Genomic DNA, 72,089 nt, shown 5'->3' on the forward strand with positions numbered 1-72,089 from the left:
TTCTCCAAATCAACAGAAAATGACCAGATATCAATAGGACGTATACCCCAAACGTCCCCAACTCCATTGACGCTTATGGGGGGTGCTGCCATTGACGTCCATGGACGTCCAAAATTTTACCCATTCATTTTCAATGGGAAATTTTTTTTTTTCCCCAAATCAACAGAAAATGACTAGATATCAATAGGACGTGTCCCCCAAATGTCCCCAATTGCATTGCTGCTTATGGAGGGTGATGCCATTGACATCCAGGGACGTCCAAACTTCCCATTAAATCCCAATGCCATTTCTTCATGTTTGTTCATTCTATTGATGCCAATGTACTTGGATTCCATTGACGCTTATGTAAATTGATACCATTGACGTCCATGGACGTCCAAAATTTTTCCCATTCATTTTCAATGGGAATTTTTTTTTTTTCCCCAAATCAACAGAAAATGACTAGATATCATTAGGACGTGTCCCCCAAATGTCCCCGATTGCATTGCCGCTTATGGAGGGTGATGCCATTGACGTTCATGGACTTCCAAACTTCCCATTAAATTCCAATGGCATTTCTTCATGTTTGTTCATTCTATTGATGCCAATGTACTTGGATTCCATTGACGCTTATGTAAGTTGATACCATTGACGTCCATGGACGTCCAAAATTTTACCCATTCATTTTCAATGGGAATTTTTTTTTTTTTCCCCAAATCAACAGAAAATGACTAGATATCAATAGGACCTGTCCCCCAAATGTCCCCGATTGCATTGCTGCTTATGGAGGGTGATGCCATTGACGTCCACGGACGTCCAAACTTCCCATTAATTTCCAATGGCATTTCTTCATGTTTGTTCATTCTTTTGATGCCAATGTACTTGGATTCCATTGACGCTTATGTAAGTTGATACCATTGACGTCCATGGACGTCCAAAATTTTTCCCATTCATTTTCAATGGGAATTTTTTTTTTTCCCCCAAATCAACAGAAAATGACTAGATATCAATAGGACGTTTCCCCCAAATGTGCCCGATTGCATTGCTGCTTATGGAGGGTGATGCCATTGACGTCCACGGACGTCCAAACTTCCCATTAATTCCAATGGCATTTCTTCATGTTTGTTCATTTTATTGATGCCAATGTACTTGGATTCCATTGACGCTTATGTAAGTTGATACCATTGACGTCCATGGACGTCCAAAAATTTTCCCATTCATTTTCAATGGGAATTTTTTTTTTTTTCCCACATCAACAGAAAATGACTAGATATCATTAGGACGTGTCCCCCAAACTTCCCCGATTCCATTAACAATTATGAAAGGTGCCGCCATTGACGTCCATGGACGTCCAATTCTCCCATTCATTTCTAATGGCTTTTACTTTGTTTTGTGCCAATGACTGGCATTATGATCCATTCTATTGATAGACCTGAGTGGGGCTAAGATCTGTACCTCCACAGAGGAAAGACCAAGGTGTGTAATTTCTCCCGAAATTGCAGTTTCTAGTTATTATTATTATTTATTCATCTTATTCTCCGCGTTTTTTTGAGCCAACGCACAGCCCAAACCGTAGCCCCGATCGGCACCGTTCAAGTATCGGCATGACCGGAATTATCGCGTGACGATGGGAATTTTTCAAAACGCCACGAAAAATTTTCCGTTCGCCCGTAAACGGCAATTTTCCGAAAAAAAAAAAAAGTTTAAAAATGTATCTAGTCCTACAATTTTTGACCAAATCACATAATTTGGGTATCAAAAATTCCGGGACGGTGAGGGGCATAAAAGTTGTATACAGAATTTGGAAAAAATTTACGCTTCCCCGGAAATTTGCCAAAAACTCTCCCATTCATTTCTAATGGGAAAAGTTCCCATTCACTTCAATGGGATTTCAATGGAATTTACATTGCATTGATGCCATTGACGGCCATGCATGTCGAATCTATTGATGCCAATGTACTTGGATTCAATTGGCTATATGGATGTCGATGCCATTGACGGCCATGGACGTCCAAAATTTTTCCCATTCATTTTCAATGGGGAAAAAACTACATTTCCCCAAATCAACAGAAAATGACCAGATATCAATAGGACGTGTCCCCCAAACTTCCCCAATTCCATTTACGCTTATGGAGGGTGATGCCAATGACGTCCATGGACGTCCAAAATTTTACCCATTCATTTTCAATGGGAATTTTTTTTTTTTCCCCAAATCAACAGAAAATGACTAGATATCATTAGGACGTGTCCCCCAAATGTCCCCGATTGCATTGCCGCTTATGGAGGGTAATGCCATTGACGTCCATGGACGTCCAAAATTTTACCCATTCATTTTCAATGGGAATTTTTTTTTTTCCCCAAATCAACAGAAAATGACTAGATATCAATAGGACGTGTCCCCCAAATGTCCCCAATTGCATTACTGCTTATGGAGGGTGATGCCATTGACGTCCAGGGACGTCCAAACTTCCCATTTATTCCAATGGCATTTCTTCATGTTTGTTCATTCTATTGATGCCAATGTACTTAGATTCCATTGACGCTTATGTAAGTTGATACCATTGACGTCCATAGACGTCCAAAATTTTTCCCATTCATTTTCAATGGGAAATTTTTTTTTTTCCCCAAATCAACAGAAAATGACTAGATATCATTAGGACGTGTCCCCCAAATGTCCCCGATTGCATTGCCGCTTATGGAGGGTGATGCCATTGACGTTCATGGACGTCCAAACTTCCCATTAAATCCCAATGGCATTTCTTCATGTTTGTTCATTCTATTGATGCCAATGTACTTGGATTCCATTGACGCTTATGTAAGTTGATACCATTGACGTCCATGGACGTCCAAAATTTTTCCCATTCATTTTCAATGGGAATTTTTTTTTTTTCCCCAAATCAACAGAAAATGACTAGATATCAATAGGACGTGTCCCCCAAATGTCCCCGATTGCATTGCCTCTTATGGAGGGTGATGCCATTGACGGCCACGGACGTCCAAACTTCCCATTCATTTCCTATGGCATTTCTTCATGTTTGTTCATTCTATTGATGCCAATGTACTTGGATTCCATTGACGCTTATGTAAGTTGATACCATTGACGTCCATGGACGTCCAAAATTTTTCCCATTCATTTTCAATGGGAATTTTTTTTTTTTCCCCAAATCAACAGAAAATGACTAGATATCAATAGGACGTGTCCCCCAAATGTCCCCGATTGGATTGCCGCTTATGGAGGGTGATGCCATTGACGGCCATGGACGTCCATTTCTCCCAATCTTTTCTAATGGCTTTTACTTTGTTTAGTGCCATTGACTGGCATTATGGTCCATTCTATTGATAGACCTGAGTGGGGCTAAGATCTGTATCTCCACAGAGGAAAGACCAAGGTGTGTAATTTCTCCCGAAATTGCAGTTTCTAGTTATTATTATTATTCATCTTATTCTCCGCGTTTTTTCGGCGCGCCGCACAGCCCGAACCGCTGCACCGATCGGCACCGTTCGGATATCGAAACGTCCGGAATTTTTGCGCGACGATGGCTTTTTTAAAAAGGGCCCCGAAAAATTTTCCGTTTTCCCGCAAACGGCAATTTTCCAGATTTTTTTTTTTTTTTCAAAATGTATCTAGTCCTACAATTTTTGACCAAATCACATAATTTGGGTATCAAAAATTCCGGGACGGTGAGGGGCATAAAAGTTGTATACAGAATTTGGAAAAAATTTACGGTTCCCTGGAAATTTGCCAAAAACTCTCCCATTCATTTCTAATGGGAAAAGTTCCCATTCACGTACAATGGGATTTCAATGGAATTTACATTGCATTGATGCCATTGACGGCCATGCATGTCGAATCTATTGATGCCAATGTACTTGGATTCAATTGACTATATGGATGTCGATGCCATTGACTGCCATGGACGTCCAAAATTTTTCCCATTCATTTTCAATGGGGAAAAAACTACATTTCCCCAAATAAACAGAAAATGACCAGATATCAATAGGACGTGTCCCCCAAACGTCCCCAACTCAATTGACGCTTATAGAGGGTGCTGCCACTGACGTCCATGGACGTCCAAAATTTTTCCCATTCATTTTCAATGGGGAAAAAACTAAATTTCTCCAAATCAACAGAAAATGACCAGATATCAATAGGACGTATATCCCAAACGTCCCCAATTCCATTGACGCTTATGGGGGGTGCTGCCATTGACGTCCATGGACGTCCAAAATTTTACCCATTCATTTTCAATGGGAATTTTTTTTTTTTCCCCCAAATCAACAGAAAATGACTAGATATCAATAGGACCTGTCCCCCAAATGTCCCCGATTGCATTGCTGCTTATGGAGGGTGATGCCATTGACGTCCAGGGACGTCCAAACTTCCCATTCATTTCCAATGGCATTTCTTCATGTTTGTTCATTCTTTTGATGCCAATGTACTTGGATTCCATTGACGCTTATGTAAGTTGATACCATTGACGTCCATGGACGTCCAAAATTTTTCCCATTCATTTTCAATGGGAATTTTTTTTTTTTTCCCCCAAATCAACAGAAAATGACTAGATATCAATAGGACGTTTCCCCCAAATGTGCCCGATTGCATTGCTGCTTATGGAGGGTGATGCCATTGACGTCCACGGACGTCCAAACTTCCCATTCATTTCCAAAGGCATTTCTTCATGTTTGTTCATTCTATTGATGCCAATGTACTTGGATTCCATTGACGCTTATGTAAGTTGATACCATTGACGTCCATGGACGTCCAAAATTTTTCCCATTCATTTTCAATGGGATTTTTTTTTTTTTTTCCCAAATCAACAGAAAATGACTAGATATCATTAGGACGTGTCCCCCAAATGTCCCCGATTGCATTGCCGCTTATGGAGGGTGATGCCATTGACGTTCATGGACGTCCAATTCTCCCAATCTTTTCTAATGGCTTTAACTTTGTTTAGTGCCAATGACTGGCATTATGGTCCATTCTATTGATAGACCTGAGTGGGGCTAAGATTTGTATCTCCACAGAGGAAAGACCAAGGTGTGTAATTTCTCCCGAAATTGCAGTTTCTAGTTTATTATTATTATTATTCAATAATTGTTGACGTTTTTTTCGGCGCGCCGCACAGCCCGAACCGTACCACCGATCGGCACCGTTCAAGTATCGGCACGACCGGAATTTTCGCGCGACGATGGGAATTTTTCAAACCGCCACGAAAAATTTTCCGTTCGCCCGTAAACGGCAATTTTCCGAAAAATAAAAAATGTTTCAAAATGTATCTAGTCCTACAATTTTTGACCAAATCACATAATTTGGGCATCAAAAATTCCGGGACGGTGAGGGGCATAAAAGTTGTATACAGAATTTGGCAAAAATTTACGGTTCCCCGGAAATTTGCCAAAAACTTTCCTATTCATTTTGAATGGAAAAAAAACGCGCGCTTCACAGCCCGAACCGTTAGACCGATCGGCACCGTTCAAGTATCGGCACGACCGGAATTTTTGCGTGACACAGGAAACTTTACAAATGGCCCCGAAAATTTTTCCGTTCGTCCGTAAACGGCAATTTTCCGTGAAAAAAAAAAAAGTTTCAAAATGTATCTAGTCCTACAATTTTTGATCAAATCAAATAATTTGGGCATCAAAAATTCCGGGACGGTGAGGGGCATAAAAGTTGTATACAGAATTTGGAAAAAAATTACGCTTCCTCGGAAATTTGCCAAAAACTATCCCATTCATTTCGAATGGGAAAAGTCCCATTCACTTCCAATGGGATTTCCAATGGAATTTACATTGCATTGATGCCATTGACGGCCATGCATGTCGAATCTACTGATGCCAATGTACTTGGATTCAACTGACTATATAGATGTCGATGCCATTGACTGCCATGGACGTCCAAAATTTTTCCCATTCATTTTCAATGGGGAAAAAACAAAATTACCCCAAATCAACAGAAAATGACCAGATATCAATAGGACGTGTCCCCCAAACTTCCCCAATTCCATTGACGCTTATGAAGGGTGCCGCCATTGACTTACATGGACGTCCAAAATTTTTCCCATTCATTTTCAATGGGGAAAAAACTAAATTTCTCCAAATCAACAGAAAATGACCAGATATCAATAGGACGTATATCCCAAACGTCCCCAATTCCATTGACGCTTATGGGGGGTGCTGCCATTGACGTCCATGGACGTCCAAAATTTTACCCATTCATTTTCAATGGGAAATTTTTTTTTTTCCCCAAATCAACAGAAAATGACTAGATATCAATAGGACCTGTCCCCCAAATGTCCCCGATTGCATTGCTACTTATGGAGGGTGATGCCATTGACGTCCAGGGACGTCCAAACTTCCCATTCATTTCCAATGGCATTTCTTCATGTTTGTTCATTCTTTTGATGCCAATGTACTTGGATTCCATTGACGGTTATGTAAGTTGATACCATTGACGTCCATGGACGTCCAAAATTTTTCCCATTCATTTTCAATGGGAATTTTTTTTTTTTCCCCAAATCAACAGAAAATGACTAGATATCATTAGGACGTGTCCCCCAAATGTCCCCGATTGCATTACCGCTTATGGGGGGTGATGCCATTGACGTCCATGGACGTCCAAACTTCCCAATCATTTCCAAAGCCATTTCTTCATGTTTGTTCATTTTATTGATGCCAATGTACTTGGATTCCATTGACGCTTATGTAAGTTGATACCATTGACGTCCATGGACGTCCAAAATTTTTCCCATTCATTTTCAATGGGATTTTTTTTTTTTTTCCCAAATCAACAGAAAATGACTAGATATCATTAGGACGTTTCGCCCAAATGTCCCCGATTGCATTGCCGCTTATGGAGGGTGATGCCATTGACGTTCATGGACGTCTAAACTTCCCATTCATTTCCAATGGCATTTCTTCATGTTTGTTCATTTTATTGATGCCAATGTACTTGGATTCCATTGACGCTTATGTAAGTTGATACCATTGACGTCCATGGACGTCCAAAATTTTTCCCATTCATTTTCAATGGGAAATTTTTTTTTTTCCCCAAATCAACAGAAAATGACTAGATATCAATAGGACCTGTCCCCCAAATGTCCCCGATTGCATTGCTACTTATGGAGGGTGATGCCATTGACGTCCAGGGACGTCCAAACTTCCCATTCATTTCCAATGGCATTTCTTCATGTTTGTTCATTCTTTTGATGCCAATGTACTTGGATTCCATTGACGCTTATGTAAGTTGATACCATTGACGTCCATGGACGTCCAAAATTTTTCCCATTCATTTTCAATGGGAAATTTTTTTTTTTCCCCAAATCAACAGAAAATGACTAGATATCAATAGGACCTGTCCCCCAAATGTCCCCGATTGCATTGCTACTTATGGAGGGTGATGCCATTGACGTCCAGGGACGTCCAAACTTCCCATTCATTTCCAATGGCATTTCTTCATGTTTGTTCATTCTTTTGATGCCAATGTACTTGGATTCCATTGACGGTTATGTAAGTTGATACCATTGACGTCCATGGACGTCCAAAATTTTTCCCATTCATTTTCAATGGGAATTTTTTTTTTTTTCCCCAAATCAACAGAAAATGACTAGATATCATTAGGACGTGTCCCCCAAATGTCCCCGATTGCATTGCCGCTTATGGGGGGTGATGCCATTGACGTCCATGGACGTCCAAACTTCCCATTCATTTCCAAAGGCATTTCTTCATGTTTGTTCATTCTATTGATGCCAATGTACTTGGATTCCATTCACGCTTATGTAAGTTGATACCATTGACGTCCATGGACGTCCAAAATTTTTCCCATTCATTTTCAATGGGATTTTTTTTTTTTCCCCAAATCAACAGAAAATGACTAGATATCATTAGGACGTGTCCCCCAAATGTCCCCGATTGCATTGCCGCTTATGGAGGGTGATGCCATTGACGTTCATGGACGTCCAAACTTCCCATTCATTTCCAATGGCATTTCTTCATGTTTGTTCATTTTATTGATGCCAATGTACTTGGATTCCATTGACGCTTATGTAAGTTGATACCATTGACGTCCATGGACGTCCAAAATTTTTCCCATTCATTTTCAATGGGAATTTTTTTTTTTTCCCAAATCAACAGAAAATGACTAGATATCAATAGGACGTGTCCCCCAAACTTCCCCGATTCCATTAACAATTATGGAGGGTGCTGCCATTGACGGACATGGACGTCCAATTCTCCCAATCTTTTCTAATGGCTTTAACTATGTTTAGTGCCAATGACTGGCATTATGATCCATTCTATTGATAGACCTGAGTGGGGCTAAGATCTGTATCTCCACAGAGGAAAGACCAAGGTGTGTAATTTCTCCCGAAATTGCAGTTTCTAGTTATTATTATTATTACCTTGGTCTTTCCGAAGGAAAGAACAAGGTATTGATATTCTACAACTTTATTATTATTATGCAATGGTTTCTCCGCGTTTTTTCGGCGCGCCGCGCAGCCCGAACCATCCCACCGATCGGCACCGTTCAAGTATCGACACGACCGGAATTTTCGCGCGACGATGGGAATTTTTCAAACGACCCCGAAAAAATTTTCGTTCGCCCGTAAACGGCGATTTTCCGATTTTTTACAACTTTTTCAAAACGCTACTTGTCCTACAATTTTTGACCAAATCACATAATTTGGACATCAAAAATTCCGGGACGGTGGGGGGCATAAAGATTGTATACAGAATTTGGAAAAAATTTACGGTTCTCCGGATATTTGCCAAAAACTATCCCATTCATTTCCAATGGGAATAGTTCCCATTCACTTTCTATAGTATTTCCAATGGACTTTACATTGCATTGATGCCATTGACGGCCATGCATGTCGAATCTATTGATGCCAATATACTTGGATTCATTTGACTATATGGATGTCGATGCCATTGACGGCCATGGACGTCCAAAAATTTTCCCATTCATTTTCAATGGGGAAAAAACGAAATTTCCCCAAATCAACAGAAAATGACCAGATCTTAATAGGACGTATACCCCAAACGTCCCCAACTCCATTGACGCTTATGGGGGGTGCTGCCATTGACGTCCATGGACGTCCAAAATTTTCCCATTCATTTTCAATGGGGAAAAAACTAAATTTCCCCAAATCATCAGAAAATGACCAGTTATCAATAGTACGTCTCCCCCAAACGTTCCGAACTCCATTGACGCTTATAGGGGGTGCTGCCATTGACGTCCATGGACGTCCAAAAATTTTCCCATTCATTTTCAATGGGGAAAAAACTAAATTTCCCCAAATCAACAGAAAATGACCAGATATTAATAGGACGTATACCCCAAACGTCCCTAATTCCATTTACGCTTATGGAGGGTGATGCCATTGACGTTCATGGACGTCCAAACTTCCCATTCATTTCCAATGGCATTTCTTCATGTTTGTTCATTCTATTGATGCCAATGTACTTGGATTCCATTGACGCCTATGTAAGTTGATACCATTGACGTCCATGGACGTCCAAAATTTTTCCCATTCATTTTCAATGGGAATTTTTTTTTTTTTCCCCAAATCAACAAAAAATGACTAGATATCATTAGCACGTGTCCCCCAAATGTCCCCGATTGCATTGCCGCTTATGGAGGGTGATGCCACTGACGTCCATGGACGTCCAAAATTTCCATTCATTTCCAATGGCATTTCTTCATGTTTGTTCATTCTATTGATGCCAATGTACTTGGATTCCATTGACGCTTATGTAAGTTGATACCACTGACGTCCATGGACGTCCAAAATTTTTCCCATTCATTTTCAATGGGAATTTTTTTTTTTTCCCCCAAATCAACAGAAAATGACTGGATATCATTAGGACGTGTCCCCCAAATGTCCCCGATTGCATTGCCTCTTATGGAGGGTGATGCCATTGACGTCCACGGACGTCCAAACTTCCCATTCATTTCCAATGGCATTTCTTCATGTTTTTTCATTCTATTGATGCCAATGTACTTGGTATCCATTGACGCTTATGTAAGTTGATACCATTGACGTCCATGGACCTCCAAAATTTTTCCCATTCATTTTCAATGGGAATTTTTTTTTCCCCCCAAATCAACAAAAAATGACCAGATATCAATAGGACGTGTCCCCCAAACTTCTCCAATTCCATTGACGCTTATGAAGGGTGCCGCCATTGACGGCCATGGACGTCCAATTCTCCCAATCTTTTCTAATGGCTTTTACTTTGTTTAGTGCCATTGACTGGCATTATGGTCCATTCTATTGATAGACCTGAGTGGGGCTAAGATTTGTATCTCCACAGAGGAAAGACCAAGGTGTAATTTCTCCCGAAATTGCAGTTTCTAGTTACCTTGGTCTTTCCAAAGGAAAGAACAAGGTAATGTTATTGTACAACTTTATTGTTCTTATTACCTTGGTCTTTCCAAAGGAAAGAACAAGGTAATGATATTCTACAACTTTATTGTACTTATTATTATTATTATTATTATTTATTCATCTTATTCTCCGCGTTTTTTTGAGCCAACGCACAGCCTAAACCGTAGCCCCGATCGGCACCGTTCAAGTATCGGCATGACCGGAATTTTCGCGTGACGATGGGAATTTTTCAAAACGCCACGAAAAATTTTCCGTTCGCCCGTAAACGGCAATTTTCCGAAAAAAAAAAAAAGTTTAAAAATGTATCTAGTCCTACAATTTTTGACCAAATCACATAATTTGGGTATCAAAAATTCCGGGACGGTGAGGGGCATAAAAGTTGTATACAGAATTTGGAAAAAACTTACGGTTCCCCAGAAATTTGCCAAAAACTCTCCCATTCATTTCTAATGGGAAAAGTTCCCATTCACTTTCAATGGAATTTACATTGCATTGATGCCATTGACGGCCATGCATGTCGAATCTACTGATGCCAATGTACTTGGATCCTATTGACTATATGGATGTCGATGCCATTGACGGCCATGGACGTCCAAAAATTTTCCCATTCATTTTCAATGGGGAAAAAACAAAATTTCACCAAATCAACAGAAAATGACCAGATATCAATAGGACATGTCCCCCAAACTTCCCTGCTTCCATTGACGCTTATGGGGGGTGCTGCCATTGACGTCTATGGACGTCCAAATTTTTTCCCATTCATTTTCAATGGGATTTTTTTTTTTTTCCCAAAATCAAAAGAAAATGACTACATATCAATAGGACGTGTCCCCCAAACTTCCCCAATTACATTGACGCTTATGGAGGGTGCTGCCATTAACGGACATGGACGTCCAATTCTCCCAATCTTTTCTAATGGCTTTTACTTTGTTTAGTGCCATTGACTGGCATTATGGTCCATTCTATTGATAGACCTGAGTGGGGCTAAGATTTGTATCTCCACAGAGGAAAGACCAAGGTGTAATTTCTCCCGAAATTGCAGTTTCTAGTTATTATTATTATTCATCTTATTCTCCGCGTTTTTTTGAGCCAACACACAGCCCAAACCGTAGCACCGATCGGCACCGTTGAAGTATCGGCACGACCGGAATTTTCGCGTGACGATGGGAATTTTTCAAACCGCCACGAAAAATTTTCCGTTCGCCCGTAAACGGCAATTTTCCGAAAAAAAAAAAAAGTTTCAAAATGTATCTAGTCCTACAATTTTTGACCAAATCACGTAATTTGGGTATCAAAAATTCCGGGACGGTGAGGGGCATAAAAGTTATATACAGAATTTGGCAAAAATGTACGGTTCCCCGAAAATTTGCCAAAAACTTTCCTATTCATTTTGAATGGAAAAAAACCGCGCGCTTCACAGCCCGAACCGTTAGACCGATCGGCACCGTTCAAGTATCGGCAAGACCGGAATTTTCGCGTGACACAGGAAACTTTACAAATGGCCCCGAAAATTTTTCCGTTCGTCCGTAAATGGCAATTTTCCGTGAAAAAAAAAAAAGTTTCAAAATGTATCTAGTCCTACAATTTTTGACCAAATCACATAATTTGGGCATCAAAAATTCCGGGACGGTGAGGGGCATAAAAGTTATATACAGAATTTACAAAAAAATTACGCTTCCTCGGAAATTTGCCAAAAACTATCCCATTCATTTTGAATGGGAAAAGTTCCCATTCACTTCCAATGGGATTTCCAATGGAATTTACATTGCATTGATGCCATTGTCGGCCATGCATGTCGAATCTGTTGATGCCAATGTACTAGCATTCAATTGACTATGTGGATGTCGATGCCATTGACGTCCATGGACGTCCAAAATTTTTCCCATTCATTTTCAATGGGGAAAAAACAAAATTTCCCCAAATCAACAGAAAATGACCAGATATCAATAGGATGTGTCCCCCAAACGTCCCCAACTCCAATGACGCTTATAGGGGGTGCTGCCATTGACGGCCATTGACGTCCAAAATTTTTCCCATTCATTTTCAATGGGGAAAAAACTAAATTTCCCCAAATCAACAGAAAATGACCAGATATTAATAGGACGTATACCCCAAACGTCCCCAACTCCATTGACGCTTATGGGGGGTGCTGCCATTGACGTCCATGGACGTCCAAAATTTTTCCCATTCATTTTCAATGGGGAAAAAACTACATTTCCCCAAATCAACAGAAAATGACCAGATATCAATAGGACATATCCCCCAAACGTCCCCAACTCCCTTGACGCTTATGGGGGGTGCTGCCATTGACGTCTATGGACGTCCAAATTTTTTCCCATTCATTTTCAATGGGAATTTTTTTTTTTCTCCCAAAATCAAAAGAAAATGACTACATATCAATAGGACGTGTCCCCCCAACTTCCCCAAATCCATTTACGCTTATGGAGGGTCATGCCATTGACATCCATGGACGTCCAAACTTCCCATTCATTTCTAATGGCATTTAATTATGTTTGTTCATTCTATTGATGCAAATGTACTTGGATTCCATTGACGCTTATGTAAGTTGATACCATTGACGTCCATGGACGTCCAAAAATTTTCCCATTCATTTTCAATGGGAATTTTTTTTTTTCCCCAAATCAACAGAAAATGACTAGATATCAATAGGACGTGTCGCCCAAATGTCCCCGATTGCATTGCCTCTTATGGAGGGTGATGCCATTGACGTTCATGGACGTCCAAACTTCCCATTAAATCCCAATGGCATTTCTTCATGTTTGTTCATTCTATTGATGCCAATGTACTTGGATTCCATTGACGCTTATGTAAGTTGATACCATTGACGTCCATGGACGTCCAAAAATTTTCCCATTCATTTTCAATGGGAATTTTTTTTTTTCCCCCAAATCAACAGAAAATGACTAGATATCATTAGGACGTGTCCCCCAAATGTCCCTGATTGGATTGCCGCTTATGGAGGGTGATGCCATTGACGGCCATGGACGTCCAATTCTCCCAATCTTTTCTAATGGCTTTTACTTTGTTTAGTGCCATTGACTGGCATTATGGTCCATTCTATTGATAGACCTGAGTGGGGCTAAGATTTGTATCTCCACAGAGGAAAGACCAAGGTGTAATTTCTCCCGAAATTGCAGTTTCTAGTTATTATTATTATTCAATAATTCTCCGCGTTTTTTTGAGCCAACGCACATCCCAAACCGTAGCACCGATCGGCACCGTTGAAGTATCGGCACGACCGGATTTTTCGCGTGACGATGGGAATTTTTCAAACCGCCACGAAAAATTTTCCGTTCGCCCGTAAACGGCAATTTTCCGAAAAATAAAAAAAGTTTCAAAATGTATCTAGTCCTACAATTTTTGACCAAATCACATAATTTGGGTATCAAAAATTCCGGGACGGTGAGGGGCATAAAATTTGTATACAGAATTTGGCAAAAATTTACGGTTCCCCGGAAATTTGCCAAAAACTTTCCTATTCATTTTGAATGGAAAAAAACGCGCGCTTCACAGCCCGAACCGTTAGACCGATCGGCACCGTTCAAGTATCGGCACGACCGGAATTTTCGCGTGACACAGGAAACTTTACAAATGGCCCCGAAAATTTTTCCGTTCGTCCGTAAACGGCAATTTTCCGTGAAAAAAAAAAAAGTTTCAAAATGTATCTAGTCCTACAATTTTTGACCAAATCAAATAATTTGGGCATCAAAAATTCCGGGACGGTGAGGGGCATAAAAGTTGTATACAGAATTTTGAAAAAAATTACGCTTCCTCGGAAATTTGCCAAAAACTATCCCATTCATTTCGAATGGGAAAATTCCCATTCACTTCCAATGGGATTTCCAATGGAATTTACATTGCATTGATGCCATTGACGGCCATGCATGTCGAATCTACTGATGCCAATGTACTTGGATTCAATTGACTATATAGATGTCGATGCCATTGACTGCCATGGACGTCCAAAATTTTTCCCATTCATTTTCAATGGGGAAAAAACAAAATTACCCCAAATCAACAGAAAATGACCAGATATCAATAGGACGTGTCCCCCAAACTTCCCCAATTCCATTGACGCTTATGAAGGGTGCCGCCATTGACTTCCATGGACGTCCAAAATTTTTCCCATTCATTTTCAATGGGGAAAAAACTAAATTTCTCCAAATCAACAGAAAATGACCAGATATCAATAGGACGTATATCCCAAACGTCCCCAATTATATTGACGCTTATGGGGGGTGCTGCCATTGACGTCCATGGACGTCCAAAATTTTACCCATTCATTTTCAATGGGAATTTTTTTTTTTTCCCCAAATCAACAGAAAATGACTAGATATCAATAGGACCTGTCCCCCAAATGTCCCCGATTGCATTGCTGCTTATGGAGGGTGATGCCATTGACGTCCAGGGACGTCCAAACTTCCCATTCATTACCAATGGCATTTCTTCATGTTTGTTCATTCTTTTGATGCTAATGTACTTGGATTCCATTGACGCTTATGTAAGTTGATACCATTGACGTCCATGGACGTCCAAAATTTTACCCATTCATTTTCAATGGGATTTTTTTTTTTTCCCCAAATCAACAGAAAATGACTAGATATCAATAGGACCTGTCCCCCAAATGACCCCGATTGCATTGCTGCTTATGGAGGGGGATGCCATTGACGTCCAGGGACGTCCAAACTTCCCATTCATTTCCAATGGCATTTCTTCATGTTTGTTCATTCTTTTGATGCCAATGTACTTGGATTCCATTGACGCTTATGTAAGTTGATACCATTGACGTCCATGGACGTCCAAAATTTTTCCCATTCATTTTCAATGGGAATTTTTTTTTTTTCCCAAATCAACAGAAAATGACTAGATATCATTAGGACGTGTCCCCCAAATGTCCCCGATTGCATTGCCGCTTATGGAGGGTGATGCCATTGACGTTCATGGACGTCCAAACTTCCCATTCATTCCCAATGGCATTTCTTCATGTTTGTTCATTTTATTGATGCCAATGTACTTGGATTCCATTGACGCTTATGTAAGTTGATACCATTGACGTCCATGGACGTCCAAAATTTTTCCCATTCATTTTCAATGGGAATTTTTTTTTTTTCCCAAATCAACAGAAAATGACTAGATATCATTAGGACGTGTCCCCCAAACTTCCCCGATTCCATTAACAATTATGAAAGGTGCCGCCATTGACGTCCATGGACGTCCAATTCTCCCATTCATTTCTAACGGCTTTTACTTTGTTTTTTGCCAATGACTGGCATTATGATCCATTCTATTGATAGACCTGAGTGGGGCTAAGATCTGTATCTCCACAGAGGAAAGACCAAGGTGTGTAATTTCTCCCGAAATAGCAGTTTCTAGTTATAATTCATCTTATTCTCCGCGTTTTTTCGGCGCGCCGCGCAGCCCGACCCGTAGCACCGATCAGCACCGTTCAAGTATCGGCACGACCGGAATTTTCGTGCGACGCGGGCAATTTTTCAAACGGCCCCGAAAAAATTTCCGTTCGCCCGTAAACGGCAATTTTCCGGAAAAAAAAAAAAAAATTCAAAATGTATCTAGTCCTACAATTTTTGACCAAATCACATAATTTGGGCATCAAAAATTCCGGGACATTGAGGGGCATAAAAGTTGTATACAGAATTTGGCAAAAATTTACGGTTCCCTGGAAATTTGCCAAAAACTTTCCTATTCATTTTGAATGGAAAAAAAACACGCGCTTCACAGCCCGAACCGTTAGACCGATCGGCACCGTTCAAGTATCGGCACGACCGGAATTTTCGCGTGACACAGGAAACTTTACAAATGGCCCCGAAAATTTTTCCGTTCGTCCGTAAACGGCAATTTTCCGTGAAAAAAAAAAAAGTTTCAAAATGTATCTAGTCCTACAATTTTTGACCAAATCACATAATTTGGGCATCAAAAATTCCGGGACGGTGAGGGGCATAAAAGTTGTATACAGAATTTGGAAAAAAATTACGCTTCCTCGGAAATTTGCCAAAAACTATCCCATTCATTTCGAATGGGAAATTTCACTTCCAATGGGATTTCCAATGGAATTTACATTGCATTGATGCCATTGTCGGCCATGCATGTCGAATCTACTGATGCCAATGTACTTGGATTCAATTGACTATATGGATGTCGATGCCATTGACGGCCATGGACGTCCAAAATTTTTCCCATTCATTTTCAATGGGGAAAAAACAAAATTTCCCCAAATCAACAGAAAATGACCAGATATCAATAGGACGTGTCCCCCAAACTTCCCCAATTCCATTGACGCTTATGAAGGGTGCCGCCATTGACTTCCATGGACGTCCAAAATTTTTCCCATTCATTTTCAATGAGGAAAAAACTAAATTTCTCCAAATCAACAGAAAATGACCAGATATCAATAGGATGTATACCCCAAACGTCCCCAACTCTATTGACGCTTATGGGGGGTGCTGCCATTGACGTCCATGGACGTCCAAAATTTTTCCCATTCATTTTCAATGGGAATTTTTTTTTTTTCCCCAAATCAACAGAAAATGACTAGATATCAATAGGACGTGTCCCCCATATGTCCCCGATTGCATTGCTGCTTATGGAGGGTGATGCCATTGACGTCCACGGACGTCCAAACTTCCCATTAATTTCCAATGGTGTTTCTTCATGTTTGTTCATTCTATTGATGCCAATGTACTTTGATTCCATTGACGCTTATGTAAGTTTATACCATTGACGTCCATGGACGTCCAAAATTTTTCCCATTCATTTTCAATGGGAATTTTTTTTTTTCCCCAAATCAACAGAAAATGACTAGATATCATTAGGACGTGTCCCCCAAATGTCCCCGATCGCATTGCCGCTTATGGAGGATGATGCCATTGACGTCCCTGGACGTCCAAACTTCCCATTCATTTCCAATGTCATTTCTTCATGTTTGTTCATTCTATTGATGCCAATGTACTTGGATTCCATTGACGCTTATGTAAGTTGATACCATTGACGGCCATGGACGTCCAAAATTTTTCCCATTCATTTTCAATGGGAATTTTTTTTTTTCCCCCAAATCAACAGAAAATGACTAGATATCAACAGGACGTTTCCCCCAAATGTCCCCAATTCCATTTAGGCTTATGGAGGGTGATGCCATTGACGTTCATGGACGTCCAAACTTCCCATTCATTTCCAATGGCATTTCTTCATGTTTGTTCATTCTATTGATGCCAATGTACTTGGATTCCATTGACGCTTATGTAAGTTGATACCATTGACGTCCATGGACGTCCAAAATTTTTCCCATTCATTTTCAATGGGGAAAAAACTAAATTTCCCCAAATCATCAGAAAATGACCAGTTATCAATAGGACGTCTCCCCCAAACGTCCCCAACTCCATTGACGCTTATTTAAGTTGATACCATTGACGTCCATGGACGTCCAAAATTTTTCCCATTCATTTTCAATGGGAATTTTTTTTTTTCCCCAAATCAACAGAAAATGACTAGATATCATTAGGAAGTGTCCCCCAAATCTCCCCGATTGCATTGCCGCTTATGGAGGGTGATGCCATTGACGTCCATGGACGTCCAATTCTCGCATTCATTTCTAATGGCTTTTACTTTGTTTTGTGCCAATGACTGGTATTATGATCCATTCTATTGATAGACCTGAGTGGGGCTAAGATCTGTATCTCCACAGAGGAAAGACCAAGGTGTGTAATTTCTCCCGAAATTGCAGTTTCTAGTTTATTACCTTGGTCTTTCCTATGGAAAGAACAAGGTATTGTTATTCTGCAACTTTATTCGCCTTATTATTACCTTGGTCTTTCTGAAAGAAAGAACAAGGTTATGTTATTCTACAACTTTATTATTATTATTACCTTGGTCTTTCTGAAGGAAAGAACAAGGTTATGTTATTCTACAACTTTATTACCTTGGTCTTTCCGAAGGAAAGAACAAGGTATTGATATTCTACAACTTTATTATTATTATGCAATGGTTTCTCCGCGTTTTTTCGGCGCGCCGCGCAGCCCGAACCGTCCCACCGATCGGCACCGTTCAAGTATCGACACGACCGGAATTTTCGTGCGACGATGGGAATTTTTCAAACGACCCCGAAAAATTTTTCGTTCGCCCGTAAACGGCGATTTTCCGATTTTTTACAACTTTTTCAAAACGCTACTTGTCCTACAATTTTTGACCAAATCACATAATTTGGACATCAAAAATTCCGGGACGGTGGGGGGCATAAAGATTGTATACAGAATTTGGAAAAAATTTACGGTTCTCCGGATATTTGCCAAAAACTATCCCATTCATTTCCAATGGGAAAAGTTCCCATTCACTTTCAATAGTATTTCCAATGGACTTTACATTGCATTGATGCCATTGACGGCCATGCATGTCGAATCTATTGATGCCAATATACTTGGATTCATTTGACTATATGGATGTCGATGCCATTGACGGCCATGGACGTCCAAAATTTTTCCCATTCATTTTCAATGGGGAAAAAACTAAATTTCCCCAAATCAACAGAAAATGACCAGTTATCAATAGTACGTCTCCCCCAAACGTTCCGAACTCCATTGACGCTTATAGGGGGTGCTGCCATTGACGTCCATGGACGTCCAAAAATTTTCCCATTCATTTTCAATGGGGAAAAAACTAAATTTCCCCAAATCAACAGAAAATGACCAGATATCAATAGTACGTCTCCCCCAAACGTTCCGAACTCCATTGACGCTTATAGGGGGTGCTGCCATTGACGTCCATGGACGTCCAAAAATTTTCCCATTCATTTTCAATGGGAAAAAAACTAAATTTCCCCAAATCAACAGAAAATGACCAGATATTAATAGGACGTATACCCCAAACGTCCCTAATTCCATTTACGCTTATGGGGGGTGCTGCCATTGACGTCCATGGACGTCCAAAATTTTACCCATTCATTTTCAATGGGGAAAAAACTAAATTTCCCCAAATCAACAGAAAATGACCAGATATCAATAGTACGTCTCCCCCAAACGTTCCGAACTCCATTGACGCTTATGGGGGTGCTGCCATTGACGTCCATGGACGTCCAAAAATTTTCCCATTCATTTTCAATGGGAAAAAAACTAAATTTCCCCAAATCAACAGAAAATGACCAGATATTAATAGGACGTATACCCCAAACGTCCCTAATTCCATTTACGCTTATGGAGGGTGATGCCATTGACGTTCATGGACGTCCAAACTTCCCATTCATTTCCAATGGCATTTCTTCATGTTTGTTCATTCTATTGATGCCAATGTACTTGGATTCCATTGACGCCTATGTAAGTTGATACCATTGATGTCCATGGACGTCCAAAATTTTTCCCATTCATTTTCAATGGGAATTTTTTTTTTTTTCCCCAAATCAACAAAAAATGACTAGATATCATTAGGACGTGTCCCCCAAATGTCCCCGATTGCATTGCCGCTTATGGAGGGTGATGCCACTGACGTCCATGGACGTCCAAAATTTCCATTCATTTCCAATGGCATTTCTTCATGTTTGTTCATTCTATTGATGCCAATGTACTTGGATTCCATTGACGCTTATGTAAGTTGATACCACTGACGTCCATGGACGTCCAAAATTTTTCCCATTCATTTTCAATGGGAATTTTTTTTTTTTTCCCCCAAATCAACAGAAAATGACTGGATATCATTAGGACGTGTCCCCCAAATGTCCCCGATTGCACGGCCGCTTATGGAGGGTGATGCCATTGACGTTCATGGACGTCCAAACTTCCCATTAAATCCCAATGGCATTTCTTCATGTTTGTTCATTCTATTGATGCCAATGTACTTGGATTCCATTGACGCTTATGTAAGTTGATACCATTGACGTCCATGGACGTCCAAAAATTTTCCCATTCATTTTCAATGGGAATTTTTTTTTTTTCCCCAAATCAACAGAAAATGACTAGATATCAATAGGACGTGTCCCCCAAATGTCCCCGATTGCATTGCCTCTTATGGAGGGTGATGCCATTGACGTCCACGGACGTCCAAACTTCCCATTCATTTCCAATGGCATTTCTTCATGTTTTTTCATTCTATTGATGCCAATGTACTTGGATTCCATTGACGCTTATGTAAGTTGATACCATTGACGTCCATGGACCTCCAAAATTTTTCCCATTCATTTTCAATGGGAATTTTTTTTCCCCCCAAATCAACAAAAAATGACCAGATATCAATAGGACGTGTCCCCCAAACTTCTCCAATTCCATTACGCTTATGAAGGGTGCCGCCATTGACGGCCATGGACGTCCAATTCTCCCAATCTTTTCTAATGGCTTTTACTTTGTTTAGTGCCATTGACTGGCATTATGGTCCATTCTATTGATAGACCTGAGTGGGGCTAAGATTTGTATCTCCACAGAGGAAAGACCAAGGTGTAATTTCTCCCGAAATTGCAGTTTCTAGTTATTATTATTATGCAATGGTTTCTCCGCGTTTTTTCGGCGCGCCGCGCAGCCCGAACCATACCACCAATCGGCACCGTTCAAGTATCGACACGACCGGAATTTTCGCGCGACGATGGGAATTTTTCAAACGACCCCGAAAATTTTTTCGTTCGCCCGTAAACGGCGATTTTCCGATTTTTTACAACTTTTTCAAAACGCTACTTGTCCTACAATTTTTGACCAAATCACATAATTTGGACATCAAAAATTCCGGGACGGTGGGGGGCATAAAGATTGTATACAGAATTTGGAAAAAATTTACGGTTCCCCAGAAATTTGACAAAAACTTGCCCATTCATTTTTAATGAGAAAAATAAAATTTCAAAATGTATCTAGTCCTACAAATTTTCACCAAATCACACAATTTGGGCATCAAAAAATCCAGGATGGGGAGGGGAATAAAGGTTATTAACACAATTTGGAAAAAATATACGGTTCCCCGGAAATTTGCCAAAAACCTGCCCATTCATTTTTAATGGGAAAAAAAGACAACTTTCAAACTGTTACTAGTCCGTCAATTTTTGACGAAAACACACAAGATGGGCGTCAAAAATTCCGGGATGGTGAGGGGCATAAAAAATACCGAGAAATTTTTTTTTGATAAAATGTACGGTTTCCCGGCAAATTGCCAAAAACTGGCCCATTCATTTTTAATGGGAAACAAAGAAAAGTTTCAAATTGTATCTTGTCCTTCAATTTTTGACCAAATCACACAATTTGGGCATCAAAAATTCAGTGATGGTGAGGGGCATAAAAGTTGTATACAGCATTTTTAACAAATTTACGGTTTCCCAGAAACTTGCCAAAAACTTTCCCATTCATTTCTAATGAGAACATTTCCCATTCACTTCCAATGGGATTTCCAATTGAATTTTTTTTTTTTTTTACATTGCAGTGATGCCATTGACGGCCATGCATGTCGAATCTATTGATGCCAATGTACTTGGATTCAATTGACTATATGGATGTCGATGCCATTGACGGCCATGGACGTCCAAAATTTTTCCCATTCATTTTAAATGGGGAAAAAACTACATTTCCCCAAATCAACAGAAAATGACCAGATATCAAGAGGACGTGTCCCCCAAACGTCCCCAACTCCATTGAGGCTTATAGGGGGTGCTGCCATTGACGTCCATGGACGTCCAAAATTTTTCCCATTCATTTTCAATGGGAATTTTTTTTTTTTTCCCAAATCAACAGAAAATGACTAGATATCAATAGGACGTGTCCCCCAAACTTCCCCAATTCCATTAACAATTATGGAGGGTGCTGCCATTGACGGACATGGACGTCCAATTCTCCCAATCTTTTCTAATGGCTTTAACTTTGTTTAGTGCCATTGACTGGCATTATGGTCCATTCTATTGATAGACCTGAGTGGGGCTAAGATTTGTATCTCCACAGAGGAAAGACCAAGGTGTGTAATTTCTCCCGAAATTGCAGTTTCTAGTTATTACCTTGGTCTTTCCGAAGGAAAGAACAAGGTATTGATATTCTACAACTTTATTATTATTATGCAATGGTTTCTCCGCGTTTTTTCGGCGCGCCGCGCAGCCCGAACCATCCCACCGATCGGCACCGTTCAAGTATCGACACGACCGGAATTTTCGCGCGACGATGGGAATTTTTCAAACGACCCCGAAACATTTTTCGTTCGCCCGTAAACGGCGATTTTCCGATTTTTTACAACTTTTTCAAAACGCTACTTGTCCTACAATTTTTGACCAAATCACATAATTTGGACATCAAAAATTCCGGGACGGTGGGGGGCATAAAGATTGTATACAGAATTTGGAAAAAATTTACGGTTCTCCGGATATTTGCCAAAAACTATCCCATTCATTTCCAATGGGAAAAGTTCCCATTCACTTTCAATAGTATTTCCAATGGACTTTACATTGCATTGATGCCATTGACGGCCATGCATGTCGAATCTATTGATGCCAATATACTTGGATTCATTTGACTATATGGATGTCGATGCCATTGACGGCCATGGACGTCCAAAATTTTTCCCATTCATTTTCAATGGGGAAAAAACAAAATGTCCCAAATCAGTAGGAAATCACCAGATATCAATAGGACCTTTACCCTAAATGTCCCCGATTGCATTGCTGCTTATGGAGGGTGATGCCATTGACGTCCATGGACGTCCAAACTTCCCATTCATTTCCAATGTCATTTCTTCATGTTTGTTCATTCTATTGATGCCAATGTACTTGGATTCCATTGACGCTTATGTAAGTTGATACCATTGACGTCCATGGACGTCCAAAATTTTTTCCATTCATTTTCAATGGGAATTTTTTTTTTTCCCCAAATCAACAGAAAATGACTAGATATCAATAGGACGTTTCCCCCAAACGTCCCCAATTTCATTTAAGCTTATGGAGGGTGATGCCATTGACGGCCGTGGACGTCCAATTCTCCCATTGATTTCTAATGGCTTTTACTTTGTTTAGTGCCATTGCCTGGCATTATGATCCATTCTATTGATATACCTGAGTGGGGCTAAGATTTGTATCTCCACAGAGGAAAGACCAAGGTGTAATTTCTCCCGAAATTGCAGTTTCTAGTTATTATTATGCAATGGTTTCTCCGCGTTTTTTCGGCGCGCCGCGCAGCCCGAACCATACCACCGATCGGTACCGTTCAAGTATCGACACGACCGGAATTTTCGCGCGACGATGGGAATTTTTCAAACGACCCCGAAAACTTTTTCGTTCGCCCGTAAACGGCGATTTTCCGATTTTTTACAACTTTTTCAAAACGCTACTTGTCCTACAATTTTTGACCAAATCACATAATTTGGACATAAAAAATTCCGGGACGGTGGGGGGCATAAAGATTGTATACAGAATTTGGAAAGAATTTACGGTTCCCGGGATATTTGCCAAAAACTATCCCATTCATTTCTAATGGGAAAATTTCCCATTCATTTCAATGGGATTTCCAATGGAATTTACATTACATTGATGCCATTGACGGCCATGCATGTCGAATCTTTTGATGCCAATGTACTTGGATTCAATTGACTATATGGATGTCGATGCCATTGACGGCCATGGACGTCCAAAAATTTTCCCATTCATTTTCAATGGGGAAAAAACTACATTTCCCCAAATCAACAGAAAATGACCAGATATCAATAGGACGTGTCCCCCAAACGTCCCCAACTCCATTGAGTCTTATAGCGGGTGCTGCCATTGTCGTCCATGGACGTCCAAAATTTTTCCCATTCATTTTCAATGGGGAAAAAACTAAATTTCCCCAAATAAACAGAAAATGACCAGATATTAATATGACGTATACCCCAACGTCCCCAACTCCATTGACGCTTATGGGGGGTGCTGCCATTGACGTCCATGGACGTCCAAAAATTTTCCCATTCATTTTCAATGGGAAAATTTTTTTTTTCCCCAAATAAACAGAAAATGACTAGATATCATTAGGACGTGTCCACCAAATGTCCCCGATTGCATTGCCGCTTATGGAGGGTGATTCCATTGACGTCCATGGACGTCCAAACTTCCCATTCATTTCCAAAGGCATTTCTTCATGTTTGTTCATTCTATTGATGCCAATGTACTTGGATTCCATTGACGCTTATGTAAGTTGATACCATTGACGTCCATGGACGTCCAAAATTTTTCCCATTCATTTTCAATGGGAATATTTTTTTTTTCCCCAAATCAACAGAAAATGACTAGATATCATTAGGACGTGTCCCCCAAATGTCCCCGATTGCATTGCCGCTTATGGAGGGTGATGCCATTGACGTCCACGGACGTCCAAACTTCCCATTCATTTCCAGTGGCATTTCTTCATGTTTGTTCATTCTATTGATGCCAATGTACTTAGATTCCATTGACGCTTATGTAAGTTGATACCATTGACGTCCATGGACGTCCAAAAATTTTCCCATTCATTTTCAATGGGAATTTTTTTTTTTCCCCAAATCAACAGAAAATGACTAGATATCAATAGGACGTGTCCCCCAAATGTCCCTGATTGGATTGCCGCTTATGGAGGGTGATGCCATTGACGGTCATGGACGTCCAATTCTCCCAATCTTTTCTAATGGCTTTTACTTTGTTTAGTGCCATTGACTGGCATTATGGTCCATTCTATTGATAGACCTGAGTGGGGCTAAGATTTGTATCTCCACAGAGGAAAGACCAAGGTGTAATTTCTCCCGAAATTGCAGTTTCTAGTTATTATTCAATAATTGTCGACGTTTTTTTCGGCGCTCCGCACAGCCCAAACCGTACCTCCGATCGGTACCGTTCAAGTATCGGCACGACCAGAATTTTCGCGCGACGATGGGAATTTTTCAAACGGCACCGGAAAAATTTTCCGTTCGCCCGTAAACGGCAATTTTCCGGAAAAAAAATAAAAGTTTCAAAATGTATCTAGTCCTACAAGTTTTGATCAAATCACATAATTTGGGCATCAAAAATTCCGGGACATTGAGGGGCATAAAAGTTGTATACAGAATTTGGCAAAAATGTACGCTTCCCCGGAAATTTGCCAAAAACTCTCCCATTCATTTGTAATGGGAAAAGTTCCCATTCACTTCCAATGGGATTTCCAATGGACTTTACATTGCATTGATGCCATTGACGGCCATGCATGTCGAATTTACTGATGCCAATGTACTTGGATTCTATTGACTATATGGATGTCGATGCCATTGACGGCCATGGACGTCCAAAATTTTTCCCATTCATTTTCAATGGGGAAAAAACAAAATGTCCCAAATCAGTAGGAAATCACCAGATATCAATAGGACCTTTACCCTAAATGTCCCCGATTGCATTGCTGCTTATGGAGGGTGATGCCATTGACGTCCATGGACGTCCAAACTTCCCATTCATTTCCAATGTCATTTCTTCATGTTTGTTCATTCTATTGATGCCAATGTACTTAGATTCCATTGACGCTTATGTAAGTTGATACCATTGACGTCCATAGACGTCCAAAATTTTTTCCATTCATTTTCAGTGGGAAATTTTTTTTCCCCCCAAATCAACAGAAAATGACTAGATATCATTAGGACGTGTCCCCCAAATGTCCCCGATTGCATTGCCGCTTATGGAGGGTGATGCCATTGACGTCCATGGACGTCCAAACTTCCCATTCATTTCCAATGGAATTTCTTCATGTTTGTTCATTCTATTGATGCCAATGTAATTGGATTCCATTAACGCCTATGTAAGTTGATACCATTGACGTCCATGGACGTCCAAAATTTTTCCCAGTCATTTTCAATGGGAATTTTTTTTTTCCCCAAATCAACAGAAAATGAATAGATATCAATAAGAGGTGTCCCCCAAACTTCCCCAATTCCATTGACGCTCATGAAGGGTGCCGCCATTGACGTTCATTGACGTCCAAACTTCCCATTCATTTCCAATGGCATTTATTCAAGTTTGTTCATTCTATTGATGCCAATGTACTTGGATTCCATCAATGCTTATGTAAGTTGATACCATTGACATCCATGGACGTCGAAAAATTTTCCCATTCATTTTCAATGGGGAAAAAACTAAATTTCCCCAAATAAACAGATACTGACCAGATATTAATAGGACCTGTCCCACAAACATCCCTGACTCCATTGACGCTTATAGAGGGTGCTGCCATTGACGTCCATGGACGTCCAAATTTTTTCCCATTCATTTTCAATGGGAAATGTTTTTTTTCCCACAATCAACAGAAAATGACCAGATATCAATAGGACGTGTCCCCCAAACTTCTCCAATTTCATTGACGCTTATGAAGGGTGCCGCCATTGACGGCCATGGATGTCCAAATTTCCCATTCATTTTCTAATGGCATTTCAGCATGTTTTTATATTTTATTGGTGTCAATGTACTTGGATTCCATTGACGCTTATGTAAGTTGATACCATTGACGTCCATGGATGTCCAAAATGTTTTCCATTCATTTTCAATGGGAATTTTTTTCCCCCCCAAATCAACAGAAAATGACTAGATATCATTAGGACGTGTCCCCCAAATGTCCCCGATTGCATTGCCGCTTATGGAGGGTGCTGCCATTGACGGACATGGACGTCCAATTCTCCCAATTTTTTCTAATGGCTTTTACTTTGTTTAGTGCCATTGACTGGCATTATGGTCCATTCTGTTGATAGACCTGAGTGGGGCTAAGATTTGTATCTCCACAGAGGAAAGACCAAGGTGTAATTTCTCCCGAAATTGCAGTTTCTAGTTTACATTGCATTGATGCCATTGACGGCCATGCATGTCGAATCTACTGATGCCAATGTACTTGGATTCAATTGATTATATGGATGTCGATGCCATTGACTGCCATGGACGTCCAAAATTTTTCCCATTCATTTTCAATGGGGAAAAAACAAAATTACCCCAAATCTACAGAAAATGACCAGATATCAATAGGACGTGTCCCCCAAACTTCCCCAATTCCATTGACGCTTATGAAGGGTGCCGCCATTGACTTACATGGACGTCCAAAATTTTTCCCATTCATTTTCAATGGGGAAAAAACTACATTTCTCCAAATCAACAGAAAATGACCAGATATCAATAGGACGCATACCCCAAACGTCCCCAACTCCATTGACGCTTATGGGGGGTGCTGCCATTGATGTCCATGGACGTCCAAAATTTTACCCATTCATTTTCAATGGGAATTTTTTTTTTTCCCCCAAATCAACAGAAAATGACTAGATATCAATAGGACGTGTCCCCCAAATGTCCCCAATTGCATTGCTGCTTATGGAGGGTGATGCCATTGACATCCAGGGACGTCCAAACTTCCCATTTATTCCAATGGCATTTCTTCATGTTTGTTCATTCTATTGATGCCAATGTACTTAGATTCCATTGACGCTTATGTAAGTTGATACCATTGACGTCCATAGACGTCCAAAATTTTTCCCATTCATTTTCAATGGGAATTTTTTTTTTTCCCCAAATCAACAGAAAATGACTAGATATCATTAGGACGTGTCCCCCAAATGTCCCCGATTGCATTGCCGCTTATGTAGGGTGATGCCATTGACGTCCATGGACGTCCAAACTTCCCATTCATTTCCAATGGCATTTCTTCATGTTTGTTCATTCTATTGATGCCAATGTACTTGGATTCCATTGACGCTTATGTAGGTTAATACCATTGATGTCCATGGACGTCCAAAATTTTTCCCATTCATTTTCAATGGGAATTTTTTTTTTCTCCCCAAATCAACAGGAAATGACCAGATATCAATAGGTCGTGTACCCCAAATGTCCCCAATTGCATTGACGCTTATGGAGGGTGCTGCCATTGACGGACATTGACGTCCAATTCTCCCAATCATTTTTTCTAATGGCGTTTATTTTGTTTATTGCCATTTACTGGCATTATTGTCCATTCTATTAATAGACCTGAGTGGGGCTAAGATTTGTATCTCAACAGAGGAAAGACCAAGGTGTAATTTCTCCCGAAATTGCAGTTTCTAGTTAATCATCTTATTCTACGCGTTTTTTCGGCGCGCCGCGCAGCCCGAACCGTAGCACCGGTCGCCATCGTTCAAGTATCGGCACGACCGGAATTTTCGTGCGACGCAGGGTCTTTTTCAAACGGCCCCGAAAAAGTTTCCGTTCGCCCGTAAACGGCAAATTTCCGAAAAAAAAAAAAAAGTTTCAAAACGCTACTTGTCCTACAATTTTTGACTAAATCGCATAAATTGGACATCAAAAATTCCGGGACGGTGGGGGGCATAAAGATTGTATACAGAATTTGGAAAAAAATTACGGTTCCCCGTATATTTGCAAAAAACTATCCCATTCATTTCTAATGGGAAAATTTCCCATTCATTTCAATGGGATTTCCAATGGAATTTACATTGCATTGATGCCATTGACGGCCATATATGTCCAATCTATTGATGCCAATGTACTTGGATTCAATTGACTACATGGATGTCGATGCAATTGACGGCCATGGACGTCCAAAATTTTTCCCATTCATTTTCAATGGGGAAAAAATTAAAATTCCCCAAATTAACAAAAAATGACCAGATATCAATAAGACGTGTCCCCCAAACGTCGCCGACTCCATTGACGCTTATAAGGGGTGCTTCCATTGACGTCCATGGATGTCCAAATTTTTTCCCATTCATTTTCAATGGGGAAAAAACAAAATTTCCCCTTCTTGACTTGAAAGATACATCTCCTGGATGCACTGGGACACATCATCAGTGATGTATCTAGGATTCATTGAGTGTTTCGGGTCTCGCAACATCAGACACCCTCGTCCTAGTGACCCAGCCGGGGTTGATCAAGTCCCGGCTTGTGTCCCAGTAGCAACCCACGGATCTGCCCTCTTCAACCACAACCACCTTATGGCTTTCTCTGCAGCTTCACTTGCAGACTGAATGGCCCTTTTCTTGGCCACCCCTGTGATTCCCAGCCGGTCAAGGACTTTACAGAGGGAGCGTCCTGCGAAGCCTCAACAGCCGACTTCTATGGGCTCATAGAAACGTCCCCCAAACGTCTCTGACTCTATTGACGATTATAGGGGGTCCTTCCATTGACGTCCATGGACGTCCAAATTTTTTCCCATTCATTTTGAATGGGAATTATTTTTCCCCCCCCAAATCAACAGAAAATGACCAGATATCAATAGGACGTGTCCCCCAAACGTCCCCAATTACATTGACGCTTATGGAGGGTGCTGCCATTGACAGACATGGACGTCCAATTCTCCCAATCTTTTCTAATGGCTTTTACTTTGTTTAGTGCCATTGACTGGCATTATGGTCCATTCAACTGATAGACCTGAGTGGGGCTAAGATTTGTATCTCCACAGAGGAAAGACCAAGGTGTAATTTCTCCCGAAATTGCAGTTTCTAGTTACCTTGGTCTTTCCAAGGGAAAGAACAAGGTTATGTTGTTGTGCAACTTTATTGTACTTTTTCTTTCTTTATTATTATTATTATTCAATAATTGTTGACGTTTTTTTCGGCGCGTCGCGCAGCCCGAACCGTACCACCGATCGGTACCGTTCAAGTATCGGCACGACCGGAATTTTTGCATGACGATGGGAATTTTTCAAACGGCCCCGAAAATGACGGCCATGGACGTCCAAATTTCCCATTTATTTTCTAATGGCATTTAAGCATGTTTTTATATTTTATTGATGTCAATGTACTTGGATTCCATTGACGCTTATGTAAGTTTATACCATTGACGTCCATGGACGTCCAAAATTTTTCCCAGTCATTTTCAATGGGAATTTTTTTTTTCCCCAAATCAACAGAAAATGAATAGATCTCAATAGGAGGTGTCCCCCATACTTCCCCAATTCCATTGACGCTCATGAAGGGTGCCGCCATTGACGTTCATTGACGTCAAAACTTCCCATTCATTCCAATGGCATTTATTCAAGTTTGTTCATTCTATTGATGCCAATGTACTTGGATTCCATCAATGCTTATGTAAGTTGATACCATTGACATCCATGGACGTCGAAAAATTTTCCCATTCATTTTCAATGGGGAAAAAACTAAATTTCCCCAAATCAACAGATACTGACCAGATATCAATAGGACCTGTCCCACAAACATCCCTGACTCCATTGACGCTTATAGAGGGTGCTGCCATTGACGTCCATGGACGTCCAAATTTTTTCCCATTCATTTTCAATGGGAAATGTTTTTTTTCCCACAATCAACAGAAAATGACCAGATATCAATAGGACGTGTCCCCCAAACTTCTCCAATTTCATTGACGCTTATGAAGGGTGCCGCCATTGACGGCCATGGATGTCCAAATTTCCCATTCATTTTCTAATGGCATTTCAGCATGTTTTTATATTTTATTGGTGTCAATGTACTTGGATTCCATTGACGCTTATGTAAGTTGATACCATTGACGTCCATGGATGTCCAAAATGTTTTCCATTCATTTTCAATGGGAATTTTGTTTTCCCCCCAAATCAACAGAAAATGACTAGATATCATTAGGACGTGTCCCCCAAATGTCCCCGATTGCATTGCCGCTTATGGAGGGTGATGCCATTGACGTCTATGGACGTCCAAACTTCCCATTCATTTCCAATGGAATTTCTTCATGTTTGTTCATTCTATTGATGCCAATGTACTTGGATTCAATTGACGCTTATGTAAGTTGACACCATTGACGTCCATGGACGTCCAAAATTTTTCCCATTCATTTTCAATGGGATTTTTTTTTTTTCCCCAAATCAACAGAACATGACTAGATATCAATAGGACGTGTCCCCCAAATGTCCCCGATTGCATTGCTGCTTATAGAGGGTGATGCCATTGACGGCCATGGACGTCCAAACTTCCCATTCATTTCCAATGGCATTTCTTCATGTTTGTTCATTCTATTGATGCCAATGTACTTGGATTCCATTGACGCCTATGTAAGTTGGTACCATTGACGTCCATGGACGTCGAAAAATTTTCCCATTCATTTTCAATGGGAATTTTTTTTTTCCCCCAAATAAACAGAAAATGACTAGATATCAATAGGACGTGTCTCCCAAATGTCCCGATTGCATTGCCGCTTAAGGAGGGTGATGCGATTATCGTCAATGGACGTCCAAACTTCCCATTCATTCCAATGGCATTTCTTCATGATTGTTCATTCTATTGATGCCAATGTACTTGGATTCCATTGACGCTTATTTAAGTTGATACCATTGACGTCCATGGACATCCAAAATTTTTGCCATTCATTTTCAATGGGAATTTTTTTTTTTCCCCAAATCAACAGAAAATGACCAGATATCAATAGGACGTGTACCCCAAATGTCCCCGATTGCATTGACGCTTATGGAGGGTGCTGCCATTGACGGCCATGGACGTCCAAATTTCCCATTCATTTCTAATGGCATTTAATTATGTTTTTTCATTCTATTGATGCCAATGTACTTGGATTCCATTGGCGCCTATGTAAGTTGATACCATTTACGTCAATGGACGTCCAAAATTTTTCCCATTCATTTTCAATAGGATTTTTTTTTTTTTTCCAAAATCAAAAAATATGACCAGATATCAATAGAACGTGTCCCCCAAACTTCCCCAATTCCATTGAAGCTTATGAAGGGCGCTGCCATTGACGGCCATGGACGTCCAAAATTTTTCCCATTCATTTTCAATGGGAATTTTCTTTTCCCCCCAAATCAACAAAAAATGACTAGATATCAATAGGACATGTCTCCCAAACTTCCCCGATTGCATTGAAGCTGATGGAGGGCGCCGCCATTGACGGCCATGGACGTCCAAATTTCCCATTCATTTCTAATGGCATTTAATTATATTTTTTCATTCTATTGATGCCAATGTACTTGGAATTCCATTGGCGCCTATGTAAGTTGATACCATTGACGTCCATGGACGTCCAAAATTATTCCCATTCATTTTCAATGGAAATTTTTTTTTTCCCCAAATCTACAAAAAATGACCAGATATCAATAGGACGTGTCCCCCAAACTTCCCCAATTCCATTGAAGCTTATGGACGGCGCAGCCATTGACGGCCATGGACGTCCAAATTTCCCATTCATTTCTAATGGCATTTAATTATGTTTTTTCATTCTATTGATGCCAATGTACTTGGATTCCATTGACGCCTATGTAAGTTGATACCATTGACGTCAATTGACGTCCAAATTTTTTCCCATTCATTTTCAATGGGAATTTTTTTTTTCCCCAAATCAACAAAAAACGACCAGATATCAATAGGACGTGTCCCCCAAACTTCTCCAATTCCATTGACACTTATGAAGGGCGCTGCCATTGACGGCCATGGACGTCCAAAATTTTTCCCATTCATTTTCAATGGGAATTTTCTTTTCCCCCCAAATCAACAAAAAATGACTAGATATCAATAGGACATGTCTCCCAAACTTCCCCGATTGCATTGAAGCTGATGGAGGGCGCCGCCATTGACGGCCATGGACGTCCAAATTTCCCATTCATTTCTAATGGCATTTAATTATGTTTTTTCATTCTATTGATGCCAATGTACTTGGATTCCATTGGCGCCTATGTAAGTTGATACCATTTACGTCAATGGACGTCCAAAATTTTTCCCATTCATTTTTAATAGGATTTTTTTTTTTTTTCCAAAATAAAAAAATATGACCAGATATCAATAGAACGTGTCCCCCAAACTTCCCCAATTCCATTGAAGCTTATGAAGGGCGCTGCCATTGACGGCCATGGACGTCCAAAATTTTTCCCATTCATTTTCAATGGGAATTTTCTTTTCCCCCCAAATCAACAAAAAATGACTAGATATCAATAGGACATGTCTCCCAAACTTCCCCGATTGCATTGTAGCTGATGGAGGGCGCCGCCATTGACGGCCATGGACGTCCAAATTTCCCATTCATTTCTAATGGCATTTAATTATATTTTTTCATTCTATTGATGCCAATGTACTTGGAATTCCATTGGCGCCTATGTAAGTTGATACCATTGACGTCCATGGACGTCCAAAATTATTCCCATTCATTTTCAATGGGAATTTTTTTTTTCCCCAAATCTACAAAAAATGACCAGATATCAATAGGACGTGTCCCCCAAACTTCCCCAATTCCATTGAAGCTTATGGACGGCGCAGCCATTGACGGCCATGGACGTCCAAATTTCCCATTCATTTCTAATTGCATTTAATTATGTTTTTTCATTCTATTGATGCCAATGTACTTGGATTCCATTGACGCCTATGTAAGTTGATACCATTGACGTCAATTGACGTCCAAATTTTTTCCCATTCATTTTCAATGGGAATTTTTTTTTTTCCCCAAATCAACAAAAAACGACCAGATATCAATAGGACGTGTCCCCCAAACTTCTCCAATTCCATTGACACTTATGAAGGGCGCTGCCATTGACGTTCATGGACGTCCAAACTTCCCATTCATTTCCAATGGCATTTCTTCATATATGTTCATTCTATTGATGCCAATGTACTTGGATTCCATCAATGCTTATGTAAGTTGATACCATTGACGTCCATGGACGTCGAAAATTTTTCCCATTCATTTTCAATGGGGAAAAAACTAAATTTCCCCAAATCAACAGATACTGACCAGATATCAATAGGACCTGTCCCACAAACATCCCTGACTCCATTGACGCTTATAGAGGGAGCTGCCATTGACGTCCATGGACGTCCAAATTTTTTCCCATTCATTTTCAATGGGAAATGTTTTTTTTCCCACAATCAACAGAAAATGACCAGATATCAATAGGACGTGTCCCCCAAACTTCTCCAATTTAATTGACGCTTATGAAGGGTGCCGCCATTGACGGCCATGGATGTCTAAATTTCCCATTCATTTTCTAATGGCATTTCAGCATGTTTTTATATTTTATTGGTGTCAATGTACTTGGATTCCATTGACGCTTATGTAAGTTGATACCATTGACGTCCATGGATGTCCAAAATGTTTTCCATTCATTTTCAATGGGAATTTTGTTTTCCCCCCAAAATCAACAGAAAATGACTAGATATCATTAGGACGTGTCCCCCAAATGTCCCCGATTGCATTGCCGCTTATGGAGGGTGATGCCATTGACGTCTATGGACGTCCAAACTTCCCATTCATTTCCAATGGAATTTCTTCATGTTTGTTCATTCTATTGATGCCAATGTACTTGGATTCAATTGACGCTTATGTAAGTTGATACCATTGACGTCCATGGACGTCCAAAATTTATCCCATTCATTTTCAATGGGATTTTTTTTTTTCCCCAAATCAACAGAACATGACTAGATATCAATAGGACGTGTCCCCCAAATGTCCCCGATTGCATTGCTGCTTATGGAGGGTGATGCCATTGACGTCCATGGACGTCCAAACTTCCCATTCATTTCCAATGGCATTTCTTCATGTTTGTTCATTCTATTGATGCCAATGTACTTGGATTCCATTGACGCCTATGTAAGTTGGTACCATTGACGTCCATGGACGTCGAAAATTTTTCCCATTCATTTTGAATGGGAATTTTTTTTTTTCCCCAAATAAACAGAAAATGACTAGATATCAATAGGACGTGTCTCCCAAATGTCCCGATTGCATTGCCGCTTAAGGAGGGTGATGCGATTATCGTCAATGGACGTCCAAACTTCCCATTCATTTCCAATGGCATTTCTTCATGATTGTTCATTCTATTGATGCCAATGTACTTGGATTCCATTGACGCTTATGTAAGTTGATACCATTGACGTCCATGGACGTCCAAAATTTTTGCCATTCATTTTCAATGGGAATTTTTTTTTTTCCCCAAATCAACAGAAAATGACCAGATATCAATAGGACGTGTACCCCAAATGTCCCCGATTGCATTGACGCTTATGGAGGGTGCTGCCATTGACGGCCATGGACGTCCAAATTTCCCATTCATTTCTAATGGCATTTAATTATGTTTTTTCATTCTATTGATGCCAATGTACTTGGAATCCATTGGCGCCTATGTAAGTTGATACCATTTACGTCAATGGACGTCCAAAATTATTCCCATTCATTTTCAATAGGATTTTTTTTTTTTTCCAAAATCAAAAAATATGACCAGATATCAATAGAACGTGTCCCCCAAACTTCCCCAATTCCATTGAAGCTTATGAAGGGCGCTGCCATTGACGGCCATGGACGTCCAAAATTTTTCCCATTCATTTTCAATGGGAATTTTCTTTTCCCCCCAAATCAACAAAAAATGACTAGATATCAATAGGACATGTCTCCCAAACTTCCCCGATTGCATTGAAGCTGATGGAGGGTGCCGCCATTGACGGCCATGGACGTCCAAATTTCCCATTCATTTCTAATGGCATTTAATTATATTTTTTCATTCTATTGATGCCAATGTACTTGGAATTCCATTGGCGCCTATGTAAGTTGATACCATTGACGTCCATGGACGTCCAAAATTATTCCCATTCATTTTCAATGGGAATTTTTTTTTCCCCCAAATCTACAAAAAAATGACCAGATATCAATAGGACGTGTCCCCCAAACTTCCCCAATTCCATTGAAGCTTATGGACGGCGCAGCCATTGACGGCCATGGACGTCCAAATTTCCCATTCATTTCTAATGGCATTTAATTATGTTTTTTCATTCTATTGATGCCAATGTACTTGGATTCCATTGACGCCTATGTAAGTTGATACCATTGACGTCCAAATTTTTTCCCATTCATTTTCAATGGGAATTTTTTTTTTTCCCCAAATCAACAAAAAACGACCAGATATCAATAGGACGTGTTCCCCAAACTTCTCCAATTCCATTGACACTTATGAAGGGCGCTGCCATTGACGGCCATGGACGTCCAAAATTTTTCCCATTCATTTTCAATGGGGAAAAAACTAAATTTCCCCAAATCAACAGATACTGACCAGATATCAATAGGACCTGTCCCACAAACATCCCTGACTCCATTGACGCTTATAGAGGGAGCTGCCATTGACGTCCATGGACGTCCAAATTTTTTCCCATTCATTTTCAATGGGAAATGTTTTTTTTCCCACAATCAACAGAAAATGACCAGATATCAATAGGACGTGTCCCCCAAACTTCTCCAATTTCATTGACGCTTATGAAGGGTGCCGCCATTGACGGCCATGGATGTCTAAATTTCCCATTCATTTTCTAATGGCATTTCAGCATGTTTTTATATTTTATTGGTGTCAATGTACTTGGATTCCATTGACGCTTATGTAAGTTGATACCATTGACGTCCATGGATGTCCAAAATGTTTTCCATTCATTTTCAATGGGAATTTTGTTTTCCCCCCAAAATCAACAGAAAATGACTAGATATCATTAGGACGTGTCCCCCAAATGTCCCCGATTGCATTGCCGCTTATGGAGGGTGATGCCATTGACGTCTATGGACGTCCAAACTTCCCATTCATTTCCAATGGAATTTCTTCATGTTTGTTCATTCTATTGATGCCAATGTACTTGGATTCAATTGACGCTTATGTAAGTTGATACCATTGACGTCCATGGACGTCCAAAATTTATCCCATTCATTTTCAATGGGATTTTTTTTTTTCCCCAAATCAACAGAACATGACTAGATATCAATAGGACGTGTCCCCCAAATGTCCCCGATTGCATTGCTGCTTATGGAGGGTGATGCCATTGACGTCCATGGACGTCCAAACTTCCCATTCATTTCCAATGGCATTTCTTCATGTTTGTTCATTCTATTGATGCCAATGTACTTGGATTCCATTGACGCCTATGTAAGTTGGTACCATTGACGTCCATGGACGTCGAAAATTTTTCCCATTCATTTTGAATGGGAATTTTTTTTTTTCCCCAAATAAACAGAAAATGACTAGATATCAATAGGACGTGTCTCCCAAATGTCCCGATTGCATTGCCGCTTAAGGAGGGTGATGCGATTATCGTCAATGGACGTCCAAACTTCCCATTCATTTCCAATGGCATTTCTTCATGATTGTTCATTCTATTGATGCCAATGTACTTGGATTCCATTGACGCTTATGTAAGTTGATACCATTGACGTCCATGGACGTCCAAAATTTTTGCCATTCATTTTCAATGGGAATTTTTTTTTTTCCCCAAATCAACAGAAAATGACCAGATATCAATAGGACGTGTACCCCAAATGTCCCCGATTGCATTGACGCTTATGGAGGGTGCTGCCATTGACGGCCATGGACGTCCAAATTTCCCATTCATTTCTAATGGCATTTAATTATGTTTTTTCATTCTATTGATGCCAATGTACTTGGAATCCATTGGCGCCTATGTAAGTTGATACCATTTACGTCAATGGACGTCCAAAATTATTCCCATTCATTTTCAATAGGATTTTTTTTTTTTTCCAAAATCAAAAAATATGACCAGATATCAATAGAACGTGTCCCCCAAACTTCCCCAATTCCATTGAAGCTTATGAAGGGCGCTGCCATTGACGGCCATGGACGTCCAAAATTTTTCCCATTCATTTTCAATGGGAATTTTCTTTTCCCCCCAAATCAACAAAAAATGACTAGATATCAATAGGACATGTCTCCCAAACTTCCCCGATTGCATTGAAGCTGATGGAGGGTGCCGCCATTGACGGCCATGGACGTCCAAATTTCCCATTCATTTCTAATGGCATTTAATTATATTTTTTCATTCTATTGATGCCAATGTACTTGGAATTCCATTGGCGCCTATGTAAGTTGATACCATTGACGTCCATGGACGTCCAAAATTATTCCCATTCATTTTCAATGGGAATTTTTTTTCCCCCCAAATCTACAAAAAATGACCAGATATCAATAGGACGTGTCCCCCAAACTTCCCCAATTCCATTGAAGCTTATGGACGGCGCAGCCATTGACGGCCATGGACGTCCAAATTTCCCATTCATTTCTAATGGCATTTAATTATGTTTTTTCATTCTATTGATGCCAATGTACTTGGATTCCATTGACGCCTATGTAAGTTGATACCATTGACGTCCAAATTTTTTCCCATTCATTTTCAATGGGAATTTTTTTTTTTCCCCAAATCAACAAAAAACGACCAGATATCAATAGGACGTGTTCCCCAAACTTCTCCAATTCCATTGACACTTATGAAGGGCGCTGCCATTGACGGCCATGGACGTCCAAAATTTTTCCCATTCATTTTCAATGGGGAAAAAACTAAATTTCCCCAAATCAACAGATACTGACCAGATATCAATAGGACCTGTCCCACAAACATCCCTGACTCCATTGACGCTTATAGAGGGAGCTGCCATTGACGTCCATGGACGTCCAAATTTTTTCCCATTCATTTTCAATGGGAAATGTTTTTTTTCCCACAATCAACAGAAAATGACCAGATATCAATAGGACGTGTCCCCCAAACTTCTCCAATTTCATTGACGCTTATGAAGGGTGCCGCCATTGACGGCCATGGATGTCTAAATTTCCCATTCATTTTCTAATGGCATTTCAGCATGTTTTTATATTTTATTGGTGTCAATGTACTTGGATTCCATTGACGCTTATGTAAGTTGATACCATTGACGTCCATGGATGTCCAAAATGTTTTCCATTCATTTTCAATGGGAATTTTGTTTTCCCCCCAAAATCAACAGAAAATGACTAGATATCATTAGGACGTGTCCCCCAAATGTCCCCGATTGCATTGCCGCTTATGGAGGGTGATGCCATTGACGTCTATGGACGTCCAAACTTCCCATTTATTTCCAATGGAATTTCTTCATGTTTGTTCATTCTATTGATGCCAATGTACTTGGATTCAATTGACGCTTATGTAAGTTGATACCATTGACGTCCATGGACGTCCAAAATTTATCCCATTCATTTTCAATGGGATTTTTTTTTTTCCCCAAATCAACAGAACATGACTAGATATCAATAGGACGTGTCCCCCAAATGTCCCCGATTGCATTGCTGCTTATGGAGGGTGATGCCATTGACGTCCATGGACGTCCAAACTTCCCATTCATTTCCAATGGCATTTCTTCATGTTTGTTCATTCTATTGATGCCAATGTACTTGGATTCCATTGACGCCTATGTAAGTTGGTACCATTGACGTCCATGGACGTCGAAAATTTTTCCCATTCATTTTGAATGGGAATTTTTTTTTTCCCCAAATGTACAAAAAATGACCAGATATCAATACGACGTGTCCCCCAAACTTCCCCAATTCCATTGAAGCTTATGGACGGCGCAGCCATTGACGGCCATGGACGTCCAAATTTCCCATTCATTTCTAATGGCATTTAATTATGTTTTTTCATTCTATTGATGCCTATGTACTTGGATTCCATTGACGCCTATGTAAGTTGATACCATTGACGTCCAAATTTTTTCCCATTCATTTTCAATGGTAATTTTTTTTTTTCCCCAAATCAACAAAAAACGACCAGCTATCAATAGGACGTGTTCCCCAAACTTCTCCAATTCCATTGACACTTATGAAGGGCGCTGCCATTGACGGCCATGGACGTCCAAATTTCCCATTCATTTCTAATGGCATTTAATTATATTTTTTCATTCTATTGATGCCAATGTACTTGGAATCCATTGGCGCCTATGTAAGTTGATACCATTGACGTCCATGGACGTCCAAAATTATTCCCATTCATTTTCAATGGGAATTTTTTTTTTCCCCAAATCTACAAAAAATGACCAGATATCAATAGGACGTGTCCCCCAAACTTCCCCAATTCCATTGAAGCTTATGGACGGCGCAGCCATTGACGGCCATGGACGTCCAAATTTCCCATTCATTTCTAATGGCATTTAATTATGTTTTTTCATTCTATTGATGCCAATGTACTTGGATTCCATTGACGCCTATGTAAGTTGATACCATTGACGTCAATTGACGTCCAAATTTTTTCCCATTCATTTTCAATGGGAATTTTTTTTTTTCCCCAAATCAACAAAAAACGACCAGATATCAATAGGACGTGTCCCCCAAACTTCTCCAATTCCATTGACACTTATGAAGGGCACTGCCATTGACGTCCATGGACGTCCAAAAATTTTCCCATTCATTTTCAATGGGAATTTTCTTTTCCCCCCAAATCAACAAAAAATGACTAGATATCAATAGGACATGTCTCCCAAACTTCCCCGATTGCATTGAAGCTGATGGAGGGCGCCGCCATTGACGGCCATGGACGTCCAAATTTCCCATTCATTTCTAATGGCATTTAATTATATTTTTTCATTCTATTGATGCCAATGTACTTGGAAATCCATTGGCGCCTATGTAAGTTGATACCATTGACGTCAATGGACATCCAAAATTTTTCCCATTCATTTTCAATAGGAATTTTTTTTTTTTCCCAAATCAACAAAATATGACCAGATATCAATAGGATGTGTCCCCCAATTCCATTGAAGCTTATGGAGGGCGCCGCCATTGACTGCCATTGATGTCCAAATTTCCCATTAATTTCTAATGGCATTTAATTATGTTTTTTCATTCTAATGATGCCAATGTACTTGGATTCCATTGACGCCTATGTGAGTTGATACCATTGACGTCCATGGCCGTCCAAAATTTTTCCCATTCATTTTCAATGGGAATTTTTTTTTTCCCCAAATCAACAAAAAACGACCAGATATCAATAGGACGTGTCCCCCAAACTTCTCCAATTCCATTGACACTTATGAAGGGTGTTGCCATTGACGGCCATGGACGTCCAAATTTCCCATTCATTTCTAATGGCATTTAATTATGTTTTTTCATTCTATTGATGCCAATGCACTTGGATTCCATTGACGCCTATGTAAGTTGATACCATTGACGTCCATGGACGTCCAAAATTTTTCCCATTCATTTTCAATGGGATTTTTTTTTTTTCCCAAATCTACAAAAAATGACCAGATATCAATAGGAGGAGTCCCCCAAACTTCCCCAATTCCATTGACACTTATGAAGGGTGCCGCCATTGACGGCCATGGACATCCAATTCTCCCAATCATCTCTAATGGCGCTTACTTTGTTTAATGCCAATGACTGGCATTATTGTCCATTCTTTTGCTACACCTGAGTGGGGCTAAGATCTGTTTCCCATTCATTTTCAATTGGATTTTTTTTCCTTCCAAAATCAACAGGAAATGACCAGATATCAATAGGATGTGTACCGCAAATGATGTCCAATTCTCCCAATCATTTCTAATGGCGTTTATTTCATTTAAATCCATTGACATGCATTATTGTCCATTTTATTGCTACACCTGAGTGGGGCTAAGATCTGTATCTCCACTGGGGAAAGACCCAGGTGTAATTTCTCCCGAAATTGCAGTTTCTTTTTTTTTTTTTTTTTTTTTTTTTTTTTTTTTTTTTTTTTTTTTTAAACCTGTCCTGTTCAGCTGTTTGACACAGAGAATGGAAGTCTAAGTGCCCGGATTCTGAACAGTTTTAATGTTTCACATTGAGAGTCTGACATACTCCCATTGTGATCATTCAAAATACCTTTTTATTATGACAAAGCAGCGAACAGGAAGGGATTATGGGGGGACAGAAGAAAAGAAATACAAGAGAAGAAAGAAAAGAAACACATACACAAACAACAACAAGAAATACATTGAACATCTAAACTAGTTACTAATATGCTGGTGCTATCGTCAGCGAGATGTATTTCCGGTTTACACCATGTGGGGGCCTATTGGCCAGTAAAAGAGGAGAATGGGGGTGGGGGTGTCTATAAGACTATAAACTAAGTGATTGAAAGGGGTAGAGTGTACACAAATCAGTTCTGTGATCTAGAACCCAGTAATCGTGTGAATCTCTTATGAGTGAAAGCCCGTTGGCGACCAACCCTACGCCGCCGCATCGCCAATCCCGGCACCGGAACCCCCAACCCGAGCATGCCCTACCACATCCAGCAGCACGCAAGCCCCACCGGGCGCGCGACAGCCACGCAGACGGGCGGAGAGACCGCGCGGGCACCAACCCAGGGCCACGGCCCACACCCAGCCAGCCCGGGGAGGGCGGGGGGGCGGGGGGATCCATGCGCAGCCCATCCCTCCTCCAACCGCCCAGCAAAGGAGCCACCGTCACCCCCCCCGGGACCCAGGGTGGTCCCCCGGGCCACCCGCGCGCCCATCAACCGGCCTTCAGGGATGGCAGGAGGGGACGCATCACCAACCCCACGCCTACACCCTATATTATATTATATTATATTATATTATATTATATTATATTATATTATATTATATTATATTATATTATATTTAGGGCTGTCAAGCGATTAAAATTTTTAATCGAGTTAATCACAGCTTAAAAAATAATTAATCGTAATTAATCGCAATTCAAACAATCTCATAAATATGCCATATTTTTCTGTATATTATTGTTGGAATGGAAAGATAAGACACAAGAGGGAAATATACATTCAACATACTGTACATAAGTACTGTATTTGCTTATTATAACAATAAATCAACAAGATGGCATTAACATTATTAACATTCTGTTAAAGCGATCCATGGATAGAAAGACTTGTAGTTCTTAAAAGATAAATGTTGGTACAAGTTAAAGAAATTTTATATTAAAACCCCTCTTAATGTTTTCGTTTTAATAAAATTTGTAAAATTTTCAAACAAAAAATAAAATAGTAGGTCACCATTGTTGATGTCAATAATTACACAATGCTCATGGTGCTGAAACCCATAAAATCAGTCGCACCCAAGTGCCAGCAGAGGGCGACAAAACATAAAAAAAGTATCAAATGGACATGGCACTGTGCTGTCATTTTAATCTGTTTGAGAGGGGCATGTGCATTAAATGTGTCAAATATTTTAATGTGTAAAAAAAATAATTATCGCCCGTTACCGCGCTAATTTTGACAGCCCTTGTTATGTTATGTTATGTTATGTTATGTTATGTTATGTTATGTTATGTTATGTTATGTTATGTTATGTTATGTTATGTTATGTTATTATTATATTTACTATTGTTCCATGAAGAATACAGAAGGGATTATTTGATTGTGGCTTTCTGAAAAACAATATTTTTTTTTTACATTTAGGCACTCCTGCAATGGTCACACTTTTTCTGTTACAAATTGACCTGGCCCATCATTAGAGAAGGGAAAAGTTAAGTGGCCCTCACAGGAAAAAGTTTGGGGACCCCAGACCTACACGGTCAACTTCCAAAAATTGGACAGTGGTTAGTGTTTGAAATTGTGTCTGAGTGATTGTAACACTTTTAAAAGTGTACTACTGCACTTGTATTACCTAATTAGTAGAGGCGTGAAAAATTTCCGATTCTTTTTTTCTGATTCTCTTCTTCGATTATTCGCGATTCTGCCGCTACAAAGAACGCCCAGTTGCTAGTTGCTACAAACATACGGCTACAGTAGATATCATATATATGTAGAACTAGATGCAAAATGACAAATGACGTCAGTGTTGGACCATGTATTATTGAACAGAGATGTGAAATGACAAACTTTAAACAGCCGCCATCTTAAAGCAGTAGACCTCTCTAGGAGGCTCTGTTGTAGCAAACCTAATTAACTTTTTATCTAAAATATTCCTAAATTGGCAGAATCGTGTCTTATTCTCGCTATATGATTGGCCGAAGAGTCGAAATGCTCTCCCATGAAATGCCTGTTTAAAAATGTTCCCGTTGTTTTTGAGTTGTAGTACAGTTCTCTTAATAGTACAGTTCTCTTAAAAGTGCCCATTTAAAAATCTTCATGTAAAACGATTGATGATACTACACACAGAGAGTATTATTAAAGGGATCCTCTATTTTTAAGACAAGTAATTCCTAAAAGATAAATGTTAGTATGAGATATAATAATTTGATATTAAAACCCTTCTTAATGTTTTTGTTATAATAAAATTTGTAAAATTATTCTAAGTGATAGGTCGCCATTCTTGTTACATCGCAGTGCGTGACGTCACTGGTCCCGTTGCCGAAATTGCTGCGTGTCACTCGTCAGCTATCCCAACATGTCGTCAGTTCTACCCTTCCTATTTGAACCAGATCTGAAAAGTCAAGAGCAGGACAGCACTGTCGGTCATTCACAAGACAAGCTTCGGGGAAAAATGCGTGCAGCAAATACCTAGACATAAGACAAAAGTTGGGCAAAATGGTGATGCGAGAGAGTCCTGTTGGGAACTCCGGTTGGGAGCGAGAGTGTATGCTGTCCGGTTTTATTAGCAGATATTCAAGGTAAGCATATTGCGTTTTCAAACTTATACCAATATAATTATGTAGATTGTTAGCATCCAGAGCTGTCGTGTGCTTTACATACAGTACAGGCCAAAGAGCATACCTTGTGTAATCCATGTCTTGTACATTGTAATGCGTGGTAGCTAGGATACGTGTATAAAAGTACCAAAAAGGGGAGAAGCTTCCACTATGCACATTTATTCACAAAAAATAATATTTCCACCTTGACCACTCTTCACTCGGGAGCTCAGCAGTACACAAACACGCGTACCCTGATGAACTCCAAGATTGTTGTAAGGTCCACGTCAGAGTCACTGTCGTCACTGTAGCGTGCCATAGTGCTTTGTGAATTTGAATTTATTGTCATTTGTCATCATCATCATCAACATCATCATCATCATCATCAACATTAAAAAAAATCAACGTCACAAGAGAAAAGAGAAAAAAGAGAAAAAAGAAAGAATGAAAAAGAAAGAAAGACAGAGGGGAATATTTGTTTATCCAAGAAGATGAGAACAGACATGACAAAGGGAACGGAAAAAGGCCAAAGCTTATCGGGACCCGTCCCCCTTCCACCAAGGTCGCACAAGCAACAGCTCTGGATCAGTCCAATGACAGTCTAGCTCCTTTTGTTCAAAAAGTCATTAATTTCCATGGAGATTTCACATATAGTAATTTATGTATCTTTGATCAGTTCATGTCCTAGTTTGGTGAGGGGTGAAAGCCAGGGGTGCTTTGGAGGCTCGCATGTGTTGCATCCACTGTAGAAGATTTGTGGTCAGCATCCCTTTAGGAGGTTAGTCATCATCATCTCTGGCCCGGTTGGCCCGAGCGAGTCTCTCATGATCACGCAGCTCCGCGTCAAGTTTTGTGGCCAGTCGTGTGGCGGCGTCACTCAGCATTGCCTGCTCCTTCATTAACAGTGCCAACTCGTCGCCGTTGCGTCGAACAGTCTCCAATGTGTCATGGAGTTGGTTCTTCATCCTGATCGAGAAGCGACGAACCCAGAGAGCAGCCAGTAGCATCAGGAAGGCTAGAGCCAGCAGCGTGCCGAAGATGTACAGATCCTCAGCGTCCTCTATCAGGAGGGACGTTAGGCATAGCGGTCTCCATTTTCCCCAGGCGTCCTCCACATATCCAGACGTGAAGGTGGTCACTGGGCAAGGACGTTGACCAGAGTTAGGCCACATCGTAGAGAATATTCCGTCCATCGAACTCAGAGCCCAGTTTACCAGTTCCATAATTGCCTCAGGAGGAAATTCAGCGTGTACGTAGCAGAAGCAGAGTCCGTAATGTGATTTCGTTGTGGGGCACGTCCCAGAATTGTTATGTCTTATCTAGTTGGCCCTGACATTTAGCTTGGTTTGGTGTGAGGACAGTCTTATCTGTGTCATGTGTGCTTTTACTGTTGAGTCTGGGCAACGTACTGGCTTATTATGCTTTTTTTGTACATTTTTTTGAAGTAGCTTAATGAGTTTATATTCGTTAGCGCTGCATCACATGTATTCCATAGTCGAGCCCCAGTGTTTACAACGGAAAAAGATTTCATTTTAGTCCTAATGGACTGGTAGGAAAACGTTCGGGATACTCTCAGTTTGTAGGAGGATTCTTTAAGACGGAATAAAGCTTGCAAATTTGCTGGAAGACTGTTTGTGTTGGCCTTATACATCATTTGAGCTATTTTGTAGTTAACCAAATCATGTAATTTCAGAATTTTGGACTTGATAAAGAGCTCATTGGTGTGTGCTCTGTAGGAAGCTCCATAAATAATTCTAATGGCTTTCTTTTGGAGAACGAAGAGTGGGTTGAGGTGCGTTTCATAAGTGCGTCCCCAGATCTCTAAGCAGTAACTGAAATGTGGAAGGACGAGTGCGCAGTATAGGGTTTGGAGAGCCCTCGTATCTAACATGTTTTGTACTCTATAGAGAATTGAGATGCTCCGAGCAATTTTGTTTCTCAGTCTATCTACATGAGGCTTCCAGTTTAGACGTTGATCAATAATTATGCCTAGCACTTTGTGCTGTTGTACCCTTTGTATCTCTACATTATTTATTTGTATCTTTAGGTTCATATCCAAACCTTTTCTTCCAAATACTATGTATTTAGTTTTCTCAAGGTTAAGAGTTAATTTGTTAGCATCGAACCATTTTTGCAGTTTAGTTAATTCCACATTTATTAGTTTAAATAGACTCTGGGGGTCTTTTCCGGAACAGAAGATGTTTGTGTCATCCACTAAAAGCACCATTTTTAGATTAGAAGCTAGATGCAGGTCATTTATGTATAGGATGAATAGTTTCGGACCCAGGACGGAGCCTTGGGGCACGCCACATGTAATTTGACGAGTTGTTGATCTGCACCCTTCATATGAAACATATTGCGAGCGCCTCTCCAAATAGCTTCTTATCCAGTTTAGAGCGTTACCTCTCATACCAATTCTCTGTAGTTTGTCCAGTAGGATGTCGTGGTTAACTGTATCAAAGGCTTTTTTCAAGTCAAGGAAGATTCCAACAGAGTATTTTTTTTGGTCAAGAGCATCCGTAATCAGTTCCATAGACTCAGCTAGGGCCTGCACAGTGGAGTGGTTTTTTCTAAATCCATATTGGCTGTCGTATAATAAATGATGCTTTGTTATGAATTTGTCAAGTCGGTTATTAAAGAGCTTTTCAAGTATTTTTGAAAGTTGAGGGAGGATGGAAATAGGCCTGTAGTTGTTGAGCTCATGTGGGTTCCCGCCTTTGAATATTGGAATAACTTTAGCAATTTTCATTCCATCAGGGAAGATTCCTGATTCAAAAGATTTATTGAAAATATGGGTTATTGGTAGCAGAATTTCATTATGGATGCTTTTGATGATTTTCATATCAATTTCCTGAAAGTCAGTGGAGTTTTTGTTTTCGCATTGCATAATTAGACTCTTTACTTCAGTTGCGAGAATTGGTTCAAGAAACATTGATTTTAAAATGGGGTCAGGGTTCATATGTGCATCTACCGGGGGGATTTTCTCTGCAAGGTTGGAGCCCACTGTAGCAAAGAAGTCATTGAATTTATTTGCAATCTCTACTTTGTTTCTCATTTGGCTGTTATCCCCATAGAAGAACTCAGGGTAAGATTTTCCTGACTCCCTGTTTCTTCTTATCATACCATTTAGAATTTTCCATAGTTTGGAAGTATAGTTTTTGTTGTCTTCCAGTAAATTGCAATAGTATTGTTTTTTACAGGAACGCAGGATGGAGTTGAGTTTGTTTCGGTACTTTTTGAATTTGTTTTCATTTTCAGTTGTCCTATTTGAGATGAACTCTCTGTACAGCATGGTCCTTTTGTGGCAGGAATTGATAAGAGACTTCGTTAACCAAGGCTTGTTTATATTTATTTTCGTGGGAAACTGCTTAGCCGGGCAGTGCTTATCATAGAGGTGTTGGATTGTATTCAGAAGGTACCGATAAGCAGCATTCACATCAGTTGCATTGTACACTTCCTCCCAATTGTGGTTCAAAAGTTCTTTTTTCATGTTTTCAATATTTTGTTCACTTGTTACTCTTCTGTATACAACCTTGTTTTTTTTTCGCAGGAATAGCTCAGAGGGAATTCAGTAAAGATAGGCAGATGGTCTGTAATATCACAGATTAGCAGGCCACTATGAGTCTGCTCTAAAATGTTTGTGAAAATATTATCAATGAGAGTCGCGCAGTGTGCCGTTATACGGGTGGGTTGCGTAATCAGGGGCCGTAGGCCTTGAGAATACATGGATGCAACAAAGTTATCTATGTGAGGATTTTTTTTGAGATTCAGAATGTCCAGATTCATGTCCCCACAGCAAATCACATGCTTATTGTTTGTTCTGGACAGTATGTTTTCCATGTGTTGAGTAAAAAGTTGTACATTTGAGTAAGGGGCACGATAGACACAACAAATGGTAATGCTTTTACAGTTAGGTATACTTAGCTCAATTGTTACACATTCCATCAATTCTTCGATAGCGGTTGACCTGTCATGGTGGACATCAAAGTTAAACACATTTCTGATAAAAATTGCGACACCCCCACCTCCCTTAGCTGTCCGATTTACTTGGGCTAGGTTGTATCCGTGCAATTTGAGGTCAAATCCTTTGTTATCGTTAAGCCATGTTTCGGAGACGGCAATAACATCAAACTTGTTCTTGAAGCTTTGTAGGTAATCTTCAATGCTTTCCAAATTTTTGTAAAGACTCCTGGCGTTGAAATGGATTAGTTTTAGCTTGCCGTCATCATCCATAGAGTTGTTGTATTGGTCTGTGGTGTAGTACTTACAACTGTTCGGCATGTTATTGTAGAAGTTGAGGTCAGGATCTAGACTGTCACTTGGGTCATCATGAGCTTCATCGGTCTGGACATCCAGAAGATTTGTGGACGTCATCATTATTTATTCGAATGGTGTCAGCTCCTCCAAGCTTCGCACAACTCTTATCTTCATATCTTGTGTCTTGATGAGGATTTTGCAATCAGAGACCCAGGTGTTGGTTATTTTCCCCACTTTTTTGAGCTGACGCGCTTTTTTTGCTACTTGAGCATTCCGGCGAGTCAGGTTATCATTCAGAAAGATCTTCGTACCCTTCAGGCGGCGACGCTGCGCAGGCAGGGCAGCCTTACTCTTGTGGTCAGTTAACTTCACGACAACCGCCGCCGGACCCTTGCCCCCAGCCGGGAGCAGAAAGCAATGGGTGATGTGTTCCTCGTCCACATTTAATCCGGCTTCTTTCAGCTTGTCAATTGCTTGTTGAGCCACAGATGGGCTAGCCGCCTCGGCATATGATCGGGGCACCAGTTGTAATCCAGAAACGATGAGATCATTTGCGCGCCTTCCTTGGTCGAGTTCATCAGTCAAGTATTCCAGCCTTTTTATGCGCGCATCCTTATCCTCAATCTCTTGCTTGAGCTTCTGGATTTCATCGCGGGTTTCAGCCCGCAGCAGCTGAATTTCTTTCATAACCTCCTTTTCAACAAGATTGGTCAAGGCGGTCAGGGAGGCCTCTCTTTTCAGGTTGGAGGCTCTAAGTTCTTCAAAATCCTCTTGTTTCAGAGCCTGAGCCTTTCTGGTACCCATAGCCGAGCTGTATTCCAGGCCTGTGCTTATCAGTGAAGATAGGAGCGTGTCCTTCACGGAGCTGGCTTGTATGCGACTGCACAGCTTCAGCTCAGCCTTCAGAATACTTAAATATTAAGTATGATTAAGTATGATTTGGAGAAAACTCCCACGAAGAATAGTCAACAAAAAAGATAGCAATAGTAATCCAAATCCGCGTTTTTTACTCACTCGAAGATCCAGGAATCTGACCGATCCCATGGCAATGTCGCAGCCACGATCAGGCCCCTGATTCCACAAAATATACTGATCCGAAAAGCCACTGTGGGACCGATGAATAAAAAAAAATGGACAGATCTGAAGCAAATATTGCAGACGCGGTGGGACCGTCGGATCCAGAAAATAGACGGATCCCTTACTTGACTGGGGATCCAGGAAAAATGTTTGGGCGCCAGTTGTAACGCGTGGTGGGTAGGATACGTGCATATAGGGACCGAAACGGGGGAGAAGCTTCCACTTATGCACATTTATTCACTAAAAATAATAATTCCACCTTGACCACTCTCTTCACTCCCCTTGTTTCCATTTGACTGGAAATTGCATCCAAAAGCAGCACATCGTGGCATTTTACTTCGCGAGTTTAGGCAGCAATTAGCAATTGTTTAACACGTTACACATTTGGAAAGATACCAAATACGTTATCACTGTGAGCCCGCAAACAATGGCGCCAACTAACGGTCAAAATATGGACTAAATATTATGAATTATTGCCATTGATTTAACATTTTATGTGTTTCTAACAACATGTTTTAGTACAACAGATTAATTGTGGTTTATTAGAGCCTACTTGTATTTAAGTTAGAGGATCACTTTAACAAATGTTAAAGTTACATAAGAGAGCAAACGTGTGGGCACACATCTCTCTCTCGTGTTAGAGGACATTAACTGCTGATGACGTCGTTTTGACAGTGATCTCGCTCAACGCATTAATCTGGGGCAGTGGACCACAAATACATTTGGCAGCGATATTCAGACAATCTCCCGAGGGTATTACAACTGCATTTTGTTTGTGGCACAATCCTGTCTTTCTGTTTGGACTTTAACACTGATTTATTTTCTTTTTATTGTTACCAAAATTCTTTCAGGGATTTCCTCAAGAAACTAGTGGAATCAGTTGCGAGATATTCATATTGATGGTAAGTAGTTTTCAATTCTTTGTTGAAGGATTTTCTTGTATTATTTTTTAAACTGCCATACTGCCTAAATATTTGCTTTCACAATATGCACTCAGCTTCAGTACACTTGCTCAATTTCTGTTCGCTGAGGTTAGTATTTTTTGCTCCTGGTGTAGGTGCAAGTTTTAAAGTTAATCGATTCTAAATTGCATTGTTTAACATTTTCAAAATGCTAGATTTAAGACAGAAAATTCTTTAATGTTTGTGTGACTATTTAAAATAATGTTTTTTTTAGAGATACATGGCACACATCCCAAAATGGTGGTGTACTAGTTTGATTTAGGCCTGTAGCTATTAATTATTTTTGTAGTCGATTAATCGAAGAACAAGTTAGTTCGAATAATCAAGTAATCAGATAAGGGACATAAAAAATTGAAATAGCTGACCTGAGCCTCAAACGGTATAAAAGAAATAAGTTAATGAGGATATATGTACAACAAAAGAACAATTGGCTACTTACATAGCAAATGTCATCCAGTTTAAATGGTATTAAATGCTAACTTTTTTTTTTTTTTTTTTTTACAATGCTCTTAACAAATAGTTCAAACATATATTCCCACAAAAACGGCTAAATATACCTTTAATATAAATTATAAATGCATTAAAAAAAACATTAGCTCAAACCAAAACTCAGCTTATGTTGGTCTTAACAGGGAGCAGCGGGATTCAGCCATGTGAAATGAGGCGGACTAGAGTGTAGTGTATCCACACAAATCAATAAAACTAAAGTCAAACACTTTCAAAACAAACCATTACAATGCCACAACAATTAAACAAATACTCAAGGCAGCAAAATGTAATTCGAATATTTTTTTTCTAATCGAATACTCAAGTTAATTAATCGTTGCAGCACTTGTTTGATTAAATATTGAAGGGTATGTGTCAGGGAAGTTCAACTTGTTCTCCCAGAAAAATATCAAAAGATATCTCAAAATGAGAAAAGAATCAAGCCAAACAAGGATTATCTGCTTCGAAGACTTTATATAACACAAGATATATATATCCAGGGTACATGAGACATGATCCAGCAAGTCGCTGTGGTCATACAGGAGTACAATCAGAATACACCAGTCAAGAGTCTTTATGCCCGTTGAAAGGGCGTTGCTTATTACAAAATGGTGCCTACTGAGAAAACACAAGTGAAAGTTAAGCTGGTGGTCTCATAGTGAAAAACATCTTGATATACGACCTTGGGAGAGTTTTTCAGTGAAAAACATCTTACTATTCGGCCTTGGGATCTTAGCAGTGGCTGACACAAAAAGGGAGTAAATACGATAAGGCATAAGGCTGAAACCCAATGTAATAAGTTCAAAGGAATACTTGCAGCATATGAACATGAGTAAAATCTCACAAACGAATATAGTGGAGCATAGATTCACAACAGTTTATGTGTTTTATAAGTATGAGTAAATATTCTTTCACAATAGTTTATGTGTTTTATAAGCATGAGTAAATCTTCTTTCACAGTATGCACATTTTTAATTGTAATTTAAGATCACTTACCCTTTAGTATACTTTATTATTCTGTCTATAACTCACTTAATAGACACAAACAAAGGTTTGCATATTGGAATGATGAGGCCAGAGCCTTGCTTCAAGGTTCACTTCAGCCAAAATTTAGAGTTTCAAAAGTGATTAAAATTGGTGAGGTGAGGTGATTTTGTAAGAAAACCATGTGGAATGCTAAATTTGTGACTAATTTTGAAAATTGTAATCATATATACAAATATCTAACTACCTGCTTGCATACTTTTTTAATTACTGTACATGTGCACTTGCTCACTCATGGATTCTCATGACCTGCTAAGTGGAGTGTTGGTGTGGGAGTAAGAGTTGGTGAGTGTCAGATGTTCCGACTGAGCTAAAGGCCAGGTTAAAGGACAAATTTGAAGTAATTTCATAACATGCCAAATAGGGTCACAATTAAAGTAATTAAATTTTGTCCAACAAATAAAGCACGAAAAAATAATTTATATGTTGTATATTTGACAAAATAATCGCGTTTCCGAAGTTCGAGCCTGAAAGGGGACGAACCCGGAAGTGATACGTCACACCGAGAACAGCGATGGCAGCGCTCCTTACATACGGCGGCCATACAATATCCTTCAAACAATAATTCAAACAGCGATATAAGCGATAGATCGATCGAAAGGAGGAGATACAAGTTTTTGAAGAGTTGGAGGAAGAAGAGGAGGTTGGAATTTTAAGTTAGACCTAAGATGTATTAGCCAGACGCTAATCAGGATGCAAACAATGTGCCTAGACTACCTGACATGGAATGGAGACATGACCCATCGAGATTACAAGATTTTTAAGATATAGGCTGTTTATAGGCTGTGTATATTTTCATAATTTGAAGATGCAGGCATTTGCACATCATTTTATGTTTTTGTCTATCTGGTGACATTGTTTAAAATAAAAAAAAAAATCAGGGACTTCATGTTCATTTTGGCAGATCCGGCAGCTTTCGTGCATATGAAATAATAATATAAAAACGTTGGGGGGAAAGAAGGAGATGAGTCGTTGATGGCTTTCTCCACTCTATTGTGGCAACAATAGGAAAACAAAATAATAGCGGACTGCCGCCACATTCGACCGCAAAGTTTTCCTCCTCGCTCATCTCCCCCTCGCCTCCTACTTCTCAATTCAATTCAATTTTTTTTGTATAGCCCTGGATCACAACAACATTGTCTCAAAGGGCTTTGCAGAGGCAATATGATACACAATCAGAAACAGCAAATGAAGCAACAAAGATGAATAAATAAATTCAAGTCCTGGGTTTCCCCCATCCTTAGAAACCTCCATGTCGGCAAGGAAAAACTCCAAAAACTCCAGAGTCTTCGGGAGAAAAAATGAGAAACCTTGGGGTTTCCACAAATCATGTTTCCACTTGGGGTTTCCACAGTCAGGATAGATCCACTCCCAGGACGGATAGACAGGAAGCCCCAGGACCGCTAATGGGAATTAGCAGGTGAAGTTACAGTCCGTAAAGATGCAGTGGAGTAAAGGAACAAAAAGCGGTCCACCTAGCCAGATGAGACGGGGTAGCAACGAGGATGTCCATCCAGCTTTGGGTCCGGACAGTCAGGAGGTTGCAGCTGAAAAATAGCCCCTCCCCAGAGGGGAGGGTGGAAAGGGGACACCCTATTTTGGCGAGAACAGGAGGTGGGTGAGAAAAAACACCCACTATCTATACACCTCATCCCTTGATAAAAGTTCACCGCTCACTCCCAAGGCAAAGTTTGTGCGAGATAAAATGCTGCTGTCCGCTTTGCTGATGCTCTGCTGTGTAGGCCTGCTAGAGGCCATGATGACAGGTAATCATTGTTTTTTCTTTAAATATGAAGAGCCTTCACATCTCTTTTCAAAAGACAAAATTAAATTGAACAAGAAATTTAATCTCTCAACAGGAGAAACGAGCCAGACACTCCTGCTGTTCTCCACGCTGGCCACCTACGTGCCACGGAGCACAACCGCGTGCTTACTGGAAGACGTGCTGGCCGCCATGCGGGAGGCTTTAGGTGTCAGTGGCCAAGTGATGCCGGGTGCATTTGGAACGTGCACGGCGTCTGGGACTCTGTTGGTCTTGATGGAATTGGCAACAGACGCTATGAATAAGACAGGAGGTGGACTGGAGCTCCTCCATTCCACTGAAGGTAATGATGTCAAAACCTGAGGCCATTATAAAACTTCAAAGGCTTTAATTTGAAGTTGAATGATCATGTGTATCACCATTGATGGTGATAGGCACCATAGGCAGAGTTTGACTTTGTGGGGACTGGGAAATATATATATATATACATATCTATCTATCTATCTATCTATCTATCTATCTATCTATCTATCTATCTATCTATCTATCTATCTATCTATCTATCTATCTATCTATCTATCTATCTATCTATCTATCTATCTATCTATCTATATATGTATATATATATATATATGTATCAGGGGTCGCGTTAACTGGATATTTTCCGTCGTTGACCGGTTTTTTAAAACGGTGACGGAAAAAACTGAAATCCGTCCGTCATTTTGACAGGTTGCAATTCACACCCCAGACCAGGGTGGCGAGTCAGCATATTAACTATTGTCTCTCTTAATGCATGACGTCGTTGGCTCTTCTGTCAGAATATTGTAGCGTCACCGGGGTCTGGCGGCGGCACCGTGATTGACACATCAACGCGAGGTTCTTATTGGTGCACCCGGTGTGCCTGCGCGTCATCCAATCACCAAATCACATGACGTCACAACTCCGCTCCCCTGACCGGAGCCGCCATGTTGTGTGTCAGCTCGTCATATTTACACATTACCGCTACGTACATGCCTCCTATTACGGCGTGTTTTTCTGCTCGTTAATATTAATAATCAAAATGGTGAAGGCGTGTGTGGCGGTTGGTTGCTGTAACAGAGAAGATAGACGGAGAGACTTGAAGTTCTACCGTATTCTGAGAGACCCGAAGATCAGAGCGAGATGGACTACTGTAATTAGACAAGAAATCTGGGCACCAAACGATCACCACAGACTATGTAGTAGTCTTTTTATATCTGGTAAGATGCATTTAATATATATTTAGAAGATTTTGGGCTGACAACCACAATTAAGATCATTGTGTGACGTTGGTGATTGGGGTCTATATCGTTGCCTCTTTTTCTTTGGGGGCGGAGTTGTTGGTAAGCAGAGTAAAAAGGGAGAAAAATACCACGACTTCCGTGTCTAATTTTTCGCCGCCAAGCAAGTGTTACAATATTAATTAAAAATGAATGAAAACTAAACACTATTGAATATGTCATCATTATCATTTCAAAAATTTAAGTGACGGGTAAAAATAGACTATGACCGGATTTTTATGACCCTGTCAGTCAAAATGACAGACAACGAAAATGTCTAGCGCAACCTCTGATATATATATATATATGTATATATTATTCTACAACTTTATTGTTCTTATTATTACCTTGGTCTTTCTGAAAGAAAGAACAAGGTTATGTTATTCTACAACTTTATTATTATTATGCAATGGTTTTTATTACCTGGGTCTTTCCTTTGGAAAGGCAAAGGTAATGCTGTTGTGCAACTTTATTACCTGGGTCTTTCCTTTGGAAAGGCCAAGGTAATGCTGTTGTGCAACTTTATTGTACTTATTATTTATTACCTTGGTCTTTCCAAAGGAAAGAACAAGGTTATGTTATTCTACAACTTTATTATTATTATTATTACCTTGGTCTTTCCAAGGGAAAGAACAAGGTTATGTTGTTGTACAACTTTATTGTACTTCTTTATTTATTACCTGGGTCTTTCCTATGGAAAGTCCAGGTAGTGCTGTTCTGCAACTTTATTCGTCTTATTATTATTATTATTATTATTTATTATATCATCATCTTATTCTCCGCGTTTTTTCGGCGCGCCGCGCAGCCCGAACCATAGCACCGATCGGCACCGTTCAAGTATTGACACGACCGGATTTTTCGCGCGACGATGGGAATTTTTCAAAATCCCCCGAAAAATTTTCCGTTCGCCCGTAAACGGCAATTTTCCGGAGAAAAAAAAACGTTTAAAAATGTATCTAGTCCTACAGTTTTTGACCAAATCACATAATTTGGGCATCAAAAATTCCGGGACGTTGAGGGGCATAAAAGTTGTATACAGAATTTGGCAAAAAATTACGGTTCCCCGGAAATTGGCCAAAAACTCTCCCATTCATTTGTAATGGGAAAAGTTCCCATTCACTTCCAATGGGATTTCCTATGGACTTTACATTGCATTGATGCCATTGACGGCCATGCATGTCGAATTTACTGATGCCAATGTACTTGGATTCTATTGACTATATGGATGTCGATGCCATTGACGGCCATGGACGTCCAAAATTTTTCCCATTCATTTTCTATGGGGAAAAGACAAAATGTCCCCAAATCAGTAGGAAATCAACAGATATCAATAGGACCTTTACCTCAAATGTCCCCGATAGCATTGATGCTTATGGAGGGTGATGCCATTGACGTCCATGGACGTCCAAATTTTTCCCATTCATTTTCAATGGGGAAAAAACAAAATGTCTCCAAATCAGTAGGAAATCACCAGATATCAAGAGGACCTTTACCCCAAATGTCCCCAACTGCATTGACGCTTATTGAGGGCTCCGCCATTGACGGCCATGGACGTCCAAATTTCCCATTCATTTCTAATGGCATCTAATTATGTTTTTTCATTCTATTGATGCCAATGTACTTGGATTCCATTGACGCCTATGTAAGTTGATACCATTGACGTCCATGGACGTCCAAAATTTTTCCCATTCATTTTCAATGGGAATTTTTTTTTTTTCCCCAAATCAACAAAAAAAGACCAGATATCAATAGGACGTGTCCCCCAAACTTCTCCAATTCCATTGACGCTTATGAAGGGCGCCGCCATTTACGGCCATGGACGTCCAAATTTCCCATTCATTTCTAATGGCATTTAATTATGTTTTTTCATTCTATTGATGCCAATGTACTTGGATTCCATTGACGCCTATGTAAGTTGATACCATTGACGTCCATGGACGTCCAAAATTTTTCCCATTCATTTTCAATGGGAATTTTTTTTTTTTTTCCCAAATCTACAAAAAATGACCTGATATCAATAGGACGTCTCCCCCAAACGTCCCCAATTCCATTGACGCTTATGAAGGGTGCCGCTATTGACGGCCATGGACGTCCAATTCTCCCAATCATTACCTTGGTCTTTCCAAGGGAAAGAACAAGGTATTGTTATTGTGCAACTTTATTATTATAATTATTATTATTATTATTATTATTATTATTCAATAATTCTCCACGTTTTTTTGAGCCAACGCACAGCCCAAACCGTAGCACCGATCGGCACCGTTGAAGTATCGGCACGACCGGATTTTTCGCGTGACGATGGGAATTTTTCAAACCGCCACGAAAAATTTTCCGTTCGCCCGTAAACGGCAATTTTCCGAAAAATAAAAAAAGTTTCAAAATGTATCTAGTCCTACAATTTTTGACCAAATCACATAATTTGGGCATCAAAAATTCCGGGACGGTGAGGGGCATAAAAGTTGTATACAGAATTTGGCAAAAATTTACGGTTCCCCGGAAATTTGCCAAAAACTTTCCTATTCATTTTGAATGGAAAAAAAACGCGCGCTTCACAGCCCGAACCGTTAGACCGATCGGCACCGTTCAAGTATCGGCACGACCGGAATTTTCGCGTGACACAGGAAACTTTACAAATGGCCCCGAAAATTTTTCCGTTCGTCCGTAAACGGCAATTTTCCGTGAAAAAAAAAATACTTTCAAAATGTATCTAGTCCTACAATTTTTGACCAAATCACATAATTTGGGCATCAAAAATTCCGGGACGGTGAGGGGCATAAAAGTTGTATACAGAATTTGGAAAAAAATTACGCTTCCTCGGAAATTTGCCAAAAACTATCCCATTCATTTCGAATGGGAAAAGTCCCATTCACTTCCAATGGGATTTCCAATGGAATTTACATTGCATTGATGCCATTGACGGCCATGCATGTCGAATCTACTGATGCCAATGTACTTGGATTCAATTGATTATATGGATGTCGATGCCATTGACTGCCATGGACGTCCAAAATTTTTCCCATTCATTTTCAATGGGGAAAAAACAAAATTACCCCAAATCAACAGAAAATGACCAGATATCAATAGGACGTGTCCCCCAAACTTCCCCAATTCCATTGACGCTTATGAAGGGTGCCGCCATTGACTTACATGGACGTCCAAAATTTTTCCCATTCATGTTCAATGGGGAAAAAACTACATTTCTCCAAATCAACAGAAAATGACCAGATATCAATAGGACGTATACCCCAAACGTCCCCAACTCCATTGACGCTTATGGGGGGTGCTGCCATTGACGTCCATGGACGTCCAAAATTTTACCCATTCATTTTCAATGGGAAATTTTTTTTTTTCCCCAAATCAACAGAAAATGACTAGATATCAATAGGACATGTCCCCCAAATGTCCCCAATTGCATTGCTGCTTATGGAGGGTGATGCCATTGACGTCCAGGGATGTCCAAACTTCCCATTTATTCCAATGGCATTTCTTCATGTTTGTTCATTCTATTGATGCCAATGTACTTAGATTCCATTGACGCTTATGTAAGTTGATACCATTGACGTCCATAGACGTCCAAAATTTTTCCCATTCATTTTCAATGGGAAATTTTTTTTTTCCCCCAAATCAACAGAAAATGACTAGATATCATTAGGACGTGTCCCCCAAATGTCCCCGATTGCATTGCCGCTTATGGAGGGTGATGCCATTGACGTTCATGGACGTCCAAACTTCCCATTAAATCCCAATGGCATTTCTTCATGTTTGTTCATTCTATTGATGCCAATGTACTTGGATTCCATTGACGCTTATGTAAGTTGATACCATTGACGTCCATGGACGTCCAAAATTTTTCCCATTCATTTTCAATGGGAATTTTTTTTTTCTCCCCCAAATCAACAGAAAATGACTAGATATCAATAGGACGTGTCCCCCAAATGTCCCCGATTGCATTGCCTCTTATGGAGGGTGATGCCATTGACGGCCACGGACGTCCAAACTTCCCATTCATTTCCAATGGCATTTCTTCATGTTTGTTCATTCTATTGATGCCAATGTACTTGGATTCCATTGACGCTTATGTAAATTGATACCATTGACGTCCATGGACGTCCAAAATTTTTCCCATTCATTTTCAATGGGAATTTTTTTTTTTTCCCCCAAATCAACAGAAAATGACTAGATATCATTAGGACGTGTCCCCCAAATGTCCCTGATTGGATTGCCGCTTATGGAGGGTGATGCCATTGACGGCCATGGACGTCCAATTCTCCCAATCTTTTCTAATGGCTTTTACTTTGTTTAGTGCTATTGACTGGCATTATGGTCCATTCTATTGATAGACCTGAGTGGGGCTAAGATCTGTATCTCCACAGAGGAAAGACCAAGGTGTGTAATTTCTCCCGAAATTGCAGTTTCTAGTTTCTAATGGCATTAATTTGTTTAATGCAAATGACTGGTATTATTGTCCATTCTATTGCTACACCTGAGTGGGGCTAAGATCTGTATCTCCACTGAGGAAAGACCCAGGTGTAATTTCTCCCGAAATTGCAGTTTCTAGTTACCTTGGTCTTTCTGAAGGAAAGAACAAGGTTATGTTATTCTACAACTTTATTACCTTGGTCTTTCCAAGGGAAAGAACAAGGTTATGTTGTTGTACAACTTTATTGTACTTTTTCTTTATTCTTTATTACCTTGGTCTTTCCTATGGAAAGAACAAGGTATTGTTATTCTGCAACTTTATTCGCCTTATTATTACCTTGGTCTTTCTGAAAGAAAGAACAAGGTATTGTTATTCTGCAACTTTATTTTTTTTTATTATTATTATTCAATAATTCTCCGCGTTTTTTTGAGCCAACGCACAGCCCAAACCGTAGCACCGATCGGCACCGTTGAAGTATCGGCACGACCGGATTTTTCGCGTGACGATGGGAATTTTTCAAGCCGCCACGAAAAATTTTCCGTTCGCCCGTAAACGGCAATTTTCCGAAAAATAAAAAAAGTTTCAAAATGTATCTAGTCCTACAATTTTTGACCAAATCACATAATTTGGGCATCAAAAATTCCGGGACGGTGAGGGGCATAAAAGTTGTATACAGAATTTGGCAAAAATTTACGGTTCCCCGGAAATTTGCCAAAAACTTTCCTATTCATTTTGAATGGAAAAAAAACGCGCGCTTCACAGCCCGAACCGTTAGACCGATCGGCACCGTTCAAGTATCGGCACGACCGGAATTTTCGCGTGACACAGGAAACTTTACAAATGGCCCCGAAAATTTTTCCCTTCGTCCGTAAACGGCAATTTTCCGTGAAAAAAAAAAAAGTTTCAAAATGTATCTAGTCCTACAATTTTTGACCAAATCACATAATTTGGGCATCAAAAATTCCGGGACGGTGAGGGGCATAAAAGTTGTATACAGAATTTGGAAAAAAATTACGCTTCCTCGGAAATTTGCCAAAAATTATCCCATTCATTTCGAATGGGAAAAGTCCCATTCACTTCCAATGGGATTTCCAATGGAATTTACATTGCATTGATGCCATTGACGGCCATGCATGTCGAATCTACTGATGCCAATGTACTTGGATTCAATTGACTATATGGATGTCGATGCCATTGACTGCCATGGACGTCCAAAATTTTTCCCATTCATTTTCAATGGGGAAAAAACAAAATTACCCCAAATCAACAGAAAATGACCAGATATCAATAGGACGTGTCCCCCAAACTTCCCCAATTCCATTGACGCTTATGAAGGGTGCCGCCATTGACTTACATGGACGTCCAAAATTTTTCCCATTCATTTTCAATGGGGAAAAAACTACATTTCTCCAAATCAACAGAAAATGACCAGATATCAATAGGACGCATACCCCAAACGTCCCCAACTCCATTGACGCTTATGGGGGGTGCTGCCATTGACGTCCATGGACGTGCAAAATTTTACCCATTCATTTTCAATGGGAATTTTTTTTTTTCCCCAAATCAACAGAAAATGACTAGATATCAATAGGACGTGTCCCCCAAATGTCCCCAATTGCATTGCTGCTTATGGAGGGTGATGCCATTGACGTCCAGGGACGTCCAAACTTCCCATTCATTTCCAATGGCATTTCTTCATGTTTGTTCATTCTATTGATGCCAATGTACTTGGATTCCATTGACGCTTATGTAAATTGATACCATTGACGTCCATGGACGTCCAAAATTTTTCCCATTCATTTTCAATGGGAATTTTTTTTTTTTCCCCAAATCAACAGAAAATGACTAGATATCAATAGGACGTTTCCCCCAAATGTGCCCGATTGCATTGCTGCTTATGGAGGGTGATGCCATTGACGTCCACGGACGTCCAAACATCCCATTCATTTCCAATGGCATTTCTTCATGTTTGTTCATTCTATTGATGCCAATGTACTTGGATTCCATTGACGCTTATGTAAGTTGATACCATTGACGTCCATGGACGTCCAAAATTTTCCCCATTCATTTTCAATGGGAATTTTTTTTTTTTCCCCAAATCAACAGAAAATGACTAGATATCAATAGGACATGTCCCCCAAATGTCCCCGATTGCATTGCCGCTTATGGAGGGTGATGCCATTGACGTCCATGGACGTCCAAACTTCCCATTCATTTCCAATGGCATTTCTTCATGTTTGTTCATTCTATTGATGCCAATGTACTTGGATTCCATTGACGCTTATGTAAGTTGATACCATTGACGTCCATGGACGTCCAAAATTTTTCCCATTCATTTTCAATGGGAATTTTTTTTTTTTCCACAAATCAACAGAAAATGACTAGATATCAATAGGACGTGTCCCCCAAATGTCTCCGATTGCATTAACAATTATGAAGGGTGCCGCCATTGACGTCCATGGACGTCCAATTCTCCAGTTCATTTCTAATGGCTTTTTGTTTTGTGCCAATGACTGGCATTATCATCCATTCTATTGATAGACCTGAGTGGGGCTAAGATCTGTATCTCCACAGAGGAAAGACCAAGGTGTGTAATTTCTCCCGAAATTGCAGTTTCTAGTTATTATTACCTTGGTCTTTCCAAAGGAAAGAACAAGGTTATGTTATTCTACAACTTTATTATTATTATTACCTTGGTCTTTCCAAGGGAAAGAACAAGGTTATGTTGTTGCACAACTTTATTGTACTTTTTCTTTATTCTTTATTACCTTGGTCTTTCTGAAGGAAAGAACAAGGTTATGTTGTTGTGCAACTTTATTATTATTATTATTCAATAATTCTCCGCGTTTTTTTGAGCCAACGCACAGCCCAAACCGTAGCACCGATCGGCACCGTTGAAGTATCGGCACGACCGGATTTTTCGCGTGACGATGGGAATTTTTCAAACCGCCACGAAAAATTTTCCGTTCGCCCGTAAACGGCAATTTTCCGAAAAATAAAAAAAGTTTCAAAATGTATCTAGTCCTACAATTTTTGACCAAATCACATAATTTGGGCATCAAAAATTCCGGGACGGTGAGGGGCATAAAAGTTGTATACAGAATTTGGCAAAAATTTACGGTTCCCCGGAAATTTGCCAAAAACTTTCCTATTCATTTTGAATGGAAAAAAACCGCGCGCTTCACAGCCCGAACCGTTAGACCGATCGGCACCGTTCAAGTATCGGCACGACCGGAATTTTCGCGTGACACAGGAAACTTTACAAATGGCCCCGAAAATTTTTCCGTTCGTCCGTAAACGGCAATTTTCCGTGAAAAAAAAAAAAGTTTCAAAATGTATCTAGTCCTACAATTTTTGACCAAATCACATAATTTGGGCATCAAAAATTCCGGGACGGTGAGGGGCATAAAAGTTGTATACAGAATTTGGAAAAAAATTACGCTTCCTCGGAAATTTGCCAAAAACTATCCCATTCATTTCGAATGGGAAAAGTCCCATTCACTTCCAGTGGGATTTCCAATGGAATTTACATTGCATTGATGCCATTGACGGCCATGCATGTCGAATCTACTGATGCCAATGTACTTGGATTCAATTGATTATATGGATGTCGATGCCATTGACTGCCATGGACGTCCAAAATTTTTCCCATTCATTTTCAATGGGGAAAAAACAAAATTACCCCAAATCAACAGAAAATGACCAGATATCAATAGGACGTGTCCCCCAAACTTCCCCAATTCCATTGACGCTTATGAAGGGTGCCGCCATTGACTTACATGGACGTCCAAAATTTTTCCCATTCATTTTCAATGGGGAAAAAACTAAATTTCTCCAAATCAACAGAAAATGACCAGATATCAATAGGACGTATATCCCAAACGTCCCCAATTCCATTGACGCTTATGGGGGGTGCTGCCATTGACGTCCATGGACGTCCAAAATTTTACCCATTCATTTTCAATGGGAATTTTTTTTTTTTCCCCAAATCAACAGAAAATGACTACATATCAATAGGACCTGTCCCCCAAATGTCCCCGATTGCATTGCTGCTTATGGAGGGTGATGCCATTGACGTCCAGGGACGTCCAAACTTCCCATTCATTTCCAATGGCATTTCTTCATGTTTGTTCATTCTTTTGATGCCAATGTACTTGGATTCCATTGACGCTTATGTAAGTTTATACCATTGACGTCCATGGACGTCCAAAATTTTTCCCATTCATTTTCAATGGGAATTTTTTTTTTTTTCCCCAAATCAACAGAAAATGACTAGATATCAATAGGACGTTTCCCCCAAATGTGCCCGATTGCATTGCTGCTTATGGAGGGTGATGCCATTGACGTCCACGGACGTCCAAACTTCCCATTCATTTCCAATGGCATTTCTTCATGTTTGTTCATTCTATTGATGCCAATGTACTTGGATTCCATTGACGCTTATGTAAGTTGATACCATTGACGTCCACGGACGTCCAAACTTCCCATTCATTTTCAATGGCATTTCTTCATGTTTGTTCATTCTTTTGATGCCAATGTACTTGGATTCCATTGACGCTTATGTAAGTTGATACCATTGACGTCCATGGACGTCCAAAATTTTTCCCATTCATTTTCAATGGGAATTTTTTTTTTTTCCCCAAATCAACAGAAAATGACTAGATATCATTAGGACGTGTCCCCAAAATGTCCCCGATTGCATTGCCGCTTATGGGGGGTGATGCCATTGACGTCCATGGACGTCCAAACTTCCCAATCATTTCCAAAGGCATTTCTTCATGTTTGTTCATTCTATTGATGCCAATGTACTTGGATTCCATTGACGCTTATGTAAGTTGATACCATTGACGTCCATGGACGTCCAAAATTTTTCCCATTCATTTTCAATGGGAATTTTTTTTTTTCCCAAATCAACAGAAAATGACTAGATATCATTAGGACGTGTCCCCCAAATGTCCCCGATTGCATTGCCGCTTATGGAGGGTGATGCCATTGACGTTCATGGACGTCCAAACTTCCCATTCATTTCTAACGGCTTTTACTTTGTTTTTTGCCAATGACTGGCATTATGATCCATTCTATTGATAGACCTGAGTGGGGCTAAGATCTGTATCTCCACAGAGGAAAGACCAAGGTGTGTAATTTCTCCCGAAATTGCAGTTTCTAGTTATGCAATGGTTTCTCCGCGTTTTTTCGGCGCGCCGCGCAGCCCAAACCGTGCCACCGATCGGCACCGTTCAAGTATCGACACGACCGGAATTTTCGCGCGACGATGGGAATTTTTCAAACGACCCCGAAAAATTTTCCGTTCGCCCGTAAACGGCGATTTTCCGATTTTTTAAAACTTTTTCAAAACGCTACTTGTCCTACAATTTTTGACCAAATCACATAATTTGGACATCAAAAATTCCGGGACGGTGGGGGGCATAAAGATTGTATACAGAATTTGGTAAAAATTTACGGTTCCCCAGAAATTTGACAAAAACTTGCCCATTCATTTTTAATGAGAAAAATAAAATTTCAAAATGTATCTAGTCCTACAAATTTTCACCAAATCATACAATTTGGGCATCAAAAAATCCAGGATGGGGAGGGGAATAAAGGTTATTAACACAATTTGGAAAAAATATACGGTTCCCCGGAAATTTGCCTAAAACCTGCCCATTCATTTTTAATGGGAAAAAAAGACAACTTTCAAACTGTTACTAGTCCGTCAATTTTTGACGAAAACACACAAGATGGGCGTCAAAAATTCCGGGATGGCGAGGGGAATAAAAAATACCGAGAAATTTTTTTTGATAAAATGTACGGTTTCCCGGCAAATTGCCAAAAACTGGCCCATTCATTTTTAATGGGAAACAAAGAAAAGTTTCAAATTGTATCTTGTCCTTCAATTTTTGACCAAATCACACAATTTGGGCATCAAAAATTCAGTGATGGTGAGGGGCATAAAAGTTGTATACAGCATTTGTAACAAATTTACGGTTTCCCAGAAACTTGCCAAAAACTTTCCTATTCATTTCTAATGAGAACATTTCCCGTTCACTTCCAATGGGATTTCCAATTGATTTTTTTTTTTTTTTACATTGCAGTGATGCCATTGACGGCCATGCATGTCGAATCTATTGATGCCAATGTACTTGGATTCAATTGACTATATGGATGTCGATGCCATTGACGGCCATGGACGTCCAAAATTTTTCCCATTCATTTTAAATGGGGAAAAAACTACATTTCCCCAAATCAACAGAAAATGACCAGATATCAAGAGGACGTGTCCCCCAAACGTCCCCAACTCCATTGAGGCTTATAGGGGGTGCTGCCATTGACGTCCATGGACGTCCAAAATTTTTCCCATTCATTTTCAATGGGGAAAAAACTAAATTTCCCCAAATCAAGAGAAAATGACCAGATATTAATAGGACGTATACCCCAAACGTCCCCAACTCCATTGACGCTTATGGGGGGTGCTGCCATTGACGTCCATGGACGTCCAAAATTTTTCCCATTCATTTTCAATAGGATTTTTTTTTTTTTCCCAAAATCTAAAGAAAATGACTACATGTCAATAGGACGTGTCCCCCAAATGTCCCCGATTGCATTGCCGCTTATGGAGGGTGATGCCATTGACGTCCATGGACGTCCAAACTTCCCATTCATTTCCTATGTCATTTCTTCATGTTTGTTCGTTCTATTGATGCCAATGTACTTGGATTCTATTGACGCTTATGTAAGTTGATACCATTAACGTCCATGGACGTCCAAAAATTTTCCCATTCATTTTCAATGGGAATTTTTTTTTTTTTCCCAAATCAACAGAAAATGACTAGATATCAATAGGATGTGTCCCCCAAATGTCCCCGATTGCATTGCCTCTTATGGAGGGTGATGCCATTGACGTCCACGGACGTCCAAACTTCCCATTTATTTCCAATGGCATTTCTTCATGTTTGTTCATTCTATTGATGCCAATGTACTTGGATTCCATTGACGCTTATGTAAGTTGATACCATTGACGTCCATGGACGTCCAAAATTTTTCCCATTCATTTTCAATGGGAATTTTTTTTTTTCCCCAAATCAACAAAAAATGACCAGATATCAATAGGACGTGTACCCCAAATGTCCCCGATTGTATTGCTGCTTATGGAGGGTGATGCCATTGACGTCCATGGACGTCCAAACTTCCCATTAATTTCTAATGGCATTTCTTCATGTTTGTTCATTCTATTGATGCCAATGTACTTGGTATCCATTGACGCTTATGTAAGTTGATACCATTGACGTCCATGGACGTCCAAAATTTTTCCCATTCATTTTCAATGGGAATTTTTTTTTTTTGCCCAAATCAACAAAAAATGACCATATATCAATAGGACGTGTACCCCAAATGTCCCCGATTGTATTGCTGCTTATGGAGGGTGATGCCATTGACGGCCATGGACGTCCAAACTTCCCATTAATTTCTAATGGCATTTCTTCATGTTTGTTCATTCTATTGATGCCAATGTACTTGGTATCCATTGACGCTTATGTAAGTTGATACAATTGACGTCCATGGACGTCCAAAATTTTTCCCATTCATTTTCAATGGGAATTTTTTTTTTTTCCCCAAATCAACAAAAAATGACCAGATATCAATAGGACGTGTCCCCCAAATGTCCCCGATTGTATTGCTGCTTATGGAGGGTGATGCCATTGACGTCCATGGACGTCCAAACTTCCCATTAATTTCTAATGGCATTTCTTCATGTTTGTTCATTCTATTGATGCCAATGTACTTGGTATCCATTGACGCTTATGTAAGTTGATACCATTGACGTCCATGGACGTCCAAAATTTTTCCCATTCATTTTCAATGGGAATTTTTTTTTTTTGCCCAAATCAACAAAAAATGACCAGATATCAATAGGACATGTACCCCAAATGTCCCCAATTACAATGATGCTTATGGAGGGTGCTGCCATTGACGGCCATGGACGTCCAACTCTCCCAATCTTTTCTAATGGCATTTCTTCATGTTTGTTCATTCTATTGATGCCAATGTACTTGGTATCCATTGACGCTTATGTAAGTTGATACCATTGACGTCCATGGACGTCCAAAATTTTTCCCATTCATTTTCAATGGGAATTTTTTTTTTTTGCCCAAATCAACAAAAAATGACCATATATCAATAGGACGTGTACCCCAAATGTCCCCGATTGTATTGCTGCTTATGGAGGGTGATGCCATTGACGTCTATGGACGTCCAAACTTCCCATTAATTTCTAATGGCATTTCTTCATGTTTGTTCATTCTATTGATGCCAATGTACTTGGTATCCATTGACGCTTATGTAAGTTGATACAATTGACGTCCATGGACGTCCAAAATTTTTCCCATTCATTTTCAATGGGAATTTTTTTTTTTTCCCCAAATCAACAAAAAATGACCAGATATCAATAGGACGTGTCCCCCAAATGTCCCCGATTGTATTGCTGCTTATGGAGGGTGATGCCATTGACGTCCATGGACGTCCAAACTTCCCATTAATTTCTAATGGCATTTCTTCATGTTTGTTCATTCTATTGATGCCAATGTACTTGGTATCCATTGACGCTTATGTAAGTTGATACCATTGACGTCCATGGACGTCCAAAATTTTTCCCATTCATTTTCAATGGGAATTTTTTTTTTTTGCCCAAATCAACAAAAAATGACCAGATATCAATAGGACGTGTACCCCAAATGTCCCCAATTACAATGATGCTTATGGAGGGTGCTGCCATTGACGGCCATGGACGTCCAACTCTCCCAATCTTTTCTAATAGCTTTTACTTTGTTTAGTGCCATTGACTGGCATTATGGTCCATTCTATTGATAGACCTGAGTGGGGCTAAGATTTGTATCTCCACAGAGGAAAGACCAAGGTGTAATTTCTCCCGAAATTGCAGTTTCTAGTTATTATTCAATAATTGTTGACGTTTTTTTCGGCGCGCCGCGCAGCCCAAACCGTAGCTCCGATCGGTACCGTTCAAGTATCGGCACGACCGGAATTTTCGCGCGACGATGGGAATTTTTCAAACGGCCCCGAAAAATTTTCCGTTCGCCCGTAAACGGCAATTTTCCGAAAAAAAAAAAAGTTAAAAAATGTATCTAGTCCTACAATTTTTGACCAAATCACATAATTTGGGTATCAAAAATTCCGGGACGATGAGGGGCATAAAAGTTGTATACAGAATTTGGAAAAAAATTACGCTTCCTCGGAAATTTGCCAAAAACTATCCCATTCATTTCGAATGGGAAAAGTCCCATTCACTTCTAATGGGATTTCCAATGGAATTTACATTGCATTGATGCCATTGACGGCCATGCATGTCGAATCTACTGATGCCAATGTACTTGGATTCAATTGACTATATGGATGTCGATGCCATTGACTGCCATGGACGTCCAAAATTTTTCCCATTCATTTTCAATGGGGAAAAAACAAAATTACCCCAAATCAACAGAAAATGACCAGATATCAATAGGACGTGTCCCCCAAACTTCCCCAATTCCATTGACGCTTATGAAGGGTGCCGCCATTGACTTACATGGACGTCCAAAATTTTTCCCATTCATTTTCAATGGCATTTCTTCATGTTTGTTCATTCTTTTGATGCCAATGTACTTGGATTCCATTCATGCTTATGTAAGTTGATACCATTGACGTCCATGGACGTCCAAAAATTTTCCCATTCATTTTCAATGGGAATTTTTTTTTTTCTCCAAATCAACAGAAAATGACTAGATATCATTAGGACGTGTCCCCCAAATGTCCCCGATTGCATTGCCGCTTATGGGGGGTGATGCCATTGACGTCCATGGACGTCCAAACTTCCCATTCATTTCCAAAGGCATTTCTTCATGTTTGTTCATTCTATTGATGCCAATGTACTTGGATTCCATTGACGCTTATGTAAGTTGATACCATTGACGTCCATGGACGTCCAAAATTTTTCCCATTCATTTTCAATGGGATTTTTTTTTTTTCCCAAGTCAACAGAAAATGACTAGATATCATTAGGACGTGTCCCCCAAATGTCCCCGATTGCATTGCCGCTTATGGAGGGTGATGCCATTGACGTTCATGGACGTCCAAACTTCCCATTCATTTCCAATGGCATTTCTTCATGTTTGTTCATTTTATTGATGCCAATGTACTTGGATTCCATTGACGCTTATGTAAGTTGATACCATTGACGTCCATGGACGTCCAAAATTTTTCCCATTCATTTTCAATGGGAATTTTTTTTTTTTCCCCAAATCAACAGAAAATGACTAGATATCAATAGGACGTGTCCCCCAAACTTCCCCGATTCCATTAACAATTATGGAGGGTGCTGCCATTGACGGACATGGACGTCCAATTCTCCCAAACTTTTCTAATGGCTTTAACTTTGTTTAGTGCCAATGACTGGCATTATGGTCCATTCTACTGATAGACCTGAGTGGGGCTAAGATTTGTATCTCCACAGAGGAAAGACCAAGGTGTGTAATTTCTCCCGAAATTGCAGTTTCTAGTTATTATTTATTACCTTGGTCTTTCCAAAGGAAAGAACAAGGTAATGATATTCTACAACTTTATTGTACTTATTACCTTGGTCTTTCCAAAGAAAAGAACAAGGTAATGTTATTGTACAACTTTATTACCTTGGTCTTTCCAAGGGAAAGAACAAGGTATTGTTGTTGTGCAACTTTATTGTACTTCTTTATTTCTTTTTTATTATTATTACCTTGGTCTTTCTGAAAGAAAGAACAAGGTTATGTTATTCTACAACTTTATTATTATTATTATTACCTTGGTCTTTCCTATGGAAAGAACAAGGTATTGTTATTCTGCAACTTTATTCGCCTTATTACCTTGGTCTTTCCAAAGGAAAGAACAAGGTAATGATATTCTACAACTTTATTGTACTTATTATTACCTTGGTCTTTCCAAGGGAAAGAACAAGGTATTGTTATTGTGCAACTTTATTATTATAATAATTATTATTACCTTGGTCTTTCTGAAAGAAAGAACAAGGTATTGTTATTGTGCAACTTTATTGTACTTATTATTTATTCATCTTATTCTCCGCGTTTTTTTGAGCCAACGCACAGCCCAAACCGTAGCACCGATCGGCACAGTTCAAGTATCGGCACGACCGGAATTTTCGCGTGACGATGGGAATTTTTCAAACCGCCACGAAAAATTTTCCGTTCGCCCGTAAACGGCAATTTTCCGAAAAATAAAAAAAGTTTCAAAATGTATCTAGTCCTACAATTTTTGACCAAATCACATAATTTGGGCATCAAAAATTCCGGGACGGTGAGGGGCATAAAAGTTGTATACAGAATTTGGCAAAAATTTACGGTTCCCCGGAAATTTGCCAAAAACTTTCCTATTCATTTTGAATGGAAAAAAAACGCGCGCTTCACAGCCCGAACCGTTAGACCGATCGGCACCGTTCAAGTATCGGCACGACCGGAATTTTCGCGTGACACAGGAAACTTTACAAATGGCCCCGAAAATTTTTCCGTTCGTCCGTAAACGGCAATTTTCCGTGAAAAAAAAAAAAGTTTCAAAATGTATCTAGTCCTACAATTTTTGACCAAATCACATAATTTGGGCATCAAAAATTCCGGGACGGTGAGGGGCATAAAAGTTGTATACAGAATTTGGAAAAAAATTACGCTTCCTCGGAAATTTGCCAAAAACTATCCCATTCATTTCGAATGGGAAAAGTCCCATTCACTTCCAATGGGATTTCCAATGGAATTTACATTGCATTGATGCCATTGACGGCCATGCATGTCTAATCTACTGATGCCAATGTACTTGGATTCAATTGATTATATGGATGTCGATGCCATTGACTGCCATGGACGTCCAAAATTTTTCCCATTCATTTTCAATGGGGAAAAAACAAAATTACCCCAAATCAACAGAAAATGACCAGATATCAATAGGACGTGTCCCCCAAACTTCCCCAATTCCATTGACGCTTATGAAGGGTGCCGCCATTGACTTCCATGGACGTCCAAAATTTTTCCCATTCATTTTCAATGGGGAAAAAACTAAATTTCTCCAAATCAACAGAAAATTACCAGATATCAATAGGACGTATACCCCAAACGTCCCCAACTCCATTGACGCTTATGAAGGGTGC

The sequence above is a fragment of the Corythoichthys intestinalis genome, chromosome 1 (genome assembly GCF_030265065.1).
Source record: "Corythoichthys intestinalis isolate RoL2023-P3 chromosome 1, ASM3026506v1, whole genome shotgun sequence".
Classification (NCBI taxonomy): Eukaryota; Metazoa; Chordata; class Actinopteri; order Syngnathiformes; family Syngnathidae; genus Corythoichthys; species Corythoichthys intestinalis.